Below are 72,089 nucleotides of genomic sequence, written 5' to 3' on the forward strand. Positions count from 1 at the left end.
GGCATACCGTAGTTTTGTACTTCCCCTCCTCCTTCCCCTGGCTTCCCACTTCCAGCTCCCTCCTCCCAGGTTTCCCCCTCTCCTCTCCCACGCTCTCTCTTCCCCTCTCCCACCTTCTTTTCCCAGTCTCCCCAGAGGTTAATCCTCCCCACCCCCAGTTTTGTTTAACAAAGAGAGTTTCTATTTTTGAACACACGTGTCCTTCATTTTTTACATCAGGAAGGGGGGCTAGGGAGGGGTAAGTGGAAGGAGTTGTGGGAGGAATGGGGCACGAGCCCCCAATGGGGAGGACTGGGGTGGCTCTGCGGGCTCCTCAGGGTGGAAGCTCTCCTGCAGGGCTTCCTGGATCCTGACAGCCCCCCTGATTGACACACCCCCCGGATGGAAGCCTGCGGCAAGTGCAGCCGAGTGCTGTGATGTGCCGAGTGCGGGCACTCAGGGCACTCTGAGAGGTAGACAAGCAAGCGTGGAACCCTGAGAACTGTCTGTCCTTGGTGGGGGTCGGGTCCCTTTAAGCACAACCCTCAGCTAGCCTGAGGCAGCAGCTCCACACCTAACCTGATTCCCTGCTGGCACTGGTTCCGGCCAGCTTTAACTTCGGTTCAGGGTCCACTCAATGTGGACATGCTATTTCGAATTAGCAAAACGCTAATTCGAATTAGTTTTTAGGTCTAGATGCACTAATTCAAATTAGCTTCGTTCGAATTAACTAATTTGAATTAAGTTAGTTCGAAGTAGTGCTATAGTGTAGACATACCCTGTGGCTACGTCTAGACTGGCATGATTTTCTGCAAATGCTTTTAACGGAAGAGTTTTCTGTTAAAAGCATTTGCAAAAAAGAGCATCTAGATTGTCACAGTTGCTTTTCCGCAAAAGCACTTTTTGCAGAAAAGCGTCTGTGCCAATCCAGACGAGCTTTTGCACAAAAAAGCCCCGATTGCCATTTTCACGACCGGGGCTTTTTTGCAGAAAACAAATCTGAGCTGTCTACACTGGCCCTTTTGCTCAAAAGCTTTTGCGCAAAAGGACTTTTGCCCTAACAGGAGCAGCATAGTATTTCCGCAAGAAGCACTGATTTCTTACATGAGATCATCAGTGTTCTTACGGAAATTCAAGTGGCCAGTGTAGACAGCTGGCAAGTTTTTCTGCAAAAGCAAGTGCTTTTGTAGAAAAATTTGCTAGTTTAGACACAGCCTGTGTGTGTGTGTCATTCTCACAAGCACACACTGTATTCCCTCTCATCTTTCAACCTAACACAAATGTAGGGGGTTGCTGTTACTTCTTTTACTGCTTGCAAAGTGGGTTATTTTTGGTTTTTGACTGGTCTGTGCATTTCATAATTTTTATTTCTCTCTTATGCTTAAATTTAATTCTTTGAGTAGTGAGTTCTAAAATGTCTAACCTGTCGTGGCTGGAGTAATTATCTCTATGGTAATTGCTGCTCCTGGACATGGCAGGCATGTCCCTGCAACCCCTGAGAAAGGCAGAGCAGGGGGTCTCCACATGCTGTTCTTGCCTGCAGCTCCGATTGATCAGTAATGGGGAACTGTGGTCAGTACAAGCTGTGGGCTCAGACCCTGTAGATGAGGGGCAGCATATGGCTCCATGGAGCCACTGCTGTACATGCCAGATGCTTTCAGGAGTGGTGCAGAGCCAAGGCAGGAATAAGCCTGCCTTAACCTCACTGTTCCACCACCGGGAAGCCATCTCAGGTAAGTGGTGTCCAGTAAGAGCCCACATCCTGTATCTCTGTCTCAGTCCTGAACCCCCTTCTGCCCCAGACATGAGTTCCCATGTACCCCAACTTCTTCCCAGAGCTTGCACCCTCAACCCCTTCTGGACCTCAATTCCCCACTCTGGGCTAAGCCTGGAACCCCTCCTACACTCTGAGCCCTTTAGCTCAAGATCAGAGCCTACACCCTAACTCCTACCCCTACCTGGTGAAAGTCAATGAGGCTTGGGGAGGTAGGGGGATGGAGTGAGCAGGGTGAAGCCTTGTAGAAAAAATGGAACAGGGGCAGGGCTTCAGAAAGGGTGGACAGGAAGCAGGGCAAAGGTATTTGAGTTTGAGGTAGATCTTACATTGAATTTACATTGATCAAGTGATCTTGTGGTTAAAAAGGTTGGAGACCATGATCCAACAGCAATATATTATTTAAATACACAATAATGGCCTGCCTTTTCAAAAGTGTCTTGTAACTCTGAGATACCTCCATTTCTGGGTATCCATCTACAGGCACTTTACACAAGTTTAATTTTCAGAAAATGCTAGGAAATGCATGATATAGGCAGCCCTTGGTGGAGAAAGAACAGATTAAGAATTATTAGAAAAGTTGGACATACCCAGATCCATGGGTCTGGATTTAATGCATTCGAGGGTAATGAAGGAGTTGGCAGATGTCATTGCAGACCCTTTAGCCATTATCTTTGAAAACTCATGGAGATGGGGAGAGATCCCGGATGACTGGAAAAAGGCAAATTAAGTGCCCATCTTTAAATAAGGGAAGAAGAACAATCCAGGGGACTACAGACCTGTCAGCCTTACCTCAGTCTCCAGAAAAATCATGGAGGGAATCCTTAAGGAATCCATTTTGAAGCACGTGGAAGAGGGGAAAATGACCAGGAATAGTCAACATGGATTCACCATGAGCAAGTCATGCCTAACCAACTTAATTAGCTTCTATGATGAGGTAACTGGATCTGTGGACATGGGGAAGTTAATGTATGTGATATACCTTGACTTTAGCAAAGCTTTTGATATGGTCTCTCACAATATCCGTGCCAGCAAGTTAAGGAAGTATGGATTAGATGGGCTGTCAGGTGGCTGGAAGGTTGGCTAGATTGTTGGGCCCAATGCATAGTGATCAATGGATTGATGCCTGACTGGTGGTTGGTTTCAAGTGGAGTGCCCCTCATGTAAGTTCTAGGGCTAATTTTGTTCAACATTTTTATTAATGACATGAGAGAGGAGATGGATTGAACCCTCAGTAAATTTGAGGATAACAGTAAGGTAGGGGGAAAGATAGATATGTTGGAAGGTAGGAATAAGGTCCAGAGAGACCTAGACAAATTGGAGGATTGGGCCAAAAAGAAATCTGATGAGGTTCAACAAGGGCATGTACAGAGTCCTCCATATGGGATGGAAGAATCCCAAGCATTGTTACAGTCTGGGGACCAACTGGCTAAATAGCAGTTCAGCAGCAAAGGACCTGGGGATTACAATGGATGAGAAGCTGTATATGACTCAACAGCATACTCTTGTAGCCAAGAAAGCTAATGGCATATTGGGATGCATTATTAGGAGCATTTCCAGCAGATATAGAGAAGTGATTATTCCCCTTTATTCGGCATTGGAGGTCACATCTGGAATATTGTGTACAATTTTGCCTCCCCACCCCCACCATAGAGATGGTCCAGTGGAGGGCAACCAAAATGATTAGGGGGCTGGAGCACATGACCCACGAGGAGAGGCTGAGGAATTTGGGTTTGTTTAGTCTTCAGAAGAGAAGAGTGAAGGATGATTTGATAACAGCCCTCAGCTTTCTGAAGGGAGGTTCTCAGTAGTGACAGATGGCAGAATTAGGAACAACGGTTTCAAGTTACAGTGCAGGAGGTTTAGTTTGGATTCTAGGAAAAACTATTTCACTAGAAGGGTGATGAAGTACTGGAATGGGTTACCTAGGGAGGTGGTGGAATCTCCATCCCTAGAGGTTTTTAAGTAATGGCTTAAAAGTGACTGGCTAGGATGATTTAGTTAGGGCTGTTCCTGCTTTGGGCAGAGGGCTGGACTTGATGACTTCCTGAGGTCTCTTCAAGCCCTAGGATTCTTTAATTCTATGTTTTCCTCCTCATGGTTTTCCGTTATCTCATTATCACTAATATAAAAAAAAATCACATTCTGTTATTTCCAGCACAAGTTGTTCAGTGTGACAGCTAGAGTTTTTCTTTACTTTTTTTAGATACGTGCAATGAACGGCAATAGTATTGAGAAGTATAACTATAAAAGAGATGAATGAGAATCTCAACAACAGCATTTTGTAGTCCCAACGATTAGATATAAAAACTGACTAGAAAGCATGAGTTTCAATAGGCTTGTGTTATTATAGAAGCACAGAATATTAAAATGGCATATCTGAATCATGTAAAATTATTTTTAGTACTAGCATAGAAAGGAGTCAGTCAGTTTTCGAAGTATGTGAGTATATTTTTTACACTCTTGAAGATTTATATATATATATATATTCGTAAATATCACTCTTATGCTCATTTTAATTCCCAAATCATTATATATAATGATTTGGGAATTAAAATGAGCATAAGAGTGATATTTACTAATTGAAGAAGGCATAGAGAACATATTATATCTTCTTATACAAAAAATATTTTGGAGGATTGCATTCTCATTTTGTTTTCTTTTATCAAGTGTTCCTAGCTATCTCATTTTCCTTCTGGCATCTCATAGAAAAATAGTTCCATGCATTTCAGCCTTTTGCAAGGTATGTAAATATATTTTATGCACAACTGCTCTGATTCAAAATCATCAGCTACTGTACTGTTCTGTATTATAACTGTAACAAAATGTTGCTGACCCAAATATGTTTCCTAGATGTGTATTAGTCTTAGTTAAAACTTAACTCTGTATTTTGATCCTTTAAAATTCTACATAGCCATCACCTATATAGTTGGATTTGCATGTTTTGCTGTATTTATTATTGTGGTACAGTTGGTATATAGTATCCTTTGAAATACAAATAAATCATTCAAAACTATTAAGTAAAAATCCTGATCTCTCAGTCCTGTATAAACTTAAAAAACAACAAATAGTCTGGTAGCATTTTAAAGACTAACAAAACATGTAAATGGTATCATGAGCTTTCATTGTCACAGCCCATTTCTTCAGATGATCGCAGCGTTGGATGTCCAGAACCAAGGTTCTGTGTGAGCCTTAATCAGAGAATCATTTTTCCTTAAGTAACATGGATGTTAGAACAACTAACTAGTTTCTAGAGTAGCCTCTATGTTTCAATTTTAATTCAAATGAACATAAGAACAACCATACTGGGTTAGACCAAAGGCCCATCTACCCAATATTTTGTCTGACAGTGTCCAACGCCAGCTGTTCTAGAGGGAATAAACAGAACATTTTTTCATCAGTTGATCATCAGTCATCCTCTGTCGCCCATTCCAAACATTTGACAGAGTCTAAGAATGCCATCCCTGACCATCATGGCTTATAGTTATTGATGGACCTGTCCTCTATAAATGTATCTAGTTCTTTTTAGAACCCTATTATAGTCTTGTCCTTTAGAACATCCTCTGGCAAGGAATTCCACAAGTTGACTGTGTGAACCTGCTACTTATTAATTTCATTTAGTGACTCCTAGTTGTCTTGTGATGGGAAAGAGTCATTTGGGATCCACCCCACCTCCCTACCTTCAGCTGATACCTTAGACTGGTGTTTCTCAACCAGTGGTACGATTTCCCCTAAGGGTACTTGAGAGAAGACTGGGGCGGGGGAGAGTACGTCAACAAAACTGAAGTTTGAAGAAAACTGAATTTTTGTTTTAAGTTTTGCAGAGCTTTATTATTTTTGTACTTTTATCACACAAAAGTTTCATCACCCGCCCATACACAATAAAGTTGTTTAAACAAATGTGTAGCAATGGTAAAAAAATGGTAACTTCATGGTAAATTCATCTTATTCTATAATCCATTCCATTATGCAATTTGATTCAATGCATTGTGTTGCTAGTGGACTATCAAGTGCACTGATGTCACAAAATTTCCTACAACTCTAATAGCAGCAATTTCCTACACCTCTAGTAAACATTAAGTCTATTGCATAGACAGACACATATTCTTCCTTCATCAGTGATATTTGCAAAGGACTAGTTTTGGTATTCTTGCTCTATCAGTCTGTGGTGAAGATATTTATTGAAAATATATTGTTTTCTTTTTATTTATACAGTTGGATGCTAAAACATATCTATGACAAATAACTTTCTTACACACATAGATTTATGAAAAAAATCTCCTTTAAGTTTGAAATTGAAACTTTTTTGAAAACTGAGTTTTAGGTTTTAGTTTGTGGATGTACTTTTTCTCTATCTTGAGGTATGGAAATTTGAGATTTTGGTTTTTTTTCCCTATTTGCATTATAAGCAGCAAGAGCCTAGTTTCTTGTTTTGTGCATCCATCCCAACTGCTCAAATAGCTGAGATTTGAAAGGGGAAATTTGACATGAAATATATATATATATATATATATATATATATATATATATATATATATATTGCCAAGGGACAGAGGGATAGACTTGATTTCATTCTTAATTGACTGACTGAATATTGCATTCTGTAAATAGTAAACTCTTTTAGTATGCTTTTATGGCTTTTTCCAACATCCTTTAAATCAGTGGATAAACTCCCTTTGGGTATGTCTACACTACAGAGTTAGTTCGAACTAACTTAGTTCGAATTAATTCGAACTAAGCTAATTCGAACTAACGCGTCTAGAACTAAAAACTAGTTCGAATTAGCGTTTTGCTAATTCGAACTAGCATGTCCACATTAAGTGGACCCTGAACAGGGCTTAAGGATGGCCGGAAGCAGTGCTGGCAGGGCATCAGAGGAGGACTTAAAGCGTGGAGATGCTGTCTCAGGCTAGCCGAGGGCTGTGCTTAAAGGGACCCGACCCCCACCCCGGACAGACAGTTCTCAGGGGTGCCCCGCTTGAAAACCAGTCCTGGCTTGGATTGCCCGGAGTGCCCACACTGGGCACATCACACCACTTTGCCATCAGACACGTGTGTTCAAAAATAGAAACTCTCTTTATTGAACAAAACGGGGAGACTGGGAAAAGGAGGTGGGAGAGGGGAAGAGAGAGGGTGCAAGAGGGGAGGAGTAAACCTGGGAGGAGGGAGCTGGAAGGGGGAAGACAGGGGAAAAAGGAGGAGGGGAAGTATCAAACTATGCTACGCCGTATCTTCAGTACTGTGTACAGATATGATCTCCTCACCCAAGAAAAGACATTTTGGCCTAGCAAAAGGTTCAGAAAAGGGCAACTAAAATGATTAGGGGTTTGGAACAGGTCCCATATGAAGAGAGGCTAAAGAGACTGGGACTTTTCAGCTTAGAAAAGACGAGACTGGGGGGGCATATGATAGAGGTCTATAAAAGCATTAGTGGTGTGGAGAGGGTGCATAAAGAAAAGTTCTTCATTAGTTCCCATAATAGAAGGACTAGAGGACACCAAATGAAGTGAATGGGTAGCAGGCTTCAAACTGATAACAGAAAGTCCTTCTTCACAAAGCAAATAGTCAACCTGTGGAACTCCTTGTTGCAGGAGGCTGTGACGGCTAGAACTAGAACAGAGTTTAAAGAGAAGTTAGATAAATTCATGGAGGTTGGGTCCATGGAGTGGTATTAGAAAGGGGGTAGAAATGGTGCCCCTGTCCTCTATTTGTGGAAGGCTGGAGATGGATGGCAGCTTGCACGGGCACTGTAGCCAGACCGTGCCCCTTTAAGTGCTCTGGGGCCAGGAAGGGGGCAGAAGAGTTTACCTGGTGGTGCCCAGAGTGGCCACCAGGGAAAGCTGGGGAGGGCTAGCCTCCCACTAGTTTGAATTAAGTGGCCACACAGCTTAATTCGAACTAAGCATTAGTCCTCGTAGAATGAGGTTTACCTCATTCAAATTAAGTGCTCCTCTAGTTCGAATTAAGTTCGAACTAGCGGTTTGTATGTGTAGCGCCTGTTAAGTTAATTCAAATTAACGTCTGTGAGTTCGAATTAACTTTTTAGTGTAGACATAACCTAAGGCTTTGTAGTGTAGACATACCATAAGGGATCTTTCGGAAAAGGCTTTATTTTCTGAAAGATCCCTGTCTAGACTGGTGCTTTTTTCCGGCAAAGCCCGAAGCCGGAAAAAAGCGGCAGCCATGTTCATGCAAATGGAGCGGGGAAAACGTAAATCCCCACTGCATTTGCAATTCTGACTTGTCTAATCTGCATCCCTTTTCTGGAAAGGGGGTGCAGTGTAGACACAGCTTCAGGGTATATCTACACAACAGGGCTAAAGTCAAATTTAGCTACACAACTTCACCTATGTCAACTGAGTAGCTTAAGTCAAAATAGCTTAATTCTGCTTTTGATGTTGTCCTTTGACTTTCCTTACTCTTTGTGAAATGAGGGTTACCATAAGTCAGAGTAAGAAGTCTTCCAGTTCGACATTTTTTCAAAATAAAGGCTTGCTGTGTATAGCATACTGTGTTATTTCGGAATAACGCCAGTTATTCTGAAATGACTCTGCTGTGTAGATGTAGCCTAAGGTGCCACAAGACATGTTTTTTGTTGTTGTTTTTTAAGATTAGTACTCTTGATGGAAGTATACCCATAAGTTTTGAAAATGATGGTGATGTGGGCTTGAATTACCCAAAAGTGCATTCCTTTATTTTGGGGCTTTCAGCTGTTTTTGAAAATACAGAACTACATCGTCAAATTAATATTTATTTCTCTGTGTCTATATGGTGAATTTACAGGTTTATTTCTATTTCAGTACGTGATTTTTTTTTCTTTTAAACAGACACTATATTTGGACAGAAATGCAATGAATCCTTTTGTTGTTGTTTTTTTTTTCAATAAGCAGTACATCTGATTGCATAGCCAGCAAATTTAGAGTAGCTAATATGTCTTCTTCAAAAATATGAAGCGCCTGTTCCAACAAGAGACATTTCTAATTTAATAAGAAATGATTTTGGTTTGGCAGTTGATATACAATATCTCTTGAAATATGAGCTCTATCTTATTTGCAGTTTTCAGTGGGTGATGCACATAATATCTGTTCTTGTAGTCAGCATATATGCTCCAGTAAGAAATATAACTGACTCAACTGCAACATATCTGATTCAATAGGAACAGCATCCACATAATGAGTAATTTATGAATATATTGCAATGGATGATGTACCTATAAACTACAACAAATTCACCATACAATGTCTTTTTTCCTGATCTCTGTAATTCATGGTTTTTATTCTGTATGTATTCAAATACAACCATATCACTTCTAGATTTTCAAGTAAGCACATCTTCATGAGATGAAAATACAAAGAACACATTATATCTGCCATAAATTCAGCCTAAACTGTCCAGGGACCCATTTTCAAATCAACTTTCATAGGGTATGTCTACACTACCCCCCTAGTTCGAACTAGGGGGGGTAATGTAGTCATACAGAGTTGCAAATGAAGCCCGGGATTTGAATTTCCCAGGCTTCATTTGCATAAAGCTGGCCAGCGCCATTTTTAAATGCCGGTTAGGTCGGACCCCGTGCCGCGCGGCTACATGCGGTACGGACTAGCTAGTTCGGATTAGGCTTCCTATCCGAACTAGCTGTATGCCTCCCAATTAAACCCACAATATTCCACTGTCTGGCTAGCAGCACTATTGTCTCATATATGTTGTATTTTGGATCACAGGAGGTCAATATAGGCACGTCTACACTGCACGCTTCTTTTGGAATAAGCTGTCTTGGAAGAAATACTCTGAAATAGCTTACTTCAAAATAGCATGTATACACAGCAAATGTGCATCGAAATAACACTGAGTTATTTCCAAATCGAGCATCCACACTCATTGGACACTGAATCACATTTAAGGCCACCCCAGAAGCACTTCAAGCAGGGCATCGGGACAGTAGTCACTTCCCGTAGCTGCTGCCTGAGGCTATCTGAGGTTCGTGCTTAAAGGGACCCCCCCTGAACAGTTGTGTCTCAGGCTCTTCTCCTTTCCCTACTTCCTTGAGGGACAGCAAAGCCTTTTTTCTGTTTGCTCTGCTTGCCCTTGCAGACACCACAGCACTCTTGCAATTGAGCCAGACCTGCCTCCAAGCAGTAGACGGCTCTTATATCGCATACTACACTTCCTGCAGGCTGCCCTCCTGGCCCTGCAGGAGGCGGAGCCCCAGTTCATTGTAGGGCACCTTCTCACCTTTCTCCTAGCACACCATTCTCCTGGCACGGCTCCCACCATGCATTGCTGCTTCTGAGACTGGACACCAGTTCCGACTGGTGGGACCAGATCATCCTGGAGTGGTGGGATCACCAGCAGTGGCTCCAGAATTTCCACATGCAGAAGGAAGTCTTCATGGAGCTGTGTAAGTGGCTCACCTTTGCCCTCAAGTGATGGGACACCCACATGAGACCCACTATCCCCCTACAGAAGCAGGTAGCCATCACTCTCTGGAAGCTTGCCATGCTGGACAGCTATCGATCCATCAGGAACTAGTTCAGCATGGGGAGACTGACTGTCGATACCGTGGTAATGCACTGGTGCTCATAATATTGTCCCAGGAAGGTTATGAACTGTGCAAATGGGGTTCCTTGGGAAAGGGGGTAGTGGTGGTGGTGGTGGTGATGGATGCCCCCTCCTGGGAGGTTTTTCAGTCTCACCTTCACAAAGCCCTACCAGCAGAGTAAGTAGGGCTTACTTCCGGTGTGTGTGTGAGGGGGGGCAGGGTTTGAGCTTGGGGAACTCCTGAGGGCCCTGGCAACCCTGTGATTCTCTGTGTGTCTCCTTCTGCTAGTGGTGCGGGCCATCAACAACATCCAGCTGCACAGCATCATCAACCTGGATGATGTGAACCCCATCACCACCAGCTTTGCTGCCATAAGCTTCCCCAACTGTGTGTGGGGGGGAGGGGGAGAGGCTATAGACAGCACCTGTATCCCCATCTGGGCTTCCGACCACCAGGCATCTGAATATATCAACAGCATGGGGTACTTTTGATGGTCTTTGCAGGTGTTCATTGACCACTGTGGCCAGTTCATGCACAGGTAGTCAGGGAAGTCAGGGAAGGCACACAACAACCATGTCTTCTGAAACTCCAGCCTCTTTTAGAAGATGCACACCAGCACTTTCCCTCAAACAGTACTATCAGGATTGGGGATGAAGACATTCTGATGTGCATTGTAGGAGATGCAGTCTACCCTCTGCTCCCTGGCTAATGAAGCCCTACGCTGGACACCTTGGCTGTGTCTAGACTACATGCCTCTGTCGTCAGAGGCATGTAGATTAGACACATAGGCAAAGGCAAATGAAGCCGCGATTTAAATGATCGCGGCTTCATTTAAATTTACATGGCTGCCGCGCTGAGCCGACAAACAGCTGATCAGCTGTTTGTCCGCTCAGCACGCTAGTCTGGACGCTCCCCTGCCGACATCAAAGCCCTTTGTCGGCAGCCCCGTTATTCCTCGTGGGATGAGGTTTACCGGGGCTGCCAACAAAGGGCTTTGATGTCGGCAGGGGAGCGTCCAGACTAGCACGCTGAGTGGACAAACAGCTGATCAGCTGTTTGTCGGCTCAGCGCGGCAGCCATGTAAATTTAAATGAAGCCGCGATCATTTAAATCGCGGCTTCATTTGCCTTTGCCAAAAAAACAAATCTACATGCCTTGCCCCCGACAGAGGCATGTAGTTTAGACGTACCTCTTGACCCCACAAAGGAACATTTTAACCAGGTTTAGCTGGGCCTACATTGTAGTGAAAACGTACCTTCAAGCATCTGAAGGGGCAGTTTTGTTCACCCGGCTGGACCTCGGGGACCAGAATATCCCCCCAAGTATTGGCTGTGTGTTGTGCCATCCACAACCTTTGTGAACATAAGGAGGAGATGTTTCTACCAGGGGAGGAGGGTAGAGGTCATGTGGCTCAGTGGGACCTTCTAGTAGCTGTGCCATCCAGCAGGCCCATCAAGAGGCTGTACGCATCTGGGACGCCCTGAGGAGGAGTTTTAGCCAGGACCAGCTGTGAGACTCTCCCCTGGGACAACTCACAAGGGGCCTCTGCAGTGGCCCACTGTGTCTTTCCTCCCCAACCCCTTCCTTCCTCTGCCTTCTCTTCCCACCTTCCCCTCCTCCCCTGCAGACACAATAAACCACACTTTTTGTTTTGAAATAATAAACTGGTTTTGTTTTATTGGGGTAAATGTAACTGGAGAGGGAGGGACTGGGGAAAGACCCTGTGGGGGGAGGGATGTAGAAGGAGGAAGAGGAGGGTGGAAGAGAGACTCAGGGATGGGGCTGGGACTGGCATCTGCCTTGGGTGCTCCCACTGCCTCTTGTCCGGGGTCCTCAGTGTGGGGGAATAGGGTGAGAAGGCGGGAGGCAGGAACAGAAGGAGCAGGCACCAGTCGTTTGAGGACAGTGTTGGGCTTCCCTCCATGCCATGCATACACTGCGTCCGGCAATGGTGGCCTCCCACAGAGAGAGGACTTGTATTCCTGCCTGATGGAGGGGGGGAGGGTTGTTATGGGGAGTTATGTGTGAGTGGCAAATGTTCCTCTGCCTTGCTGGGCTGTTCCTGGGAGTAGACACAGCCCCAAGAGTGCGGGCATACCCCTGTGCCATGGCACTTCTGTGTGTGTGTGTGTGTGTGTGTGTGTGTGTGCGCGTGTGTGTGTCTCCATTACCCCAGCCTCCATGCTGCCAGCCTCTTTCTAGTGGTGGCTTGTGCTAGGAGGATGTTCTACCCTGATGTCAGGAGTATAGTAGGCTTCCCTCTTCCATTGCAGCCTCCTGGGGCTGTGTGTCCCAGACCAGCATTCCATATACACCCACGTTCACAGGCTGCTGAGCAATCTCCATGTTGAGAAGGCCAAGCGAGAAGTGCACTGCTGGCCCTTGCCACCCACCACTTCCACCGATGTGTGTCTAGGGAAAGTAATGGCACTCACCTTATCGGCCTTCCCAGTTTCAGATGATTCCTGGAGACATCCTGAGTGGGGGGCAGTGTTCCCTCTTAAGCTGTGGAGTAGCACAGATTCACAAGTGATTAATCAGCCCTGCCCAGTCAAAGGCTCAGGGCTCAGTGCAAGGAGCTGACTGACTGGGCTGGGCTGATTAATCACCTGTGAAGCTGTGTTGCCCTGCAGCTTAGAGGGAACACTGGTAGGGGGTACCAGTTCCAGGGCAAGCATGATCTCCAGGCTGGTGGGCATCAAAATGCTGCTATCCTTGTCTGCCTCCTCCTCCGCACCGGCTCTGCCCCCTGCAAGAGCATGACAGTGTCTCCAGCCCTGAGTCCACAATGGGGAGGGGGGGTCAGTCCCTAGGATGTGGTGGAGCTGGACAGAATATGGGCAGGTTTTGGAATAACGTCCCTTATTCCAAAATAATGCTGCTGTGTAGATATGCTCTATTGTCTAGCAGCAATACCAACACTTCCATTGCTTACTGGTTTCTAAGAAGACATTTAGGGGTAAATTTGAGCTAAATAACAGAAGAGAACACTGAAAGCCAGGACTGGTAGCTATCAAAAAATGTTATGAGACTACGAGAAACTTGGCCACATCCATGATAAGTACACATCCGGCAAACTAAAATCATGCTAGACCACAGATGTTGCCAGACCACAGGACCAGATAGTGCCAACTTAAAAGATTCAGCCTACAAAGAGCAAATAAATTACGTTTGAGATTATTTCTACTGTGCCAGATCTACACATACATTAATTCTACTTTTTATTTTTCAAAGATTGTCTATTCTCAGTATGGGACCTGATTCACCTCTGCTTTATTTCAGCTTTACACTGATATAACCCTTCTTGAAATCAATAACCCTAGTTTTTACACCAGTTTTACAATGGCATAACTATTAAAGTCAATGGATTTACAAAGCTGTAAAACTGGAGTCATGCAACAGGGAATTTAGGCGTATGGAATTCCTTGGTATCCTGTAAAATCAGAGCATTAGAGTCATATAAATTGAGAGAACTATCTTAGACAATTCTCTCATCTTAATTTTCCCCTTATCTATAATAAATTGTAAAAACTGGACCTCTAACACCCACATTAGTTAAATTAACTGTATGTGTTATTTATCATTTAAAATATGAGGAATACTGCAAATATTGCAAAGAAGACAAATACAATGGTGGGGTAAATGGCTGTTCTTCAGTGATGTGCTATTATCCTCGGAGCATCAAAGAAACACAACTACCATTGTGTGCTCTCAAAATGCATGCCTAATGTCTTTAAATAATGCTTTGAAGGTCTGATGCTGTAGTCATAACTCAGGCAAAACACTATATTGAAGTCAATAGGGAGTTTTCCTGAATGAAGAAACTGGGCTTTTATCATTGGATTGGGAACTCTTGAAGTTAGCTGGACTGGGGCAAAGCTAATTTAGTAAACCATATCACAAAATCCAATCTCGGACGTGCTGGCTTTAAAGTGAGTTTCAGTCTTGCTGCATATGAATTTTCAAAAATGGAATATTTTAAACCATTTGCTGATATAGGCTTGTCTGTAACCAGACTACCTCTTGTAGTTTAGAATCCTAATTGGCTAAGCACATTATACTGACTCAGGAAGTGACAGATTAATTGTGGGAAATACATTATGGCTTGTGGTAAGAGAAAGTAGATACCTCAGAATAGAATGTTAAACTCTTTATGCAATCCCTCAGTGTAAATCATTGGCAGGCTGCAGTAGACAATCTCATATTTAGTAACAGATAGCACACAGAGAACAGTTGATCAAATCTGAAAAAATAAGACCGTAAAATATTTCCTTTTATAGAGTCTTATGCAGAGGACACAGTTTTCTATTAAGTATTTCTGAACGGATTATGGATATTACTTAAGGGAAAACAGATCTAATTCTGAATGTAGGGTTTTTAAAGTATTTGCATAAGGATTTCAAATGTGGTGCACTTATTGACACATTTTATGACTCAAATTTTTTTTTCTCTCTGTTACTATTAATCTGAAAGAATAAAGTGTAAAAATACAAGAAAGGAACTATGGGATAAATTAAAATTAGTTTAAAACCTGAACCTTTGTCTCTTGAAACAACAATAATTAATTTTCTGCTTAACTGTGAATTCAGAAGCTTGAAATAACATGCAGCTGATCATTGTCACTGTGACTTGAACCTTGGTGCTACATAAGATATATTCTCAGGTGAACATTGGGATTGTCATTTATGTCAAAGCTCCCTTTCTCATACGCACAAAATGTGCTCAGATCAAAAGACAAGGGGAAAACTCTGTAACTAGGATAATGGTAGGGACAGATCTATCAATACCCACAGAAATTGTGAGGCATATGGTCAGACATGACTGCAATTTATCACAAGGGTGATTTGAAAGCTATGTTGCACAGGCTTTATATCCCATGTTTAAAACGTGTTTTCAAATAAATAATTATAAAATTATCTTGGTCATTGTTTGTTCAATATTTATAGGGTATTTTCTACTTCCTCATTTAGATAAATTAAAACTTTAGGGTCAGTTACCAAACTCTTTTACATAGGTTTAAGCCATAGATTTTGATCTCATTGAAGTCACTGGGAGCAACTTAGAGTAAGAACCTCTAGGCTAGAGCCTTCACGTGACACTACCTTCTCCTTTTCCCCACCCCCACAACTCCCTGCCCAGGTCACCACCCTCGCCTGCCCCAGATTGGAAGAAATCCTTTGCACCCTCTTCTGTACCTCTGCCCCTCGTCACAACTTCCTCACAGATTCTGCACCTGCTCCTACACTCTTCCTCCACATCAGAATCCTCATTAGAGCTCTTACCCCTTTCCAGACCCTGTCCCGATCACAACCCCTTCCTTCTTCCGAACTCCCTCCCAGAACCCACAGCTTCTTCATTAAACATAGAAGAGTGCAGCCCTAGACTACTTATACATTCTTTGAGGCTCTCATAGAAAAGTACTGCCCCTCCTTCCCTCTTCCCCTCTCCCCCTCCCACATTATACCTACTGCTGACTGAGGCTCAAGGGACTTGAGCTGTGGGACTAAAAATTGCAGTGTAGATGTTCAGGCTTGTCTGGAGTCTAGGTTCTGATACATCTCCTACATGCCATGAGATTTGAGAGTCCAGGCTCCAACTCAAGCCTGAATGTCTACTGTGTTATTTTTATCACTTCAGTCTGAGCCCCACAAGGCAAAGTCAGTTGCTCCTGGGCTCAGATTCTGGGTGCAGCAGATGGCTTTTCTGCTGTGTAGATGTAATCCACATATCTTCTGGGTGTGGTATTTTGTCTCAGCTAGTGGTACTTAGACAACTTACAGAGGGAAAGAATGAATCTGCTTTACATCCTTAACTGAAGCTCATGCACTAAGCTCCAGAAGTCCCAGGATTGGTTCTGCCTATCGGTGCTACATAGATACACCCTTATGCCTGGTCTACACTACAGCAGAAGGTCAACTTAAAACACGCAACTCCACCAACGTTAATTATGTAGCTGGAGTCAACGCATCTTAAATTGCTTTTCTGGGACATCTGCACACTGAGAGGTCAACAGCTTCCCTTATTCCTCATGAGGAGCAGGAATACCGGTGTCAGTGGGGGTAAAATTTGATTTAGCAGGTCTATACTAAACCCTTTAAATTGAACTCCAGAAGATCAACGAGTAGTGTATATCTTCCTCATAGTGCAGACATGGCTATAGAGATAGATATTCATGTCCTAAGGATCCATAGTTAAGATGAGAATTTCAAAGGAATTTCTTCAAATAGTAGCATGCAAAGATTATGAAAAGAGTTTGGATAAAACCTGACCTAAGCTAAATTTATACTCTGTGGCTTTAAAAATAATATTTAAATAGTATTTTCCCCTATTATATTTCATTTTTATGTTTCTGTACATTAGTCAGAAGAAGGGGGAAAAACTCCAAAACGCTGTAAGCCCTGGTCTACACTAACACCTTAGTTCAAAATAACCCCCCAAGCTTGAATTAGTAAGTGGTGGGCACACACTTTCAAGCCCATTATTTCAGAATACTCCTGCTTTTCGTCAGCAATAACATCAGTTCCAAACTTGTAATTCTGAAATAACATTAGTGTGGATGCTCTGATGCTGCTATTTCAAACTCTTTGGCCTCCGGGACATCTCACAAAGCTCCCCAGAGTGCTTCCTGGGGCTCTGAATCCAAGTAGTGCATCCACGTTTACGAAGACTGCTTCAGACTAATTTTGACGTTTCCGCGTAATGAGGACATACAATTTCGAATTTGTTAAATCAGGAGTCCAGAAGTCAAATTTAGTAAAATCAAAATAATTTCCTAGTGTAGTCATGGCCTAAGAAACATACTAATTCGATTTTTGTCATGGTCCCTGTAGGTTGTGTTTTTTTTTTCCAGTCCCATAACTATATTACTTTCAAGCAGAACCCTGTGCCTCCACTTATCTTTGGGATGCAACATGATAATCCAACTATACTTCAAGTTCAGTAACTCAATCAGCACTTATGAATCTTTTATAGGAATGGAAAGATGAGGTCCCATGACTTACAATGTGAAGGAACTCAAATTATATAATCATGATGGTCTCTTCTGGCTTTCAAATCTATGGTCAGGCCTATACTCTGAAATTATTTCAAAATAAGTTATTCTGAAATAATAACTCCCCAAATAACTATTTTGAATTAGTGTGTCCACGCTACAAGGCACCATCAAAATAGCACTGAATTATTTTGAAATCGTGATTAGAGCCTGTATCATATTTAAAGCCCCCGGAAGAACTCCAGAGAGGGCATTAGGAGAGCAGTAACTTCCTGTAGTTACTTTTTGATGCTAGCTGAGCCTTGTGCTTACAGAGGCTCCTCTCTACAGACACATCTCACACACCACTTCTCCACTGTTTACCCCCCTGTAAAGACACCGAATTTACACAATGTGCTCCGGTTGTCCCTGTGGGCACCACAACACTGACTACATGAAGCCAGAGCTGCTGCAGAGCAGTACCAGGCTCCTGGGCTTCATGCTGCACCTCATAGCACAGTCGATTCACACTGCCCAAGTGGTGATTCAGGACCATAACAACCAGCCTGAACTGGAGGACCTCTTCATCCAAGGCCTGGCACTCCTAATGCATCAAATGATCCATAATCCCCCGCACACCATGGAACTCTGCTTCTTGCAGAGGGTGACTAGTTCTGACTAGTGGGATTGCATTGTCATGCAGCAGTGGCTCCAGAACTTCCTCATGCAGAAGGCTACCTTCCTGGAGCACTGCAAGTGGCTTGCTCCTTCTCCCCAGTGATACTACACCCCCCTCAGACCTGCCATCCCTGTGTAGAAGTGCCTCACCATCGCCCTCTGGAAGCTCACCATGCCAGACAGCTACCACTATGAGGGGAACCAATTTGGCATGGGGAAATCCTCAGTCAGGGCTGTGTTCATGCAGGTTTGATGATTTTACTATTTCACTAGGAGGGTGGTGAAGCACTGGAATAGGTTACCTAGGGAAGTGGTAGAATTTTCATCTGTAGAGGTTTTTAAATCCCAGATTCACAATGCCCTGGCTGGGATGATTTAGTTAGGATTGATACTGCTTTGGGCAAGGGGTTAGACTCAGTGACCTCCTGAGGACTCTTCCAACCCTATGTTTCTATGATTTCATAGGTGGTTAAGGCCATCAACAACATCCTGCTGTGGGAATCATCACCCTGGGGAACAACAACCCCATTGTTGTTGGCTTTGCCACCACGGGCTTCCCCAACTGCACGGGGGCCATAGGCAGCACTCTTATCCCCATCCTGGCCCCTAACCACTGAGCCTCAGATGCCATCAACAGAAAGGGGTACTTCTAAATGGTGCTGCAACTTTCAGGGACCACAAGGGCCAGTTCACAGACATTTATGTTGTGTGATTGGGGAAGGTGCACGAACCATGTATATTGCAGAACTCAAGCCTGTTCCAGAGGATGCAAGCCGGCACCTTTTTCCCCGACCGCACTATCATAGTCAGGGACATGGACATGCCCATGTGCATCCTGGGCAGCGCAGCCTACTCTTTGCTCCCCTGGCTGATGAAGTCCTACTAAAGGCTGCCTGGACCCCACTAAAGAACATGACCTTCCTCAGCTCCCAGACAGCATAGTGCTCCTCATGATTAGTGGGCCCACTCCTGGTGCTCTTCATCAGACCTCTGGGTGAGGGACTGGAAGCTGGCCATCTGTTCCTGCATCAGGTCCTTGCAGTTTCTTTTTTGCCTGTGGCTCTCATGGAGTCATGCTCGTGGTGATGGAGGTGGTGGATGCACCATAATGGCAGCTGGACCAGCTGTGAAGACAAATGACTGTCATCCCAGCAGACATTATGCATGAAGCATAGCCCCATTCTCTGGGCCAACATTGATGGTCTCTTTTCAGACAATGGTTATGTGCTTCAAGCAAGGCCACATGTTGTCTAGACAGTGGGCACTTTCCTGCAGAGGCATAGATGTCCCAGGGGAGCCTCAATATCACCAAGTCGCGGGCAAAAGAAGGCATAGGAAGGTGCAGGCCTGACCAAGAGCCTGCAGGTGGGGGTGGGGTTGATCAGCAGGAGTTATTATTTTGAAATAACAAGCCTATTATTTTGAAATAACGGGCTTGGTAATGTGGACGCTCACCTTGTTATTTCAAAATAATGGATGTTATCTTGAAATAACTCCCTAGTGTTGACCAGGGCTATGAGATATGGATATACCCTCTGGCTACAACTGTGATACCTAATAATCCCAACAGGTTTTGCATCTTCAAAAGTTTTTTTCCAGGAGCCTGTGGACAGTAGCAGTTTGCAGTGACAGAGAAGCTGTTCCTTTAGCATAAAGTATTATATTTTTATCAAAAGAAGATGCCAAGCATGCACATAAATGGATTTCAAATAACTGTATTTGCCATTGTTCCATGTCCTGGTTATTTCCTCCTGGATCATCCAATATTCAGGGAAAAAAAACCATATAAATATTTCCCAGATCTCTGCAATTTCAACCTCAATTTGTTGAACTCTTAAAATCTGGATAGTTTGGACATGCATCACAAATCATATTATTCCCAAAGCTACTCTGCCCCCTCTTGAATTAATGAGGACTGAAGAACTTTAGTGCATGCCAGCAGGGTACATTAGTGCATATCACACTAGTGAGTATTAGAATTTAAATCTCTCCAATATTGTATAATGCTCCATGTAGACAAGCTCTAAAAGTCTCTACTGATGAATTAGGCTCAGCAACCTGACAAATTTATAATTAAAGAGGAAAAAAAGAAAAAGAAATTCACGCTTGCTCAGCAGATATATTTATTTCTCATTTTCAGGGTTGTTTTTATGCCCTGGGCTGAATTGTGCTTTCTCCTTACACAGAGATGAGAGGGAATTAGGACTCCCCTCTGCTTCCATGGTTTGTGTAAGGGTAGACAGAATTGCAGCCCTGGTGCTTATGAAGAAGCAGAAACAGATACTTCTCCTACTTGCTTCTAGTAGTATCTTGGCAGAAAGGGAACCTTAAGGGACAGTGAGTTGGTGGAACTTTGGCTCCATTCTCCCTCATACTCTTCTCAATATAGCTAGGCAGCTGTTGTGAGTAGGAAGTATGCTGTACCCAGGACAAAACTTTCTATTGCTCTCAAGTGATTTAGAAGCCTGAGTCCCATTTCCCAAAGTGGCCTAAGACCAGATGTTTTAAAAAATTTAAATGTCAAGACTCAGGCAACTAATGTCTGGAATAAGGGTCCTGCAGCTAGCTTTCTTACCTGCTACTTACACCCCCAGGCAATCTAATATGAACAACTGTGCCACAGCTAAACTGCCTGAGAGACTAAACTGCCCAATTGCTGAAGTGATCAGCTGGCTTCCTCCTAAGACCACTAGAAGCAGGACACTGACTGCTCAAAGCTGCATTAATCACAAGCTGCATTAACTTCTGCTCCATCTTCATTCTAAAACTGTTTGCTCTTTGTTTCTATCTTGCCTGACTCCAAGTGAACAAAGGGGCAGGTGAACAAAGGTGAACAAAGCCCATGGATAAGTGAAGAACATGGAGACCTGGGAGATGGGTAGGAAATGGAAGGGAGTGTGGGCTATAATAGCAAAGAGAAAGGAGGGACAAGGCAGAACTGGGAGGCAAGATCAAATCAGAATTTTAGATGCCTATATTCAAATGCAAGAAGTATGGGTAATAAGCAGGAAGAACTGGAAGTGCTAATAAATAAATACAACTACAACAATGTTGGCATCACAGAGACTTGGTGGGATAATACACATAATTGGAATATTGGTATAGAAGGGTACAGCTGACTCAGGAAGGATAGGTGGGGGAAAAAGGAAGGAGGTGTTGCCTTATTTATTAAAAATATACACACTTGGACGAGGTGGAGATGGACATAAGAGACGGACGTGTTGAGAGTCCCTGGGTTAGGCTAAAAGGGGAAAAAACCAAGGGTGATGTCATGCTAGGGGTCTACTACAGGCTACCTACCCAGGCGGAAAAGGTGGATGAGGCTTTTTTTGAACAACTAACAAAATCATCCGAAGTGCAGGATTTGGTGGTGATGGGGGATTTCAACTATCCAGATATATATTGGGAAACTAATACAGCAGGACCCAGACTATCCAATAAGTTCTTGGACTGCATTGAAAACAACTTTTTATTTCAGAAGATTGAAAAAGCTACTAGGGAGGAAGCTGTTCTAGATTTGATTTTAACAATTAGGGAGGAACTGGTTCAGAATTTGAAAGTAGAAGGCAGTTTGGGTGAAAGTGATCATGAAATCATAGAGTTCATGATTATAAGGTATGGTAGAAGGGAGATCAGCAAATTAGAGACAATGGATTTCAGGAAGGAAGATTTTGGTAAGCTCAGAGAGTATGTCTAGACTACAGGCTTTTGTTTACAGAAGTTTTGTCGACAGATATTGTTGACAAAGCTTTTGTTGACAAAGAGGGACTAGACTACATCCAGTTCTGTCGAAGCAGCAAGCTGCTTTGTCGACATGACAGTGTAGACACAAAGGTCAGTGTAGATGCAATAATGCCTTCTGTCAACAAAACTCTGTTGACAAAAGGCGTTATTCCTCGTAGAATGAGGTTTACAGCCATCAACAAAATCATCTGTAGTGCAGATGCAGGTATAGTTTTGTTGCTAAAAGTCCACTTTTGTCGACAAAACCCTGTAGTCTAGACACACCCAGAGAGCTGGTAGGTAAGGTCCCAAGGGAAGCAAGACTGAGCGGAAAAACAACTGAAGAGAGTTGGCAGTTTTGCAAAGGGACATTATTAGGGGCCCAAAAGCAAGCTAGTCCGCTGCGTAGGAAAGATAGAAAATATGGCAAAAGACCACCTTGGCTTCACTAGGAGATCTTGCCCGATCTAAAAATAAAAAAGGAGACATAAAAATTGGAAACTAGGACAAATTACAAAAGATAAATAGGCAAACAATACAGGAATGCCGGGGCAAGATTAGAAAGGCAAAGGCACAAAACAAGTTCAAACTAGTTACAGGCATAAAGGGAAACAAGAAGACATTCTCTAAATATATTAGAAGCAAGAGGAAGACCAAGGACAGGGTATGTCCATTGCTCAGTGACGAGGGAGAAACAGTAACAGGAAACTTGGAAATGGCAGAGATGCTTAATGACTTCTTTGTTTCAGTCTTCACCGAGAAGTCTGATGAAGGAAAGCCTAACATAGTGAATCTCCAAACATGACAATTTCAAGCACCTTCAGAGTCAGGTGCAGACTGTGCTTCACAAAATGCAAGATGAGTGATGGGAGAGAAAAGGTGATGAAGTCCAACATTATGCTGATATCAGGAACTCCAAGATGTTCTTCAGTACTATCAAAGCTATATATGGACCTTCAAAAGCCAAGTACTGTACCACTCCTGTCTGCAGATGGCATGACCCTCTTGAGAGAGAAGAGCAGCATCAATGATAGGTCGAGAGAACACTTCAGCAACCTTCTCAATAGGCCCTCCATTGTCGACTCTGTGGCCCTAGATCAGATCCCTCAGAAACCCATGATAGACAGTCTTGACCTGCCCCCTACAATGGATGAGATCAAAAAGACAATCAGCCAGACTAGCTCTGGCAAAGCCCCTGGGATGCTGAAATTTTCAAGGCAGCAGGACCATAGTTACTCGAAGTCTTTCACAGCACTTTGACCAGCATCCAGGAAGAAGAAGACATGCCTAAAGACTTTAGGGATGCCACAATCGTCTCGCTCTTTAAGAACAAGGACAATAAAGCTGACTGTGGAAATTATCGGGGCATCTCCCTTCTCTCTACTGCTGGGAAGATCTTGGCTCGAGTCATCCTTAACCGTCTGATCACCAGCATCTCAGAGGAGAACCTACCAGAGTCACAGTGTGGTTTCTGTCCAGGCTGCAGCACCATTGATATGATCTTTGCTGTTCATCAGGTCCAGGAAAAGTGCATAGAGCAGAACTTGGATCTATATGCCGTTTTTATAGACCTGACCAAGGCATTTGACACTGTCAACAGAGAAGCCCTGTGGATTATCCTGTTAAAATTTGGCTGCCTAAGAAGATTTGTCAACTTCATATGCCTGTTTCATGATGACATGACTGGCTTCGTTTTTTCGAATGGTGAGTTTTCAGATCCATTTGAGATATCCAGTGGTGTGAAGCAAGGCTGCATGCTGGCCCCAGTGATATTCAACCTCTTTTTTACGTGCATCCTCAGCCATGCAGTCAGGGACCATGAAGTCTATAAGAAGTACAGGCTTGATGGGTCACTTTTTGACCTTCATCATTTGAATGCTAGAACCAAGACACTTGAGAGGCTCATTCTTGAAGGTCTTTTTGCTGATGACTGCACACTTATGGCAAACAAGGAATCTGATCTCCAGCTTATTGTCAACAAGTTTGTTGAAGCCACTCACCTCTTTGGTTTGACCATCAGCCTAGGAAAGACTGTGGTACTGTTTTAGCTTGCTCCAGGATCTGCTGCTCTCCCCCCTTCAATCTCTGTTGAAGGAACAGAGTTAAAAACAGTGGATGAGTTTAAGTACTTCGGCAGTGTGATAGCCAATGATGGCTCTCTTAACAAAGAAATCAATACCCAGATCTGCAAAGCCAATCAGGCTTTAGGACGTCTGACAGAAGGAGTATTGGATCAACACAATATTCGACAGTCCACTAAACTGAAAGTGTACAGGGCTGTAGTCTTGACCAGCCTCCTGTATGGATGTGAAGCCTGGACTTTGTACAGAAAACATGTGAAACTACTGGAATGCTTCCACAAACACAGCCTGAGGTCATTACTGCACATTTGACGGCAGGACAGAGTCACGAACTTGGAAGTCCATGACAGAGCAGAAACCAGAAGCATTGAAGCCATGATTCTGAAAGCCCAGCTTTGTTGGACAGGGCACTTGAATGGAGGAGTCAAGAATTCCTAAGCAACTCTTCTATGGTGAACTTGCCCAGGGCAAAAGGAAACAAGGTAGGCCTCACAAGAGGTATAAAGACTGTGTAAAGGCCAACATTTCTCATACTGAATTAAATACAAAGCAACTAGAGCAGCATGCAGAAGACTGAACAGGCTGGTGTGCTCTCAAACAACACATGTATGACAACTTCGAAGAGCAGCGACACATATGCCTGATTGATGCTTGTGAGAGGAGAAAAGCAACAGTAGCAGCTACACCGACAGAGCTAGGACAATTCCTTTGCCCCCACTGTGAACGCTCATGCTGTTCAATGCTTCGACTGCTCAGCCACATGCAAGTCCACAATCGATGAGCCTGTGCAAGCTCAAGACATCATCATCAGACATGACAGACTACCAACAACAACCTGAATACACAAATAACCAAAAGAGAGCAGTACAACCCTAGAGCTTCAGCAATTTCTAAATAAAGTTATCTAAATGAAGCAGTTATAAATACTTAGTAATACATTAAATAAAAAATGTGTAAAAAGGAACTACACCAACAAATCACATTGCCAGTTTATATTACATTTTTGGACTATCAGCATGAAAATTTAAATAAACTACAAATTCTGGTGGAAATCCATCCAAACACTAATCTGAGATACTACATGGCCAAAATATTTAATAACGTTAAGATACCTACACATACCCAAAGGAGGATAATAGAGTTAAACCTTATTATTTTGATATATTACATGACTCAAAAGGTTGCATGACTCTAGAATATAGGTATCTGCTACATATTAAAAACAAATATTTTGTACCTTTTTATGTTGCATCTGGAGTTGCTAAACATTAAATCTAATTGGTAAAGCTATTTGTATCTATTGTGTCCGAAAATTAAATAGTTAACCATAAAAAAAGGACTGTTTGGATCTATGCCAGTGCCAGTTCCTGGGGGGAAGGGGGAGGGAAAGGGAGGCTGAAATTAAAGATGATGTCAATTTTCAGTAGCTACTTATCTGTCTTTTTATGTTTTATTATGGGGAGTAGCCTCATTCATTTCAAAGAAGTATAAATGAAATTAATGTTGTTTCAGTAGACAAGTCTATTATTCCATATAGAATTCTCTTGAACACTTTTTTGGCTTACTAGGTATTATTTCATTGAATTGTTAAAATGAATATTCTATAAAGACAAATATATCACAGACATATCAAATACACAAGACTATACATTCTGAAAGTTCAAATACTACAACCACTACAAACATTCTGAAAGATATAAATACCTTAGCTGCCTCTTAGGATTCTTATTTTTTTATAAGTTCTGAAAAAATACAATGCATTCAAAATGTTCTCTAAATCTTCAAAAAAACACTATATTTTTCCACTGAAAGAAAAACAATATGTTTTTTTCAAACAGGTAGTCATGTATCTGTTTCAGCAAAATCAACAGGGAGTCCTGTGGCACTTTAAAGACAAACAAATTTATCAGAGTATATTAAATTTGTTAGTCTTTAAAGTGCCACTGGACTCCTTGTTAAATATGTTTGTTTCTTTTTCAACAGAGGGGGCTGTTCACTAGCCACTTACCTATGTTTCACATCCCTACAATTAATGTCAGGGAGTTAAAACTCTACCTTGTGCAGCAGACACAACTTCACTGTTGGAATTGCTGTGTGGAAGCATCCCCTGAGCTCTGAGCTGCTAACATCCTGACAGCTGGTCTCAGTGTAGAGCAGGAAGTCCTTGAGGTGCAAGGATAATTATCTGTATTATCAGAGTATATTAGTTTCTGCAGGAGGCAAAGGGGTGTAAACAGTCAACATAGACCAGTATATGGGTGTAAAATCACACAAACACTTTGTTTCCTGTTTTTAGCTAGAGCTGCTAGGGGCTACAATAATACCTCTCCTCCTCCCTTGGAGAATTTATAGTCTGAGGAATATTTTCTCCTTTGTTTTTGAAAAATCAAAATTTAACAAATAAATTAAAATAAAAAAAAAACTATGGTAGCACGAAGTGAGATGAAATGTTTCACCGAGTACAGAGAGTCTATTTTGAAAAGCCAAATTATAGCTTTTGGAGGGGGACACAATTTGCGAACATGCATTTTGAGGAAGCCAGGAGTAGATGGCATAGAGCTATGTAAGGCAATTCCACATCCCAACTATGTGAGAGGTGACTGTTGAAGCCCGCTTTCCATTTCCTGTGGGGTGCCTGCATAATGAAGAAGGAATGACTTATATCTGAGAATCTAATGCACACACTATCTAATGTATTTCTAGGAAAATTAGTAAAGATATTAGCAAACAATTTGTGGGTGACCCAGCTGTAAATCATCAGATACAAAAGGAAAGGCTATAATTCTCAAAAGAGAAATGAATACTTCAGAATATTCTGACTCCCAAATTATTCAAAAATACTCATGAACTTATATTAATATATACATAGACATATGTTTTAATGGGAGAAAAAATCATATACGAAAAGTTTCAAGTCATGAAGAAAGGTGTGAAGAACAGTTCATTAATATGAACTGAGGTGAATCACTTATCTCCATAAAAACAAACAAATTGCTAGTAGTAGAGCAATTACCAATTAGGAAGTCAATTAGAAGCCATGATATTTTAAAAGACCAAACAAAGCCCCAATCTTTGAATAAATACATATTAAACATCATTAAAATGCAATTCCTGATCAATTATCATCAAGAATAATCAAATGGCTTTCATGAAGAGGAAAGTACTAAATGAGGTGACATAAGCGCACAACAACTTAATCAAAGAATGAAGGTAGGCAAAATATCTATTCACATTTTTTTCTCCATGTAACATTCAGGTAATAGGTGAGACCAAACGTTAGCAAATGAAGAATGTTCCCAAAGTGTAGAAGACAGTTGAGAACCATTCACTTGAAAGATGAAGGCAATATTACTCCCAAAAACAGTCCAACCAGCAGAGATAATATTCATTGTTTTGACTATTTCTGATCACTAAATATAAGAGAGCCTGATTCTCCTCTCACTTCGACCAGTGTAAACTAGCAGTCCAACACTGAGATTGTGGGTTCTGGGAAGAAGAGCAGTCCCTCTGATTATTACCATCAGCCTTATTCCATATCACCACATATATTCATTTTTTTTCTCAGAAGGAATTAAAATTATTATCTTCATTTCATCCAAGATGTGACACCATTCGAGTTTCAAACAGAAAAAAAAAGCCAAAGCTTCCCTTTTATGGAATATTAATTCTGTCTCCTCAGTTTGATTTAAAAATATGAGCGGTCCCCATAAAGTGGAGTGCACTAACAGAATCATTTTGATCTGTAAAATGTCTCATTACAAGACAGACTATACAGATAACAGATAACATTGTCAGTGGAACTGCAGGCCTCTATTTTTCCATTTTGCTTCAATCCTAACTCAGAAGGAGAACCTCAAGGGCCTGTCTATACTGGAGTCATATTTCCCAAAATGGGTAGATGGCATATGTTAGCTCAACTCAAGATAGCACAATACAAATAACATTGTAGCCAGAGACAGAAGCAGCAGCAGCTTGGACTAGTTGCTGGAGTGCATATCCTATGGGTATACTTACATGGCATGGTAAATTTGGTCTCAGACTCAAGAAGAAGCGCAATCTCCTCCATGACTGCCATCCACGCACAAAGCCTTCCAACTCATTCCAGAGATCTTTCAAGACTCAGTCCTGCTGACTCATCCAGGAATTTGAGTGGGAGCCCAAGGCCTGCTGTTGCATAGGCCCAAAGCCACTCAATTTGGCAGTATGGATACCGTATGTTCACCAGCCTTGTATCCAGAATTTCTGCCAACAATTTCACAATCTCTGACCTTCTATCTTCAAAGTTCCCACTCAGTTCCCAGAAAAGGAAGCAGTCTCCTGATTCAAATACAGCTGCACAGCATTTAACCCTTCCTCTCCACAAAGATTAAGAACATAAGAACAGCCATACTGGGTCAGACTAAGGCTGTGTCCAGACTCCATGCCTCCGTCGACGGAGGCATGTAGATTAGCCAGATCGGAAGAGGGAAATGAAGCCGCGATTAAAATAATCGCGGCTTCATTTAAATTTAAATGGCTGCCCCGATCTGCCGATCAGCTGTTTGTCGGCAGATCGGGAGAGTCTGGACGCGATGCCCCGACAAAGAAGCCTTTCTTCATCGACACAGGTAAGCCTGGTTTCACGAGGCTTACCTGTGTCGATGAAGAAAGGCTTCTTTGTCGGGGCATCGCGTCCAGACTCTCCCGATCTGCCGACAAACAGCTGATCGGCAGATCGGGGCAGCCATTTAAATTTAAATGAAGCCGCGATTATTTTAATCGCGGCTTCATTTCCCTCTTCCGATCTGGCTAATCTACATGCCTCCGTCGACGGAGGCATGGAGTCTGGACACAGCCTAAGGGTCCATCCAGCCTAGTATCCTGTTTGCTGACAGTGGCCAATACCAGATGACCCAGAGGGAGGGGACACAACAGGTAATCCTCACATGATCCCTCCCCTGTCACCCACTTCCAGAGAAACAGAGGCTAGGGACACCATTCCTACCCATCCAATATGATTGCTCAAGGATACATAGTTCACCTTATTGTCCATTAGTTATGGTCAGCATTACCTCAGCACACTACTATGCTAGCAGGCCAGAGGAACACAGTCAAATTCTGGTAAATATCAGGTTTGAGACAAAAATGGCTTTTGACTTCAGAAAGGAAAATGTGCACATGGAAATATCAGTGGCTGGAGGCATTGGGGATTTATTGGACAAACCATCAACAGAGAGAGTGAGTCAGGTGCCTCAAAACCAACCAGTAGAGATAACTGCATGTCAGGGAACTCCCCTTTTACCTGCCTCTTCTACAAGGAATTCAATCAAGTGCCGGGAGCGGTGCATGTCACACAGTGGTGCATGACAATCTGCTGAACAGGGTGATACTCTGATTAACCCACAATCACACACAGCAGCAGAAGAGAGCACTTGATCCAGGATTAAGCACCTGAAGTAACCCTGATGATGGTCCTTGATTAGGCTGTACTAGTGGAGTAACTACTGTGCATACTGGTTTCACATTCAGATGACTTGTTTGGGGATAACTGAAGTAGTGGCAGAAGAAGAGCTGGAATCAGAAATTGTTTTAACCTGTTTTATTTTTGCCATCATATTTCTGGTAATCAGTATAAGAAAAGGAGGTGTTTCTGGATTACATTATTATTGTTACTGCAAGCAGCGCAATGAAATGTGTTTCCACTCAGAGTAGATCCTAGGCAATTTATTTAGCATCCCTCTCCCCTGGACACTACGTGTGATTCAAAATGGACACTAGGAGGTAGAATGGACCTTAAAGAAGCATTTTGGAAATGTTACTAGGTATAGACTTATCATTAGAAAATGGGTTAGATGTATGAGCTTTACATTCTCTTTTCTGCAACTATAGCACACCTGACTGGACCAGACCAGCCTGTCTGTATTATGAGTCTAAACACCATAGAAGGTGCATTTAGCCCATCATGCTTGTATTATGAGTCCACATTGTAGCAGAGGATGTATTCAGTCCCAGACTGTCAATCACATCTATGCAGGAATGCAGGGTTCTTGTAAGGACACTGTAAAGAATGCCCATTCTAAATCAACATTTTATTGCTTTAAATCAAAATTTTGTACCAATTCCTATCATGTGATTCATGCAAGCTTCTTACAAGATAGGAATTCTGGAGTGTTCCCTGGGCTAGTATAGTTATTAAGGCCACCTCTGTAACTCAGAAGTCCCCTTCAGTTGAAGATATGCTGGTCAGTCACCATGTGCCAAAAAAAATCTCCTTAGAATAGAAGGATAGATCTTCTTCACTGGTCTGGAGCAGAAATTCATACTTGCACTCAGATATATCCGGATCAACAGTGTCCTCCATAGCTTGCCTAGTCTGATAGGACTGTAAATCACAGGAACACTCTACCTCATAAGGGAGAATGTGGGGATTTAATAAATGATATTAATTGATTTTACTATTAGCATCTTACCATGATGTGTCAGCTTGTAGCTTAGTTTACAGAATCTTCTGAACTGGATAATGATTTTGTGCGAATAAAATAAAACTGAATAGTACAAACAAACAAACAAACAAACAAACTCTTTTTGTTTTGAAGTGATCCATTGCTGATGGTACCAAAGTATTTTTTATACATGTTAAGACAATGTGCGCTCTCATTTCCCTTGGCACTCCCTTCCAACTCTGCTAAGCAGAAATAAGGAACAGGGAGCCTTGGGGAAGGAACCTTCAAATACCTGACAAGGAGGGAAAAAATGAAAGATGAGCATTTTTGGATGAGGACTGAGTGATCAAGAAGAAGGACAGATGGCTGGAGAGAGAGAGGCTGCCCAGTACAAGAGGAGATGGTCATGCTCCAGGAACTGTGCTGACAACATGGTAAAGGAGAAAGACAGCAATGCAGGAGGAGCATTCTGAGAGGCTTTTTGCTCTTGTGGCCACCAGATACAGTCTCCAGCACCAGCTCCACATGTTGAGTCCTCTCCTTGCTATAATATCCTGAAAGCCTCTGCAGCCAGTTCTGGATTTGTCAGGTACACATTCGAAGCAATGAATGCTACATGGAATGGCCAAATATATCATGTACATTCCTCGATTCTTGATCAGTCATGGTGCATACATGTAAGATGAACCAGAAAGCAGTTTTGCTGTTAGATATTGATAAAATGGACTAAACTAAATGCCAACTACTCTATCAAAGTCATATTTTAAGTACATGTAGGCTGAGAAAATAGTACTTATGTATTTATAAACACAATTACAAGCACAAGTGCTTTCATTTCTTGTCTTTCCTGAAATTTTCTGGTCAATATATGGACAACTACTTAAATATATGCACATAAGCTTCAAGGTGTTACTGAAACATAAGTAATGTTGTTTTACAACTTAGACAATTAAAAGAACTGAATGTAAAATGAAATAAAAATGAATAGATAAAAGAACAATTATATCAATTACAATCTGTTGGCAGACTGTTGACATGGAATTACTGTAAATGTTGTGCCATAAAAATGGTGAGTTGGTTGGAATCATCAAGCTCCACTTAAACTAAGACAATATCTGGGTCTGAAAACTAAACAAGAAATGAACAGGAAGCACAAATAGTGATACAATGACCAGCAGCGGTGGTACAGGCAGAAGCAGACTCAGCAATTGCTTTGACTTCAGTTTCTAGCAATTCCTCCAGCTATGGAATATGTCCAGTGGCTAGTAGGCATTTCCTATCTCAGCACATGAGTGATGTATCTCCTAGACTTGTTCTACTAATGTAGGACACACAGGGTACGTCTAGACTACAGGGTTTTGTCGACAGAAGTTTTGTCAACAGATACTGTCGACAAAGCTTCTGTCAACAAAGAGCATCTAGACTACATCCAGTTCTGTTGACAAAGCAAGCTGCAGTGTGGACGCAAAGGACAGTGTAGATGCAATAATGCCTTCTATCGACAGAACTCTGTCAACAAAAGGTGTTATTCCTCGTAGAATGAGGTTTACATATGTCGACAAAACTGCTGAGTTTTGTCGATGTTATGTCGACATAACTCAAAGGCAGTGTGGACGCAGGTATAGCTTTGTCGACAAAAGTCCACTTTTGTCGACAAAACCCTGTAGTCTAGACACACCCAGAGATACATGTCTGTCTGCTGCATCCACCATCCCCCATTGGACTGGGTCAGGCAACTAGCCTTTCCATTGCCAATTGCAGTGAACAATCAGAAGTGAAGGGGCAAGGTCACTATCATCCCTGGCCAACACAATAGCAGGGCCAAAAGAAAAAAAAAAAAAGCTGTGGCAGTTGGAATTCAGGGCCTAAAGATCACAAGCCAGGACATTACTGTATTTTAATATTGGGATAGGGCTAAATGATTATTATTTTGTTTAACATTTCCCCAAGAATGAATCATGGTTTACCACAAAAATGGGTAAAATCAATGTACAAAATAACTTTACTGTTATTGGCATAAATAAAAGGTCTCTTATTGGGGGGACTGAAAAAAGCAGCTAGAGAAAAGGTTGAAGTTAAATGCTGCTTATTACATGAATTGCACATTTTCGGTATACGCACATTCATGCATGTGGAATTTCCACTACACTGATTTACCTTGGCAACCCCACATTTACGGTTAGAATGATTATTAACATAAACACATCTATCTAAAATATTGAAATTTATTTTCTTAAAATCAGTCTTCTCACACATAAGTTGAACCTCTATGGTCTGGGATTCTCTGGTATGGCAACATCTGTGGTCCACCAGAACTGTGGATGTTTCTGGACCAAAGAACCCCAGCTACAGAGGTTGCCAGTGGCTGAGAGCTAAGCCAGCATGCAGCCTGGAGGGCTAGTGGCCTGGTGACAGAATGTGCAGCCAGTGACCAGCAGCTGAAGCAGGGCTGGGTGGGGAGCCTTGCTAGATGGGTACAGGGAGTCCCTGTTGGCTGGGGGCATGGATCAGCTGAGCCTCCTTTGGCTGAGGCCAGAGAGCTCCACCTGCTGCAGCAGGGCGGCAGCTGGGAATGGCAGTAGGGCCTCGTCTGGCAAACGCCCTCCTTCAGGATCATACAGGTCCTGAGGGTTCCAGATGAGGGAGGTTTGACCTGTACTTGAGTGGTGCAAAATTTTAGCAAAAGATCAAAAAAGAACAAATAGTTTTTGTTAAATCTGGGAATTACTGGTGAAAGAAAACAAAATCTGAAATGAAGGGGTGAAACGTGATAAGAGGGGTTCCCTAGAATAATTATAATCCTTTTTCATATCTCCCTGCTTTTCACTTGTCTTCAAGGCTGTGTCTAGACTACATGGCTCCATTGATGGAGCCATGTAGATTAGGGTTGTAAGCAAAGGCAAATGAAGCCGCGATTTAAATGATCGCGGCTTCATTTAAATTTACATGGCTGCCGCGCTGAGCCAACAAACAGCTGATCAGCTGTTTGTCCGCTCAGCACGCTAGTCTGGACACTCTCCTGCCGACATCAAAGCCCTTTGTCGGCAGCCCCGTTATTCCTCGTGGGATGAGGTTTACCAGGGCTGCTGACAAAGGGCTTTGATGTCGGCAGGGGAACGTCCAGACTAGCGCGCTGAGTGGACAAACAGCTGATCAGCTGTTTGTCGGCTCAGCGCGGCAGCCATGTAAATTTAAATGAAGCCGCGATCATTTAAATCGCGGCTTCATTTGCCTTTGCCAAAAAAACAAATGTACATGGCTCCGTCGATAGAGCCATGTAGTCTAGATATACCCCAAGTGTTAAACAGATATAGGAACAATATTAAATAACAATGTATCTTTCAGTGACATTAATATTAGTTTCTTCAATGGCCTGCTCATTATATAATTATTATGTACATTGTATCAAAGAAGGGTAGATTATATAGGTCATATACATTTTATAACAGACATCAGAGTAAATTTAAGGAATATTTTTGGTACAATGGAAATATAAATGAGAAGAAATAAAGTATTCTGCATGAAACAGCAGATTCTTTAGGTAGTGGGGTATTCATGGACAACTCAAGATGTTACGGTATTAATTTGTGGAGTTTGAAGTATCAGGTCTGCTGTAAAAATGGAACAGAATTAATTCAAGTAACTAAATTCTTTGCTCTACTAGCTTATTCACCCCACAATATGCAGTCCATGCTTCAGCTAGATGTTTTATTATTTGAAACTTGATTGCTACTTCTGCGATTCTGGCCTTGCACTCATTAATGTTCATTGGGTCTCCCCTGATGTAAGGGGTGGAAAAAGTGACTTGATAGATTGGACAAAGTTGTGATTTATGTGCACACACAAAGGTTTTTTTTCTATGTTTTCTCTTCTAGATTATGCAACATCATCACATTGGGACAACATTTTTTCCCCATTTTAATACTAAAACTTTAATCTTTATCTTGAGCTGGTATTGGTCCAGGTTTCATGAAACTTAAATAAAGAACTCACACTGAATTTATAAATTAGGGACCTTATTACTTGTGTTAGTCAACAGCCCATCACTATCCAAATAACTGTTAATGTATGATTCTCTGAGATAGTTAAAATTATTAGTTGAAAGGCTGTGAAAATTACTGTATGGCATGTGAATCTTAGGGTGAAACTCTTGATTTTGACACCTAGAAGCTGAAGGCATTACACCAGAGAGGGATTTTCAAAATCTATATTTTGCTGACACAACTGCAAATAACCCTGAAAAATCTGACACTGAATTGTAAAATCCTGCAAATAAGGTCCATAAAAATGGCTAAAGCAACATCTAGGAAACTCTTCTCTAGAGATGGGATGGGAGACTTGTATTTGTATGGAAAGTGGTTGGTAAAATTTAGTTGCAATAGAAAGAGAAAGAAAAATGGAAGTTTAAAGACTTGAAGTCCTTTGTGTACTTTTAAATGAATTTCATGCTGTATAACCTACAGATAAAGCTGAATAAAAGAAACAAAAAGACAATTGAACAAGAGCAAACAATAACCTATGGCAAACAACTTGTCTGTAGATGGACACACATATCACTAATGACATTTCAGAATGTGTCTTGGGAACATGCTGCAGGGGAAGAATAAAAAACAGGAATTAATTTACCTTTGAAGTCTCAGAGGATGGACACTCCAAATTAAGGACAACCAATTCCAACATAACTGTCTCTTGTGCTTTCCCGTTAACACTCAAGGCTCAAAAATGACAGCAGATTCCTTTACAACAGCATGGTATATTTATTTCTAAAGAGTAATTCAAGTGTATCATATAACAGGCAGAAGTGCAATTTGGCAGGGAATCTGTATTAGTAGCACATTCTTCCTAAACCAAGATATTTTAAGTTCTGCTCTAAAGTGATGTTGTGGGTATTCATTAAAAACATCTGAATTCAAAGGTTTGTAACGTTTTTGCCTACATAACGTCAGGGCAAAGATCAATAATTTTAAGATAGATGGTCATTGATTATTGCTGATATCTATTTTTTATAGCCTGCATTTAATTACATAGACACGGGAAATATATATGTCAGAACCAGGAAGTTGGTTCCTATCCAGCAAATACTTCAGCAGCTGCATATCTTTAAGCACACAAATATTGAAATTAGTTGAACTATTCATGTACTTAAAGATATGCAGACGCTTAATTGTTTTGTTGAGTCAGGGCTAGGTGGCCTGGATAATCTCCCATTCAGCCTACTTCCATCATCCTTGTACATCGACATTTTTCTGCTTTTGGCCCCAATCCAAATACTTACAAACCTCAATTACATTAACAGCATAAGTAGTTCCGCTGAATGTGATGGGACTAGTAGTATATGTATAAACTGCCCACAACTCAAGTTTTGCAGGCTTTGTGGGTGCCTTTTGTCGTTTTCTTTTTATAACCATGTAAAATGTCTTGTCTGAAATAAAATTGTAAGCTTCTTAGGGATGAGGATGTGTCTCTGAATATATGTACAAAGCACAGTGAAACACTGGATGATTTAATTAACATTCCCCCACTACTTACTTAGGTTACAGCAGGGGTTCTCAAACTTTGTGATACCACAACCCCCCTCTAAATTGCTCGCAACCCCCCGGGGGGTCAGGACCCACAGTTTGAGAAATGGGGGGTTACAGAATTATTGCACGTGACAATTTAACTAGTTAAGTGTCCATATTTTACCCCTACTTTTGTATCCTAATGAAGCCATTTCCAATTATTGGATTCCCTGCAGTATATGGAAAAGAAAAGAAAAGAAAAGAAAAGAAAAGAAAAGAAAAGAAAAGAAAAGAAAAGAAACACACACAAAGAGTAACACAGCAATTCAAGCAAAGAAAAATCTTCCCCTTCCCCAATGTCCTAAAATGTGTATACATTTCCATGTGCATGTTCTAAGGTGTTTAATTTGTTTCGCATAGTAAACTCTCTTGGACTAAGTCACAAAGCTGTACTAAAGCCTCTAAAACTTCTTCTGTCAAAAGCCTTTTTACATGGCTGGACAATTGGCTGTCAAAAGGCTCCCTTGTTCCTGGTTCTGAGAATCATTATGATAGCACACCAGCATGTAACCTTTTCACTGATGACATCTTGAATTAATTTGTTTCAAGATACTGCTTACAGGTAAAAACTTTGGAACTTTTAGATTGTTTTTTTTCTCTTCTGTTTTCAGCAGAAAGAAGCAACTGGGAACTTTAATTCTAGTTTCTATTTAAACAATCCAAATGAGAAGTCTACTAACAAGGTCACCTACATTCAGAGGAAATTTCTGTTTTCATGTTGGCAGAATCATATCCAAAAGCAGAGCAGGAGAATGAATCATGAGCCTAATTCTGCTTTCACTGATAATGGTGTAAATCTGAGCCTATACCAGTATAAGAAAAAATAATGAACTAACCCTATGTTTTCAGTGTATGAATGCTATAAGTGCCAGTAGTAAAAAGGAAAAGAAATATTTTAGTGAAATACTTCCAATATTTGCAGCATTTCTTCACCTCTACAATTAGTTCTGCTAGACTAGAGATGCTGGAGGACAATTTGACTTTCTGTTCTGTTTACCTGAAGTACCATACAGGAGCATGAATTTGCAGAGAAGCTAAACAAACAGTGCCTGTATACAAAAGAAAGAGAATAACAAAATTCAAAGACACTTAATGCTTCAACATACATAAGCAAGAGAGAAGTCTTCAGGGGAATATAGTGGAATCTATTTTTTTTCTGAGCTTAGACAAAGTGGAACTGTATTCTTAATTTTGAACTTCCATCTGCTTATTTCAAAGTATTCTAATGTGCAAACTGCTCTTCATATTACATGTTCCTATGCTTGCAGCTAAGGTTTATTAGAAATAAATGGCTTTCTAAAAGACTTAATCCTGAGAGTGGTTTTCCTTTTCCATTTTTATGCAAGCAAAACTTTACTTATGTGAAGTCAACAGGAGTTTACCAAGGATGAATTAATAACTGAATTCCAGTTCCTTTCTCCTTTGCCCAATTTGCACAAAGAAGTTTAGACGTATGAGAACATCTCCCAAAACTTAAGGGATTAACTTCCTTCATTAAATAGTTCTTTCCCCTCACCGCTGCTGGACAGGAGAGGGAACAATGTAATAAAATTGCTGGGAAATAGGCAGACTGGGAAAGATTGAGGCATGCCTCATTGTTTGTGTAGCCCTATGGAATTTGCTCAAAATAACCTTGTTTTTTAAACAGATAATATAGTCAGAATTGTAACATATTTTCAAGGAACATTGTATCTTACAAAGGGATCATTTCATTACTGAGGTTTCCTCCTTCATAAGTTCCTCACATTTTTCTTCCACTTCAAGCAAGAATGATACAAGCATGAACAAAGTCTTTAGGGTTTGCATCAAAAGATGGTTCCACAGTATGATTAATTCAAGAGTTCCTCAATTCAAGATTCTCTGAGCACGGCTCAGGGTGGAGGAAATTTGGCTATTCATACCACTTGTATATCTCTTAGTGTATGTCTACACTACCCCGCTAGTCTACACTACTCTGGACGAGGTGTACCGGTAGTTCGGACTAGGCTTCCTATTCTGAACTACCGGTACACCTCGTAGCCGCGCTGCACGGGGTTCGAACCAGCGGGGTTTTAAAAATGGCGACTCCCCGCTTATGCAAATGAAGCCCGGGAAATTCAAATCCCGGGCTTCATTTGCAAGTGCGGTATGCCTACATTACTCCGCTAGTTCGAACTAGCAGGGTAGTGTAGACATACCCTCCTTTGTGTTCCAAGTGAGAGTGAAAAGAACCTGCTCTGTGCCTGCAGTCCAGTTCATATCTTTCACTTTTAGGCTCTGAAGAAACTCATTTGCACTGCATAGATTGCAGCATGGACCATACAGATACACTTCTCAGGGCTGTGACATGACTGACAGTCTTTCACCAGGACTTCTTCAGCCTTGAACCAGATCCATAACAACTGCTGAAGGAACCCCAGAGTCCCTGCTACACAGTACACACCTCCATGTGCAGATGGTGAGTGCCTCTTGGAATGTCAAAGGATGGTCCTGATTGGTGACACTATACTCTGATATCCTTTCTACTATGATTGAAAGGACTGGGTTGACTTATTGGAGCCTGACCTGCAAATGGGCCTTCCCATTCTATGTGCCCACTATCTTGTGCTCCAGGATATAAGGGCAGCTTTGACCCCAGCTTTTCTTAGGGTGCCTCTATACTGCACCATTATTTAGTAATAACTAGCATTATTCTGAAATAACAATGCAAGCATCTACACAGCAATTCTGTTATTTCAAAATATATCAAAATAATGGTCAGCTTATTCCAACTTCTGTAAACCTCATTCCATGAGGAATAACTGCTCTTCCAAAACAGCTATTTTGAAATAACTGCAGTGTGGATGCTTTGCTGCTGCTATTTCAAAATAGCCCCTCACCAGGGCCTTTCTAAGTAATTTCTTCTCTGTGCTTCCTGGTGCTCTATGTCAAAATAGCACTTCCACTTTAGGAGAACCTGCCTCAGATTAATTTTGAGGCTTCCCAGTAGTGTGCATTCTCTATTTTGAAATAAGCTATGTTGGAAGCTTCTGGAATAGATTATTCCAAAATAAGCATGCCATGTACACAAGCCCTTACTTACTAAGGCTATGTCTAGACTGCAAGCCTCTTTCGAAAGAGGCTCTTTCGAAAGATACTTTCGAAAGAGCCTCTTTCGAAAGAGAGCGTCTAGACTGCATGCGGATCTTTCGAAAAAGCAAGCCGCTTTTTCGAAAGAAAGCACCCAGTGAGTCTGGATGCTCTCTTTCTAAAAAGCCTGTTTGCTTTCAAGAACGCCTTTTTTCGAAAGAGCACTTTCGAAAAAAGGCGTTCTTCCTCGTGGAATTAGGTTTACCGCCGTCGAAAGAAAAGCCGCATTCTTTCGATTTAATTTCGAAAGAACGCGGCTGCAGTCTAGACGCAAGTGAAGTTTTTTCGAAAAAAGGCTACTTTTTTCAAAAAAAACTCTGAGTCTGGACACAGCCTAAGAGTTGGTACTGTGGAAAAACATTTCCTCCCCATCCTTAGCCACCATGAGCTCTTCATGGAGCTCTTATCCTATGAGCAACCCTGGCTGTTCCCCTCACACAACTTGAGCAGGCTCAATGCAATCCAGATGGTCTGTTTCCAATCCATACTCAGGAATTATCTGTACCTTGTGCTTCAGATAAGAGTTGTCAATGATTCAAAATAATGCTGGAAGGGCATAAAATAAGTGGGATCCCACAGGGATCCATTCTGTTCAGTATCTTTGTCAATGGCATAGAGAGTATGCGTATAAAGTTTGTGGATGATATTGACACACACATTTACATAGAGCATGTCATGCTGCGGACCTTCTTTCAGCTCCTTCAGGGCCTCTTATTGAAGTTCTGACAACATGTCTCCCTCACTTATCCTTGGACACCCAATCTGTGGCCATCTGAAGTCAAAAGACATCTTCCTCATCTTCCTCCTCCTGGTGCTGGTGAAGACAGCCATCTATCACACCAGGAGGATGAAACTTGTGCTTTGTGATTATGAGATCTATTTCTAGTCCCTCATTAGATCATGCCTCTAGGCAGCATTTCTCTGAGAAATGTCCATAGACTGAGTAGACATATTTGAGGGCAGTGGGCATTGTTGCATGTTCTTTGGTAGCGGTCCTTTTCAAATCCCCAATTTTTAACTTTTAATTTTCTTTGTCTTATTACCATCCCAATTTCCAAATTAACTTGTGGCCTGGGTTCAATGGTTCCTCTCACACAATTGAAAGTGCAAGACTTTAACGGAGGGAATGCTTATACCATCTATCTATAAGCCTAAATGGGAACAGATCTAAGTCTTTACCATTCCATCTCATAGTATAAAAACTATTTATCTGAATAATGTAGCCAACACATGATGAAAGCAATTGGTCTCCAGTTCAGAACAGACTTACTGCTTCATTGGTTGATCTTTCAGATGCCATTGGTTATCTAGAAAACTACTCACCCATCATTGAAGCAATAAGTGTCATGGGACAGGTGTTATAACAAATTAAAGGAATTTAGGAGAAGACTGTCTAGCATGATAAAAGATTGGAATGGAGAAAATCAACAATTCTTCTCAGAACTAAGAAAAGGGGAGTGAGACAGATTCTTTACTCTTGAGACCCTACTCAGAAAACAAAATAATTCTCCTGCATCTAAGCAGTCCATGGACATTTCTCACCAAAATGTTGCTTAGAGGTGTGACCTAATGAGGGACTATAAATAAGTCCCATAGTCACAGAGCACAACCATCCAGTTTCTTCCTCTTGGTACAGTAGATGGCCATCTTCACCAGCAGTATAAGGAGGTTGTCTTGTGGCTCTCTGGCCTGAAAGTAAAGGAATACTTTTATTAGTAAATTTAAAAGGCTTGAAAGCAACTTTTTTATTTACTAGTCAAGACAGCATAATGAATTTTTTCTTATTTCCAGATGAGATTATAATTAAGAAAGCACACAGACACTATGTTGCTGTGTCTGTAAACTCTTACAAGCTCCAAGCAACACACATTTTAATAAAGATAAGCAGCAAAAAAGATAAATGTAAAGCTGAATTTCAAAATTATTTTTCACTTGGACAGAAAGAAAATTAAATGCTAACAAACTATGAAAACAGGTTTCAAATATTATTAGAAGCCAATATCTCTTTGAAGGCTTTCTCATGTTTAGCTGTTAACTACATGCCGTCATGGGTTTTGCTTGTGTCATCACCAGCAGCAGGACTGAAACAGATCAATTGCAGGTGATATGCTTGTGTTAATAAATATTAAAGTATCTAGTTACATCAAATAACTTATTTCAGCATCTTAAAAATGCTCAGAGCATCTTAATAAACTATCATATGTTCTGAGAGTTATGGATTACTACACAGACCATCAGCACAGTGTGAGGTGTTGCAAGAAGTTTTCAATAACTTCATTAGGTGACTCCTGTGACACCTATATCTCTATATTTCAAACTTTATTGGACCAAATTCACCGTATTTCTAGCTTCATATTTTCATAAAGATTTATGACATTTTGCCTCCTTGACTATTAAGTATGAAAGTACATCAGGATGAATGCAAACATTTGGGCTAGTAGTCTTTACTATATGTATTGACAGTCTTTAGCACAATGAGACATCAACTTTGACTGATGCATTTGGGTGCTACCTCATACAAATAAACTACAAATAGAGTGATAACATTTGTTTAAAGAGATCAGGCACAAATGGCTTAGGCTTGTCTTCCATAGTTGCAATTCCAGTGATGTCAAAGGAACCTGAAAGTACTCAGAACCTGTAAAAATCAAGCCACTTATTTAGCTGCCTCATAGGGATTTAGGTGCCTAAATTGTGTCCCCCAGTTTTGAAGTTCTGGGTTTTACTTTATGGACCCTTGGTTTCCACATCCATAAAATGTGGACAATTGTATATATTCATTGTTAGTAGCATTATACTACTTCACAGGCAAAGGAAATGGGTAGTAACAGTTAATGGAAGGTGGGTGAGAGTTACAATAATGAAGTATTGTCCATTAGGTATCCTTGGTTCTTTTTTGTATTTAAATATAAAGTAAATAGCTGAAATTCTAACATGGAAATCAGGGAGGAAGGCAAATGTTTTTCAAATAGGTGTTTTATTACTAATATCTGATAGTGCTATCCAAGTACAAAGTATCATTGACCTACCAGTAAAGACTGAAATAGAATACAGTAGTTTGAAGTACTGAATACAGTCCTGTAAAATATGGGGCCTCATACACCATCACTTCCTCCACATTTCACATACCATTTTTACTGAGAGTGAAATATTTCTGCCAGATTGCTGCATTCAAACCCGGCAAATTTTGAAAAAACAATTCACAAAAATCCATCCTTCCAGCAAAACAGATATTATCATTAGAATGGACAGCAGTTATGCACTATTCATAATTCCCAGAGATAATGTCTCTTGGCCCTTGTCTACACTGGGGAGTTATTTTGAAATAACACCCCCCCTTGTTTCAAAATAATAAGTGGAGTATCCATACTACAAAGTATTTTATTTTAAAGTAAGGGGCTGGTTATTTCAAAATCTGAACTCCCGCATTCCTTGGGGAACAACACTTTTTTGAAAACGGTTATTTCAATATAGTTAGTGTGGATGCTCTCCTGTTGCTATTCTGAAATAGCTCCTCCCCCAGGCCATTCATAGGCCATTCTAGGCTACACCTCTCTGTCGACAGAGAGACGTAGATTAGGCACGTCGAAATTGCTAATGAAGCTGGGATTTAAATATCCCGCACTTCATTAGCATAAACATGGCTACCGCTTTTTTTTTTCGAAACGGAGCTTTTTTGAAAAAAAATGGCAGTCTAGATATGGATATTTTGAGAAATAAAGCCTTTTTCGAAAGATCCCTTATGCCTCATAAAATGATGTTTTGAAAAAGGCTTTATTTCTTGAAAGATCCGTGTCAGGCTGTCTAAGCTCCATTTTGAAAAAAAGCAATGGCCATGTTTATGCTAATGAAGCGTGGGATATTTAAATCCTGACCTCATTAGCAATTTCGACATGCCTAATCTACATCTCTCTGTCGACAGAGAGGTGTAGTCTAGACACACCCAGAGTGATTACTTCCAAGTATTTCCTGGGGCTCTAAGTAGAGGTAGCACATCCACATTAACAGAGCCTGCCTTGGACTAATTTTGAGGCTTGCCTGTAGTGGGAATATGCTATTTCAATTTTTTATTTCAGGAGTTATTATTTTGAATTTAGTTATTTTAAAATAATTTCCTAGCATAGACATGTCACTGAAGACAAGATATACCAGTCTTTCTTAAAGCCGGTAGAGTAGTTTTATAAGATTCCAACAAGAAAAATAAGAGAGCTTATGTACCATAATTCACCAGGACCACTATAGTCCCATAAACTTACCTAGTAAGCATTTAAAACAATAGCAATTGTTTTATAATTGATTAACCTAAATAAATCTAGAGTTTCAGATTAAAAGAGAATGTAACAAGTGCTTTAGCTTGTCAAAGCTATATATACATATTTCATTGTGCTATTCACTACTTATGAATTTGCATAAAGGTAAGAGTATTAACATAAAAAGTTAGTTCTGGCACAGAGTCCCATGAAGTTAGGAAAGGCAAATTCCTTTGAAAGACAATGTCAGTGGTTATAATGACTGATATTTTGAGGGTGGCCAGAGTATACTTAGTCAACAAGTCTATTGTTTCCGCATGAAGCACCAAGGCAATGTTTGCACAGCATTTTTTTTTTCTGGCACCAGAGAGCAAAGGCTGTAGTGTCAAACCATTTCCTTTCACCTTAAAAACAGAAAACACACACAGAAAATTCCCTCCCCTCAACATACCTTGGAGAATCATTTGAAAAAAAAGAGAGAGTTTATTTTTTGTTGAAGATACCAGTAGAAAAATAAAAATTGTATTACTAATTAAAGATCTGATTGTGCATAGCAAAGGACTCGAACAGCATGGAAGATATCTGGTTTTTTCCCCCTCTAAAATGCAAACTTATAGAGAACCACAAGATATAATAGAAATTTATGAGGTGTGTTATGATTTAATTTCTTTTCCTTTTTTTTTGGTAATTATTTTGTAGGGAAAAGAGAAAGTATGTAACTAATGGGCCATATTTATGAGAATATACAATGTCTTGCAGTTGTATTTGTGTCTCTTGCCATTATCCTCTGACTTCTATATAGAAATATGATCTAATCTTGTTTTGAACCTTCTATAAAATAAATTTGTTTTGTCCACATTGAAGTCATGATCATATTTACTACAAATCTTCATTAGCGGACAACATTATTTTCATCTTGTATACTATCTTCAAAACAGGTAGCTTTTGGCATTCTCAAACAGAACAACATTTTCTTATGTTGATGTAGAGGAGGCATCTGCATTGAAGTAAATTTTCATCCTATGCCTTCTTTAAAAAAATAAGTTTTTGTCTTTCAGTCACTAAAATTGGCACCTTATGAAAAAGAATACACAGTGCAGAGAAACATCTAAAATCTCTAGGAGCACAATTCTCTTTGACAAACACAAAATCTGATTTTAAGTCATCAGGATACCACCCAACACAACACATTTGAGGAAGTGAGTCTGCTCCATGAAAGCTCATCACCTAATATATTATCTTGTAAGTCTTTAAAGTGCTACATGATTGCTTTTTTTGTTTTAACAACACGTCTAGATAGTGAGAACATTTTACTGCTTAACAATGACTCTTCTCTTCTAGTTTCTTTCTTTTTCATATGTGTTCTTTTCCTTAGAACTAATTATTCAGGAATCAATTTACCATAGCATGGTCGCCCAAAAAATATATCAATATTCAATCTAGTCAACCTACACAAAACAATACAGTAAATAAGCTTCCAAGAGTAAATAGATACTAATGATGGCAAACATCACAAGGTTTGGCCGATATAAGCCCTCAGACATCTATATGCTTATCCAAATTCTTTGACTCGTTACAGATTTTTACTAGATTTTTTAACATTATGTGAGTCACCACATTGTGCTATTATGGATCATGCTAGTACCCAGGTGGATAAAAATCTATATCTTTTAAATAAAAAATCCTTTTTTATTAAAATCAGATTTTTTAAAAAATCAATAAAATACTCAAATTCTCATTTAAAATAACAGTTACAATTAAATATCAGAAACATGCTCCACCTTCACTTACAATCTCTTAAAAATGAATTAATAGCTCTAGTTGCTCCTAATTACTAACTCTAGCTTCCTGAAATTTCTGGGGTTTCAATTTCTGTTTCTCAGCAGACAAACCTGCAAAGATAGAGACACAGGCTGGATAGGATTGTTATTGTTCTCATCATATGTGGTAGTGGCTCTGGACCAAGCATGGTAGACTTAGTTAAGATATTGTCTAAAGACAGAGGCTACATCTAGGTTACGGGGTTTTTCCGGGATACCTGAGGTATCCTGGAAAAACTCCACTGCATCCAGGGAACGCATCTGCTCTTCTGCTTTTTTGGGGGGGCTGTCAAGATAAACTTACCTGGATGGGTAAGTCCTCTCTGTTTTATGTACTAACAACAGAACATTTAATCTAAATATAAAGAGAAATCCCATTTAGTCATCAAAGGGCAATATCTGAAAAATTGGCAAACCTTTTCCTACATTGAAACTGTGAATTTTACAGATAGGGCATGAGTCAAAACCCACTGACATAACTGAAAGGCATCCACTGACTTCAATGCACAATAGATGAGTGTCAAAGATAAAATTGCTTACATTCTATATGTTAGGTCCTCAAAGAAACAACCTAGGTTATAATTCTCCTTCCCTTATATTGCATACCTAAGAATCAAAGTAATCCAACATTTTAACAAATTTTATAAATTAAATTTCTTATGCCTCAACTCCTACAATAACCATCTTATGAGACATATTTTACCTGGATTGGAAAGGGATAATAATTATACAAGTGATGATTCTCCCTCCTTGCTTCTACTCCAAATTTGTTTCCTGTAAGAGGTAATCCTCACCTCTCTTCCTTATTTCCTTTTTGTCTTTTAGAATGAAATATTTCTCAGGTCCTGTGGGGGGTTGTGGGAGGGAACATAATTAAAAGTTCAGACATTGATAAAGTCTCCAAGGAAAATAAATAATTTCTAAGTATAAAACATTACTACCAGCTTAGTGCTCTTCCTCACTGGCACAAAATTGGATATATAATATCATATACAAAGTCATTTATTTTTATTACGGTATCACCTAGGGAGCCAATCTAGTACTGAGACCAAACTGAGCCAGGCATTATATAAACATGGAATGAGAGTCAGTCCCTGCCCTGAAGAGCTTGCAGTGGAAAGAAATTATTTTTTTCTTTAAAACTAGAAGAAATACCTGATCCTGATCTGATTTGAAGAACATGAATTTTCATTCATTGTACAGAACACAGATACCAGATATAGTGGAAAGTTGCTAAAATGATTATGTTAAAAAACATATCCATCGTCTCTAGTCCCAGTTCTGGATAACCTAAGCTTCTTTTTTTTTCTTCCTTCCCCTGCTTTCAGGACTACAATTTCAAAAGTCACCAAAATGTGACATTACTAGCATGTCACTAGTTTTAACTAATGATGATTTTAAGGCTAAACAACAAATACAATATAACTTGTATCCCACTTGTAGCATTTCCCCTCCTCCCCCAAATATATCATTATGTTCTTCAAAATTATTCAGGCTCCAACCCTGTAATGATCTTCTTGTGTGTGGCCCTAGCATGCAAATGGAATACTTTGTAGGGCCACAGCATTGAGCCCATAGGCCACGTCTCATTTTATCTGGATTTCACATTAGGAATGGATACCACATCGTCAAGTACAGAGAAATGACTAGGTTAGAATGAGAAATTGAGGAATGTCTAGGTACTGAACAAAAAAAAAATCTGTGTATCATTTCAGTATAAGTGATGGTCACAGGGAACATTTCAGAGCAAGTTCTGATTTACATTCATTGCTTTGCAATCCCACAGGTATCAGTGACTTTATATAATATAAGCGTCTGGACAAAATTTGGCTCTTTCTATTTATGCAAATTCCACATACTTCAAGACAGGAAATTTTAAAACAACGTGTGTGTAGCTTGAAAGGGTTTGCCTTTTTTTGCCAAAGCTATTTTGGTGTTACTTGAAATGACAGAATTTGAAGATTTATACACTTCCTTTTCTGATTATCAGTTGGCAACATGTTACCAAGCTTTTTTTTTTCCCCCCCTCACAGTGGAATCCTTTGTGTGTTTCTAGCTTCTGCTTCTGTGAGAGAAAAGAATTTCATTTTATATGCCTCACAGCAAACATTGAATCCTCTTCCAGGGGTATATACGGACTACCAAAGGATAGCATTGTTGTTCTACTGTGAAGCACAAAACATTATTTACTTAAGAAATGGGGAATGCTGGGTGCTGGCAGGGGCTTGGAGTGCTGCAGAGTCTTCTCTATCCTTAGCCACAAACCCAGGAAACACTTCTCATTACTCCCACTCCTAGCTAACAGAAGAGCAGGTTGTTAAATAAATTAGAGTAATAAATAGTCATTTCTTAGAGGTGAAATATATGCAAAGACCTCAACATGAGGCTGATGTGGGACTTAAGTGGTCAATATGGCCTCAAGTTATCCTTTTTGCCAGGATGAATTTTACTGCTTGTAATTCTACTGAAATACAGGATTAGACCTTATTAAAATGTACAAATTGCTTCTTTAAGAAGGAGGGGGAAAGAATACTAACATTGCTGTATTGTATCTATGGTTTTGGCCACAAATAGAGCATCTGCTAAAATGAAAATACAAGATTGTATGAAAATAGGAAAGAATCAAGTTCCAAAGCTTGGCACTATCAAGGAAGTCTCCAGGATTAACTTTCATTTTCCAGTGCATATAGGCATGATAGTGCTCTTTGTTCACTACTGTGGTTCAAAAGTAGTATTGTGATTTAATACATACTGAGAGTAGAATATCAAAACTTCATGTTTCAGGGCTTAAATGAATTGTTGGAGATTAGGATGAGCCCTCCATTCAGGGCAGTTATAGGGTATGTCTTCACGGCAGTGTTATTTCAGAATAACATCTGTTATTCCGAAATAACTATGTGGGGGTATGTCGACACTACAGCGCTAATTCGAACTAACTTAGTTCGAATTAGTTAATTTGAATTAAGCTAATTCGAATTAGCACAGCTAGACCTAAAAATTAGTTCGAATTAGCGTTTTGCTAATTCGAACTAGCATGTCCACATTGAGTGGACCCTGAACAGGGCTTAAGGATGGCCGGAAGCAGTGCCAGCAGGGCATCAGAGGAGGACTTAGAGCGTGGAGATGCTGTCTCAGGCTAGCCGAGGGCTGTGCTTAAAGGGACCCTCCCCCCTCCCCCCCGGACAGACAGTTCTCAGGTGTGCCCCGCTTGAAAACCAGTCCTGGCTTGGAGTGCCCGGAGTGCCCACACTGGGCACATCACAGCACTCGGCCATCAGACCGGCTGCACTTGCCGCAGGCTGCCATCTGGGAAGAGGGGGCAATTGGGGGGCTGCAGGAGAGGTTCCACCCCCAGAAGCCCGCAGAGCCAGCCCAGTCCTCCCCATCGGGGAATCGTACCCCATTCCTCCCTCACCTCCTTCCACTTACCCCTCCCTAGCACCCCTTCCTGATGTACAAAATAAAGGACGATTGTGTTCAAAAATAGAATCTCTCTTTATTGAACAAAACTGGGGGAGACTGGGAAAAGGAGGTGGGAGCAGGGAAGAGAGAGGGTGGGAGAGGGGAGAGCAACTACAATGATGAGGGGTTTGGAACAGGTCCCATATGAAGAGAGGCTCAAGAGACTGGGACTTTTCAGCTTAGAAAAGAGGAGATGGAGGGGGGATATGATAGAGGTCTATAAAAGCACGAGTGGGGTGGAGAGGGTACATACAGAAAAGTTCTTAATTAGTTCCCATAATAGAAGGACTAGAGGACACCAAAGGAAAGGAATGGGTAGCAGGCTTCAAACTAATAATAGAAAATTCTTCTTCACAAAGCAAAGAGTCAACCTGTGGAACTCCTTGCTGCAGGAGGCTGTGAAGGCTAGAACTAGAACAGAGTTTAAAGAGAAGTGAGATCAATTCATGGAGGTTGGGTCCATGGAGTGGTATTAGTCAGAGGGTAGGAGTGGTGTCCCTGCCCGAAGTTTGTGGAAGTCTGGAGAGGGATGGCATGAGACAAATGGCTTGGTCACTGTCTTTGTTCCATCCCCTCCAGAGTCCGTAGGGTTGGCCACTGTCGGCAGACAGGCTACTGGGCTAGATGGACCCAGTACGGCCATTCTAAGCTCAGGGCTCAGGGTCAGGGGTCTCACTGGACCACCTTGATTTTCATGCAAACCTGCTCCTGGGTGGCCAGGCTGGCAGCTCTCCTGCCCTAGATGGCCGCTTTCCTGTGCCTAGTGCGGAGGTCGTGGACGAGGTCCATGATGTCTGCACTGGACCAAGCGAGTGACCGCCTCTTGTGCTCCCGGGCAAGCTCCCGGGAGCCGCCAGCCTGGTCCCTGGAAAAGGGGGAGGGCTGGAGGGCATCGGGTGGCTGGCTCGAGCTGTGCCAGGTGCAGGGTCTGCTGGCTGGTTGCTGGCAGGCTTGCACCTGGCACGGGCACCGTAGCCAGCCCATGCCCCTTTAAGGGCTCCGGGGCCGGGAGGGGGGCAATAGAGTTTCCCTGGTGTTTGCCAGAGTGGCCACCTGGGAAAGCTGGGGAGGGCTAGCCTCCCACTAGTTCAAATTAAGGGTCTACACAGCCCTTAATTCGAACTAGTAAGTTCGAACTAGGCTTAGTCCTCGTGGAATGAGGTTTACCTAGTTTGAACTAAGCGCTCCGCTAGTTCGAATTCAGTTCGAACTAGCGAAGCGCTAGTGTAGCGCCTATTAAAGTTAATTCGAACTAACATCCGTTAGTTCGAATTAACTTTGTAGTGTAGACATACCCTAAGTGTCTACACAGCTAGCTCGTTATTTTGAAATAATTTTGAAATATTGTGTGGTTTATTTCAGAATTTGTCAACCTCATTCCATGAGGAATAACATCTCTTCTGAAATAGCTATTTTAGAATAGCAATAGTGTGGTTGATCCACTGCAGTTATTTGAAATAACTCTTACCCCAGGTCATTCAAAGTAACTACTCCCCAGTGCTTCCTGGGGCTCTTAATCGAGATAGCAGGTCCACATTAGGGGAGCCTACCTCAGACTAATTTCCAGCCTTCCCTGTAGTGTAGATGTGCTATTTCAATATTTTGGAGAATTTCTTTCAGAAGAGTTTATTCTGAAATACTTGTGCAGTGTAGATGTAGCCCTACATACTATAGAATTCTTTTACTTCCCTCTTAGGCCTTGTCTATACTGGCAGAAGCATATAGGCTAAGTATAGCTATATAGTACAGTGAACGGCAGACATGTAGCTATATACAGAACAGATTCTTGGGGTTGGCATTGCTTGATCATGCAGAATATATAATGTAGGGTTTTGAAATTCCTATATTCTACTCACTTAAGCAGCTCTTCAGCATATACATTTCTATTTATATTTATGGTATCCTCTAACTATAGTTAGCATATCAGCATATGTGTAACTATCAGCATATGTATAGACACTGGCCAGAAATAGCTTATTTTTAAAAGAAAATAAAGATATTTTAAAAATTAAATAGTTGTTGGCTATGATGGATCATATTTCCATTTTCAAATAGTGATTTATATGTAAACTAACCATTGAGATGAGCCTTTTGACAGATGGGGGAAAGGAGAGGGGAGAAGAGAATACGTAAGTTTATATTCAGGTCCCCATAACACTACGTGAGGTTCTTTCCCTTATGAATCAGCAATAACGTAAAGAAAGAGAAGAGAGAAAGAGCATAGAGTACACTCAATACTGAAATTTAAGTGCTGGTTTTCTTTTGAGTATCAGAGAAACAGAGCTTTAATTAAACTCTTTCTAGGCTCACGAGATAAGCATTTTTTTAAGTAAGCTTGCTTACCTATAAGGCCTGTTCAAGCTCTTCCAGATTAATCTCTAGTCAATTTCATTAGTATATCCTTTAATCCATTCCAACTGGTTCATTTATTGTAAGGGTAGATAACATCACATCTAGCTGATCTGTAATTTAGCGTAAAACTCCTGGATAATCTGAAACCTTGGAACATAATATGAATTATACCAGCCTGACCCAATTTTACAATTTCATATTGTTTACTACAGTACCAGAGTGTGTGTTTAAGAAAAGTGAAGTTTATGAGGAGGAACATTATCTGACTGTAATAAACAGAGAAGTCAGCTCTATATCTTCCTCAGCATAGAAAGGTAGACAATGATGCCTAATTTAACAGTTTCTAGTGACTTCTATTTTTATTTGTTTGCTTTTAGCAGTCTAGTTTATCAGCTATGAGTAATGACCAAGCTATTCAGGGAAAGTTTGCTAACTGCCACACCTACTCATTTATCCCTTACTGAAGTTCAAGAAGCTTCAAAATAGCCCAGTCAATACAGACATCCAGCAGCCTTTATGTGCACTAAAGTACAGTCAAGGTTTAATGTGACCAGGTATCCTGATAAAATCATGACTCTCTTGATATTTAACCATTTGTCCTACATCCTGACCTATACACAATTACACTATTTGTCCTGATATTCAGGTGAGGAGGTGAGCAGTAGACAGAGGACACAAGTGGAAAAGGATGGGAGGGTTCAGAGGCAAACAGTCAGGAGAGCAGTGGGTGAGAGGCATCATTAAATGAGTAGTGAAGAAAGTGGTGGGGAGGGCTGAGGAGGTGAGCAGGGAACCAGCAGCACAACAAGAATGAAGGCAGGGGGTGTCTCTGCGAGTCTGTCTACACTACACGTTTTTGTAGCAGAGAGTATGCTAAGGATGGACTCATTAGCATGAGTCGCAATGTCATTAGCATATTTTCTGCCAATGCTTTTTGCACAAGGGTTTTTTGCACGAAAAGAAGCAATGTAGTTGCTTCTGTATTGCAGTCAATGGCAGTGTTAGTTCTAGGTAGAGCTGAGGGAATAACTGATTGTTCAGTACCCTGGTGGTTGTAAATAAAGTTTAGTTCTTGTCAAATAATCCAGAAATTCTAAAGAAAGAACTGACAAAATAGGGGAAAATGACATTTATTAGTTTACAGGTACATATTCACGTAAAACCAAAGGAAATGAAGACCTAGACTCATAAGTCATCTGGAGGAGGTAGTGGCCCTGAAATGAGTTCACCCTTTTTTCATGGGTACCCACTTTTGACCAATGGTGCATGCTTGCACGCTCATGCTACTTGTTCCAGCTCCGGGACAGGATGATGAGGAACTGCCTGGCTCTGACTCAGCATCTTTTTTTATACTGGCTTGCTGGGCCCTGATTGCCTGCCTGTCAGATCACTACTCCAGGGAGCTTAGGGACTTCTTCACCTGTCTTTTCCTGCCAGAAACCAGCCAATGGGAATGTGCTGGTGGCGGGAAGGCTCCTAAAATGTCTCCCCCCCCCTCCAGTTTTAAAACAGAAAAGGAGCCCTACAGCTCCATCTGCATGGGTCATGGGGTTGCGGAGCAAGCTGGAGAACCTGCCTGGGGCCTCCCACTGCCTCCATGGACTGAATCCAGTGGCTTGGTGGGCCAAATCTGGCCCGCGGGCCACATTTTCCCCGGGCCTACGTGAGAATATCTAAAGTTCTTTCCCTTCTTTGCCTAAAATGGAGCAGAGATTTGCACTTGGATCCCCATATTGCAGAGGGTGACCTAGCAACTAGACTATAGAGTAGTCTCATATAGGTGGGAGGGCAGGGGAGAAGATGAGAGAAAGAGTATGTCTACACTACAAAGTTAATTTGAACTAACAGCCGTTAGTTCGAATTAACTTTCATAGCATCTATACATGGAAACCGCTAGTTCAAACTTAATTTGAACTAGCGGAGCGCTTAATTCGAACTACCTCATTCTACGAGGACTAACATCTAGTTCGAATTAAGTAGTTCAAATTAAGGGTTGTGTAGCCACTTAATTCAAACTAGTTGGAGGTTAGCCCTTCCCATCTTGCCCTGGTGGCCACTCTGGGCACAACCAGAGAAACTCTTCTGCCCCCCTCTCGGCCCCGGAGCCCTTAAAGGGGCACGGTCTGACTACAGTGCTTGGGCCAGTTGCAAGCCTGCCAGCACCCAGCCAGCCACCCGCTGCCACCCAGCCCTCCGCCTCTTCCCAGGACCAGGTTGGCGGCTCACAGGAGCCTGCCTGGAGCTGCAAAAGGCGGGAGCCCGGCTGGTCAAGTGCGGAGATCGTGGACCTCATCGAGGTTTGGGGGGAGTCCTCTAATGTCCACGATCTCCACACTAGCCACAGGAACATGGCCGTCTACAGCCGCATGGCTGACAGCCTGGCCATCAGAGGCCACATGCAGACTCAGGAGCAGGTCCGCTGCAAGATTAAGGACCTGTGGCAGGCCTACTCCAGGGCCTCCCAGCCAGGGGCTGACCCAGAGGCATGCCCTCACTTCGAGGGCCTGGACCGCATCCTGGAGGCTCACACAGTGCATGCCCCCCGGGTGGTGATCGATCCCGGGGCAGAGGGACCCATCCTGGACATGGAGGCGGAGGATGCCGAGAGCCAGGGGCCTGCAGGGAGCCTGCCCAGGACCCAGGACCCCCGAGGCACCCCACGGAGCACATTGGCTGTGTCGTCCAAGGCCGGGGAGGGCTCCACAGGTGAGTGCCTTCATGCTCCCCTTATGTGTTTGGTGGGCATGGGGGAAGAGGGAGCCCAGGGATTGTGTGCCTGGGCCTTGCCCACAATGGAGCAGCAGCTGGGTGTCATGCAGGGGCCCTGGCCCATTCCCCACACGCGGACCTAGCCTTGCAGAGGAGGACTGGGTTTCACCCACCGTGTCCCCAGGGAGAACTGACCACTGCTCATGTTTCACCACAGCCACAGAACCTAGGACTGCAGGGCACACTACCCTGCCTGAAACAGCCACCCACACCTGGGCCAGCAGGTGCACCAGGAACCTGAAGGACTACCACCGGCGGCACCTGCGGCTCCTGGAGCACCAGATACGCATCCAGGAGCACTGGGTCTGGGAGGACCTGCGGCTGAGGCAGTGGAGCTTGGAGGTGCTGGAGGAGCACAGCTGTGCCCTCAGAGGTCACCTCCAGACCCTGGTGGACAGGTTCCTGCCTCCTCTTGCTCCATCCCCTGTGGCCACCCCAGCTCTCGCTCCGCCTTCCACCCCTGCTCCCCCTCCCACTTCCTCCGCACCCCCCGTCTCTCCTGCCCCACCGTCCACACCCACTCCCCCCTGACGCCCCTGCACCCACAGTGCTGCGAGATGGGAGAGCCAGCAGGACCCCCAACCCTGAGCTTTCCCTTCCCTTCCTCCCCTTCCACCCCCTTCCAGCTCCCTCCTCCCAGGTTTCTCCCTCCCCTCTCCCACTCTCGCTCCTCCCTCCCCAACCCCATTTATGTACAATAAAGAGAGATTTTTGTTGGCAAAACAGGTGTGTTTATTTGACATTAGGAAAGGAAGTTAGGGAGGGGAAAGGGGAAGGGGGGAGGGGGGAAGAAGGCCCCAGTGGGCATGCAGGGAGAGTTCAATCCTCCTCCTCCACCTGGAAGCTCTCCCGCAGGGCTTCCCGGACCTGGACAGCCCTCCACTGGGCTTCCCGGATGGCAGTGGTGCAGGGCTGCACGTACTGGCCATCCATGCAGTCAGCCTCAGCCATCCAGGCTGGCAGGAAAGCCTTCCCCTTCTGTTCGCATAAATTGTGCAGCACACAACATGCTGCCACCACGGAAGGGACGGGAGGGATATTGTGCTCGGCGAGGTTGAGGCAGGTAAGGAGGCACCTAAATTGTGCTTTCAGTCAGCCAAAGGCCCCCTCGACCATGATGTGGGCCCGGGTGAACCTGGCATTGCAGGCCTGCTGGGAGAGGTTGAGGTGCCCCATGTAGGTCTTCATCAGCCAGGACTGTAGGGGGTAGGCCGCCTCCCCACCAAGCAGATGGGCATGTCCACATCCCCGACCCTGATGTGGTGGTCAGGGAAGAAGGTCCCAACCTGCAGCCTTTGGCACACGGAGGAGTTCTGGAACACCCTGGCATCGTGTGCCTTGCCGGACCAGCCCACATGCATCTGACAAAGTGGGTCTTTGCCCACGAAAGCTTATGCTCCTACACTTCAGTTAGTCTATAAGGTGCCACAGGACTCCTCGTCGCTCCCACATTAATGTCCATGAACTGGCCCCGGTGGTCATACACAGCTTGCAGGAGGACGGAGAAGTACCCCTTGCGGTTGATATACTGGGAGTCCTGGTGTTCCGAGGCATGGATGGGAATGTGCATCCCGTCGATGGCCCCCCCACAGTTGGGGAAGTCGAGGACACCGAACCCCCGGACGACTGCATCCTGGTCAGCGAGGTGGACCACCCTGCAGAGCAGCACCCGGTTGATGGCCTTGAGCCCCTGCAGAGAGACACAGCAAACCGCGAATCACTGGGGTGCCCGGGTGTTTGGGAGTGTTCATTCCCTGGCACTACCCCACTCCCGGAAGCAACCCACACATGCGGCGTGTAGTATGGCCGGCATGGACCGAACCCTCCAGTGTAGGGTACTTTTGCCTTCTCCCCCCCCCCATTTTCCCTGGGGCAGCCCGTGCCTTCCTTGCTGCCCTCCTCCCCTCCGGCCCAGTGGCCGGTGGGTGCCGTATCTGCATGAGCACTGCTCCAACGGTGGATCTCCCCACACCGAACTGGTTCCCGACAGATCAGTACACTTCAGTTTAGAGAACATGACCTATGAAGCCAGGCTTCATGAACTGGGCTTGTTTAGTTTGGAAAAAAGAAGATTAAGGGGGGACATGATAGCGGTTTTCAAATATCTAAAAGGGTGTCACAAGGAGGAAGGAGAAAATTTGTTCCTCTTGGTTTCTGAGGACAGGACAAGGAGTAATGGGCTTAAAGTGCAGCAGGGGAGGTTTAGATTGGACATTAGGAAAAAATTCCTAACTGTCAGGGTGGTCAAATATTGGAATAAATTGCCAAGGGAGGTGGTGGAATCTCCCTCTCTGGAGATATTTAAGAACAGGTTAGATAGACATCTGTCAGGGATGGTGTAGACGGAGCTTGGTCCTGCCTTGAGGGCGGGGGGCTGGACTCGATGACCTCTTGAGGTCCCTTCCAGTCCTATTATTCTATGATTCTATGAGTAGCTGTCCGGTGTGGAGAGCTTCCACAGGTCGATGGCCACACGCTTCTGGAGGGGGATGGCGGGCCTCATGCAAGTGTCCCATCACCACAGAGCAGGGGCGAGCTACTCATAGAGCTCCAGGAAGGTGTCCTTCTTCATCCTGAAGTTCTGGGTCCATTGTTGGTCTCCCCAGTGATCCAGGACGATGCGGTCCCACTAGTCATTACTGGTGTCCAGACGCCAGATGCGGCGGGGAACGCTGGTGTCTGGGCACTGCTACCGCTCCTTCATGGCCCCTGGGGAAGCCAGGGGGATAGACAGGGGACTGACATGTACCAGATGGTGCCAGGCAGCCTCCACCCATTACTGGCAGGCTTCCAGCAGCAAGTCCAAAAACTGAAGCAGCATGCCCAGGGCGAGCTCTGGCTCCATGGTGCCAACTGCAGCGGCGTCCCCAATGGGAATCACCGACACAGGCAGGCGGAGAGAAAAACGCTTTGCTGTCCCTTGGCGAGGTAGGCAAGCAAGCGGAAAAGCTGAGAACTAGCTGTCCAGGGGGGTCCCTTTAAGCACGAGCCTCAGATAGCCTCAGACAGCAGACACACAAAGCAACTACTGACCTGATGCCCTGCCAGAACCAGTTTCAGCTGCCCTTAAATGTGACCCAGCATCCTCTCAGTGTGGATGCACTAGTTTGAATTTGCAAAATGCTAATTCGAATTAGTTTTTAAGTCTAGATGCACTAATTCGAATTAGCTTAGTTCGAATTAGTGCTGTAGTGTAGACATACCCAAAGAGAGAGAGGCTGTCAGGGCACTCAGCATGGAGGTAGGAGTCCCAAGTTCATGTCCCTGCACTAATGACTAATTATTTTCTGAAAATGAAACAGCTGCAGTAGTAGAGCTTTTTAATCCTAAACATTGGGCTAAGAAAAGTTATAAAATGAGCACTTCTGCCCATTTTGCAAATGGAAGGTAAATCCATATATAGAGAGAATTGTTTAATATTATACCAATTTACAATTACTTTCCACATGACCTAACTGCATTATTTTGACAAATGAAATATCTGTCTGGAAAATGTTGGCCTGTCTAGTTATATGTTTTGTATTTAGTTCTTTGGCTAGTGTTTCTAGTACTCTGTTGGCAGGAGCATCATAAATATTAAAATAAAGTGAAACACTTAACTGTATTTTTAGATAATATAGTAAATTTGTGACTGAATTGGACTATAAACAATTATAAGTTGGATTTGGAGTGTGTATTTTCTGAGATTTTATGTATTTTAGCTGGCTGGGTTCACAAAATTCCTTCAGAATGGATACAGTTTCAAAAAGTAAATAAATGGGCTATAGAGAAATTTGAAATTAATAGTAATATGATGTTTACCTTACAGTATATCTACACTGTAATTAAACACTCACAGCTGACTCATGTCAGCTGTTTTGGTTTTGTGGGGCCCAGACTACCAAGTTACAGTGTAGATCTTTGAACTTGGGCTGTTGTCTAGACTAAGGGGGACTTTTTCCTCTCCGGCCTAAACCCAAACACCTATGCTGAAATTTTACAGCCTTGTAGCCCATACTCCAGTAAGATGCCACAAGTCAGCTGCATGTATTTAATTCCACTGTAGACATAGACTAAGTGTTTGTATACCCGCCACCCCCTGGAGCAATGTAAATGATGCATATGTGCATACTGATATGGACAGTGCTATGTTGGCAGGAGAACTTCACCTGCTGATATAGCTGCCATTGCTTTTGGAGATGGTTTGATTGCCCACTCAGTCCAGATGTATAGCCAAAGCAGATCTACTTACAGTGGTGCTGTGTAGTGCTTCTAGTGTAGAATAGTCCTTAGTGTCGAGATTAACAAAGATCATTCTATTTAAACTATTTGTTTTGCTATTCCCCTGCTGAACATTTTGACTGAGAAATGAGAATACCTTTGCTTTCCATAGGATGAGTCAGCACAATTTAGGACAATGAAGACAGTTTCAGCCTATAAGCATTTTACACAGCTCTAAATCTGCTTATCAGAAGGTAGCACAGAAAGGTAACAACTGCTAGTTATATCAAATTGCTTCCAGTAAATTGGACAAAAATTTGGGTTGCTTCTGATGCATCCTGGCCCATGTCCATGTCAGCAAGGGAAACTCTGCTTTGGCAAGGCTAAACTTATGGGTGAGAAAAACACACTCAAAGGATGCCACTGCATGCGTGATTAAGAAAATATTATTATGTGGGCTAATTGATGCCACTAAGACTAAGACTTGGCATTCAGACATGGATGGAAACATGGACTCAAATATTCAGTGATAATTGACAGATACAGTGTTTTCCAAGCTTTAGCTAAAAAGACACATCTTTATTCAGCTACTTCTGAATTTTTAACAGATACCTACACATTGTTAAACCTATACTTTGGAAGTCTGATTTTGGAAGATAAAATTTATGTTGTTCACAGACGAAGCAGGCAGCTATATATGGCCCTTATTTTTACTGTGGACCTACTGTAATTTATTAGTAAGCAATTTACTAGTAAGCAATACAGTCTTAATATTATGCAACAACAAAATCCACAAATTATATTAAATATGTATAACAGATCACATCATCTGACTTCTGAAATGCCGCCACCTGTCGTGTAAGACAAAAGCAGTTAAACAAAGTACAGAAGTATATTTTAAGACAGAAAATGCAAAAAAAAAAAAAAAAAAATACAGCATTTAAATGACCCTGCAGGGTGGATTTAGTGGGGAGAGTTTAATGATGCCAACAGCAGTTTGATTACAAATTGTGGAGTAGACATCTGTTTCTGAAAAAAGGGCTATAAGATTTTTAATGCTCATGTTTTATAATGCATATGAAATCTGTCATCTTGTAATAACTGTTATGAAATAAATATTTACAGAACTTCCTTTTCTGGTCTTCAAATATCCACTCCTTCCCCCAAACTTGTCAAGCTAATCATCAGAAGCAAGTTCCTCATAGACCAGACACAAGATCCTGCCATAAAAATAGAAGAAAAACCTGCAGCCATATTTCCATTACTATGATGATAAACACAGCTTTCAAGATGCATGGGACTTAAATATGCTTAGCACAATATAGTGTACCTCATCCAGTGCATCCAAAGCCCAAGCAGTTTTATAAGTGAAACTGGATAGTCAGTATGCTCATAAACCCATAAAAAGTAAAACACCACATCACCTATAGTGGAACGTTTCACAAAATAATCATTCCATAATCTGAGTCCTCAACCTAAATGCAAACCTATACATCATCAAAAGATGTCCCAGGGACCTTAAATCTATAACTCCACTAGATATTTTTTTTAAAATCAAGGATTCCTTAGAGACATTGGTTTTGTGTCTTCTTCCAAAAATCTGTATACATGAGGTGTTTATTGCCCCCTTCACTTTGAATGTCAATTTACAATGTGTTAACTTCTTATGCTCAACAGTCTGTTCCACTGTATTTAGCTGTGGCACTCTGATTACCTAGGCTATGTCTATACTGCAAAGAAAAGTTGGAAAAAGATACTCAAATTTTTTGAGGAGTAACGTTAGTTCGAACCAAGGGCTTTGGTTCGAACTAATGTGTCCCGGTGCACACTTCCTGGTTTGAATCAGCTGTGATTCGAACTAGCGCACCAGCGAGATCATGCTAATGGAGCCCGGGATATTTAAATCCCAACTTCATTAGCTACTTTGCTCGTCTGCATTTGCATCCCTAGTTTGAACTAGGGAGCAAATGTAGACATACCCTAAGTCTTTGTCCACACTAGCACTTTTATTGGCAAAATTTTGTTGGTCAGGAATGTGAAAAATCTCACCCCGAACGATGTAAATTTCTATAAGAAGTGCTTATATGGACAGGGTTATGTTGGTGGGTTATCTTCTCCCATTGACATAGCTACTACTGCTCATTATGAGTGATTTAATTACTCTGGCAGGAGAGCTCTCTCCTGCTGATAGAGCCCTTACATGAGAGACACTGTAAGACACTTAACGTAGATGCAGCCTAATATTAGAAAGAAAGGAAGAAATATTTGGTTACCCTTTTATTAGTTCACCAAGAAGTAAAACCAAACCCCAAATAAACAAAACTACTCCCCCCGCACACACTTACTTTTCTGTAGAGATATTTTCATTGTAATAATAATGGCTAATCACAAAAACTGCTGTAAATCAAATATATATTGAAGCGAGAAGACATGACAAATTAGACTCTAGTTAGTATTTTAAAGTTAACACACATCTTCACAAGGTCCTTAATATTTTCACTAAAAGAACTTTAAAAGGTTCTGAATTTTGTTTTCCTTTTGTCTGCTGATCTAACTCTGAAGGTTTTGATATTTGTCAGTGCCAAGCCATAAAAATCTTGTTGCTTCTCTGAGATTGGTGATCAAGAATTATCAGCTAGTTGGTTACAGAGCTAATATAAAACCATGGGTGACTGAGTCTCCCCAAGACTTGAAACTGAACTTTAATCATTCTTTATGACTGCAATTATAAGATGTCATGTAGCTTGGGGAGAATACACTCAGTCATTCTGACCCTTGCATCTGGAGAAATCTTGGCAGCGATGTGCAGAGAAGCAGGTGTTCCAAAACAATGAAAAATAAAATGAGTATGGGAAAAAGTGAACTAGGAATGCTATGAAATGGAGATTATGATCTGGCAGATAGAATAGCAGCTTGATGAAATTATTCTCATAACTGGAATGTTAACATAGATTAATCATATATATGTATCATATACTGAAAGTTTTAAACTGGTGCTATACATCAAAGGTGTATACTTTTCAATAATGAAGAATGTGATGGAAAAAAATGGATCTGCAATAGCCCACCAAGAAAGTAGGAGGATAAGGACAAAAACAAAATTCTGGATGAGCTTAAAAGGTACTTCAAGCTGAATGAAGATGTACCCATGGGAAATTTCTCTATATTTGTTAGGTAACAAGACCACCCAAATATTCATAGCCAAGAATAATTTTCAGTTATTTAGAAGATAACATTGCATTTGATTGTGCAATGAACAGAGTGCCCTTGAGTATTTTGTTAATTCAGGATTTTAAGACAAAGCAAAGAAGCCAACAAAGAAGAGGAATAATACCAAACTGATTTCCCACAGATAGGGAAGAACTGCTTGTGAATGTGAGAATAATAGGGAAGCTTAGAAACAAGGTCCAGGAGCTATTAGATTTCATCATAAGAATGGATGTGTTCAAAGACAACAAAATCGAACCCTATGCAGAGGGCCATCATATGCTCAAGAAATGTACAGGTAATCTCAATTTGAGTGATGTGGTAAGTAACAAACCAGAAAAATAATCCGGTGGCATTAAGGACGTGTCTACACCAGAAGCCTTACAGGGACACATCTTCACTGATGCAGATGCACTACTTGCAGTGCCTCTGGTAAAGATACTCAATGCCAACAGTAGAGAGCTCTCTTGTCACATAATAAAACCACTCACAAGAGGTGGTAGCTATGTCAGTGGGAAAAGTTCTTGGGGGAGGGTGGGATTATTCAGACCCCTGAATGACAGAAGATATGCCAACATACATTGTAACGTAGACATAGCCTTAGAGAAGTAAGAAACAAGGTCAAGAAAGAAGAAAATAAGATTTATCTCCTCTGTTAGAGCTAATACAAAAATATAATCCAGAGTGCAAAATTTCATAAGGGGAAAAATCGTCCAGTAATTATAGCTGACAGCAAACTAGACTGCTTGTAAAGTGATATGAAAAGACAAAAAAACTGTATGTGGGTTGCATATACAGAAGAATCATGGTATGGAATTGGGATGCAACTATCTCTGTCTTTGTGATGATCCAGAATTCTCTATTGTGTTCTGGGTACAAGTAAATATAGAGAATAAGTCAGGAGTTTAGAGAAGAGCAACAGCATTTTTCATTGGCCTGAAGGGATTGACTTAAAGGAGAGATCAACTTAGAAGGACAGACTGTACATAGGTACCCGTCATTTAGTCAAACAATGTCTAGAACTCTCTGATGTAGTTGATAAATATTTCAAGTGTGCAAATACCAAGTATATATAGAGATGTTTTTTATGGCAATAATGAAAAGAGTAATTAGAAACAAGGGAATGAAATCTAGAGAATGAAAACTTAGGCTGACTACCTGGGAAAATGTCCCTTCAGTGACATGTACTACCCTGCTGAATGGTCATTGAAAAAAAGTGTAAAAGCCAGTTGCTTGGGATATTTGAAAACCAGACTTCACAAAATAATGCAGGGCCATAGAAAGGAATGACTTTATACCCCCTTTCCTGTTCTTATCAGTACTTCTGCCAGATGATGAACCTAAAGGGAGAAAAACAGCTCTTGGCCCTGTTGTTTCTTCCTACAAACCCTTTCAATTCTATTTATCCTGAAAACTCTACATTCAAAGGTCCATTATCTTGTTGGTGTGTCCACTATCCATCCTGCTAACCAAGTCCATTGAGAAACTCTCAATAGGGAAAGGTGGAACTACCCCAAAAACTGCAGTGGGAAAAAGAAAGTCACTTTAGCCTCCACTCCCTTTGACTCCACATAATATTCAAGTCTAAAGAACCAAATTCACTGTACCTGTCTCTGCTAGCTAGAAGTTCCTTAAAACATTTAAGAATCTGTAAAAGTCTGGGAATAATAGATGGTCCGTGTCCTTTGGGGGAAGAGTGTGAGTACTGGTTGGACCTCCTGGTCCAGCACCCTCAGATGACCAGGAGAGGTCATTTCTGACACCACCCTGTCACCAGCCCTCCCAACTCTGGCCCTGCCAATGGGTTCACAGCCCTGCCACTGGGCTGACAGCCTCACTTCTGGTAGCCTGCTGCCCGACTGTCCTGTAGGTCTCCCAGCCACCAGTCCTCCACCAGGACATGATATTGCTGGAACAGACAGTCCCGGTTTAGAGAGAATCAACCAGTATTCCTTTTGGGTCTCAACAGAGATCAAAGAAGGGTTTGTTTGCTATCCACTCCCTGAAACCAAAACCTCAGGTTCAGTTTTCATAATCCACATACACCAGACCAAGCACTGGTGCCAAAGCTTCAAAAAATGAAAAATAATGGAAAAAGCTATTAGAAAACCTTATCTGGGTCTCATAAAATATGATTTAAGTCAGAAAAAATATTCAGGATGATTACTTTCAAATCCTAAGGCATTTATCCAGCTCTGCTAGTAATACTCGACAAACACCATATGGCATGTTCTGTATATGGATGATGTTAGCTTCAGAAACTTGAAATCTTTCCTAAGCAAGGATGCAGTATTGTTTTTATTTGTTTCCCTTCCCTCCTCCACTGTGTGTTTGTAGAGGAATATCAGGTGTTTACAGTGACTGTTTAAGGCTTTCTATCCCCCTCTACCTACAGCTACTGGAATACTAGAGTACCATTGACAAATTCTGCGAATATGACCATATTTTATTCATTGTAGGATAGAGTCCTCTAGCAGTGACAAAGCCAGTACCCATACCATTGTCTGGTAGATACACAAACCTTGGTACAGAAGTTTGAGGCTCAGAACAGCATAAAGATTTTGCTTTTCTTTATGATGATAAGGATAAGGAAATCTTCATTAATAAACTTTTCTAAACTTGTTCATCTCAATAAAGGAAAGGAAAGGAATCAGGAGAATGAGCCAATAAAAATAACCAGTTCCACTGCAAATCACTATTCATAATACAAGTTGAACCTTTAGTCCAGAACTCTCTGGTCCAGAAACATCCATGGTCCAGAATGATTTCATTTATATGGATGTCCACTTTTCATGGGTGTAGCCAAGTATCCCATGGCCTGATAACGTTTGTTCACAGCCACCCATCCTAGCTCTCAGTGTTCTGTGCTGTTATTTAGCTCTAGTTTATCCCAACTGTCCTCTAACAGCCCGGTAAGCAGTGGAAGTGTTGGTACTGCTGCTAGACAATATTGCTAGACCTCCTGTGGTCTGTAAAATTCTCTGATTTGGAACCAGTCAGGTCCCAGGAGTGCCAGACTAGAGAGGTTCAACCTGTACTCAGATCCTTTTTTTTTGGTAACTTCTCTGTTACCTGGACAACTGCTTATGCCCTGACACGCCTTTACAAAGACATCTTAAAAGATATTTAAAATCCAAAGAGACTCAGACTATCCAATAAAAAAGTGAAACATCAGTTTTCTACAGGAAATTTCTGAAAAACACTAGTAGCTGGTGTTTGGAGCCATCCCTACAGATTTGGAGGTGTAGCTTTAAAGGGCATCAAAACCAAGGCGCAAGATTTTTCCCCGAATAAAACTATCTCCCTGCCTATAATTGAGACATAAATGTAAATATAATACTTTTGATTCTCCCTACTTAAAATACTATACACATTCCAAAGAATTATAATATTTGGATGAAATAGTCAACATTAACAGTACATTATAGTTGCATGGTATTTAAAAGTCAAGAAATTACAGGTTAGATTTCCTATAAACCTTAATTGTACCTCCTTTTGTGTATGCATACCATAATTAATATAAAATCAACTACATTAATTTAATTATTTGCAATCCATTTCCCCCCTCAAATAACAAAATATCATTTGGTGTCAAAGCCTTAAAAAGGGTTGCTGCTTCTTTTCCTGCTATAAGTTCATGGCATCTCCTAGGAGCCACTTCTTCACTTTTGTGAAGAAGACTGATTATTTAAGCAGGGGTGACACATGGAGGGCAGGAAGAATCTCATGTCCTCCAGTGTTGTGGGAGGTAGGACAAGGAACCAGTAGCTAGTGCGGTCAGATCCTCTCCTCTTCCAGCCACACTGGCCAGCTGCTGCACTGTCCCAAGAAGCTTCTGGCTACACAGTCTGGGAGAGGAGATAGTGCCTGTCTCTGTGCAGCAACAGAGGAACAGAGCCCCATTCCTCTGCCAGGTAATGGGGTGGGAAGTGGTTCAGTGGTGGCACAGCAGCCTCCTGCAACACTGCCTGACATGCTGTTTTTCTGTTGTGCAGTGAGTCAGACCAAAACATCCCTGTCCCAGATAATGTGGGATGGGGAACGGATAGGGTGGGGAGAACATGTGGACCACAGGCTAGGTATGACATGTGGAGGAGTTGTGTGGGGGTGACATCACATGCTGGAGCCCCCTTTGTGTCCCACCTCACTAGTTGCCGCTGTATATAAAATGTTTCAATATGAATTTAGGGTCCTAACTGTTGCCCCTCCTCTCTACCCTGTTCTAAAATCTTCCATAATGTAGAATACATGGATAATGTACGTTAAAGATCACATGGAGCAACCAGTATATAATAAAATAATAATACTTTCTATATTTTTGCAACATTGTGGTGTTAATTTGACAATTAAATAAATAAAACTTCTATCTGTGTCTCCTTTGCTTTTGTTATTTTTCATTTCTCTTTCCATTCCTTTTTCTTTTTTCTCTGCTATATAATATGGTCTTTATTGCTCTGTCCTCTGTAGTACTTTTTTCCAGTCTACTTTCTATGATTTTCCCCATTTTCTATTTGTCTCCATTCAGCTCTTTCTAATGCCTCTCTTAATTTATCTTATACTGTTTACTCTTATCCTCATGTTTTCTTTCAGTGCCTCCCTCCTTCACTTCAATCTTTCCTGCCGTCTCTCTCATAGTTCCCCATTAGTCTCAGAAGCACTGATGTAGGAAAGGGAAAGAAGATTCAGTGCTGCAGTGCTGTCATTTCACACTTACACACAGGAGCTACAACAAAAAGAATGTTTCAAACTCTGTGATTTTTGTGCTTGAAAAATGTATTAGATAAAAAAATCTTTTAAAGTACCAATAGACTTACAAAAACCATTTGTAAAATGAATAAAAAAAGAGTTCTATTATGTAGCTGCACATCAGATATGGAAAAGGAAGGGAGGGTCTCAGATAAAAAGTTTTATTTTTACATTTTTTGTATTAGGGATAGAGCTATTAGTAGGTTCCTTTAATAACATGTCTCCAAGATCCAGGAAAGTAGTTAGGGGATGTTATTTAGTAACTATATGTGTGTTGCTATAATCTGATATTTATAGTAGATTTAGCAACTCAGTGTCACCAACTATAACATTTTCAGATTTTTCTCAACCCCAATTTTTAAATCTTAAAATGACAACATTATTAATATCCATACTTGGTTTATATAGTCCTATATTTTCAATATGTATGTTTTCAAGTCCATAAGAAGCACGAATTAAGTGCACCATACATCAGCATTGAAACATTTGCACACTTGAAAAATAATATAGACTGGTTAATCCAGAGATTTGCAAACTATAACAAAATTGGGATTGTAAAAATATTTGCAGTAAACAAGTTAGTAAAATATTGCAAATTAGTCCTTGGAAGTTTTGTTTTCAATAGTTCTGTTCTACTTGGGGGCTTCTAAAATCAGTTCTAATTTTAAAGGACTCACAATAAACATGGTTTTATGGAAAGTAAAAGGTATCAAAATAAATTGATATCTTTCTTTGATGAGATTACCAATTTCGTACACAAAGGTGATTAATTAAGGCCCTCCTGACAGGATGTAAATATGTAAAAAGCTACATTACAGATTTCTGTAAGGTGCTTGACCTGGGGCAGAAGGACATTTTGATCTAAAAAATAAAAAGGTGTTAAATTAATAAGGCATTTTTAGAACTGCCTCTGAGGTTTTTAAGAATTGGATTGCACAAACTATGTAACTGCATTTCAACAAAAAATGCAATTGTTCTGGATATTTCCATAAATTAAGCTGCCACTTTTAAATCTTCTTTTTCAAAATAAGGTCATCTGACAGTACTGAATATCAGTTTTTTTTTCTGTCAATTTTTTTTACTATGAACGGTGCATACAATTAATAAATGAATATCAATCCATCCTGATGCACCCTTTTTTTTTTTAGATGTCTGGAACTGAAATTATCAAAAATTTAACGCCTTCTTTCTGTATAATTTCTTTCAAGGTACAAGGTGATCCTGACACTAACAATCTATTTTTCAAGAGAGGATATTAAAGAGGCAATTTGCATATTTTCCGATATACGTCCGTGTTAGAGGTGTTCTCTCCCTAGGCTTTTACAGGGATTTTGTATCCATTCAAAAAGTAGCAGTTTTCCCTTTATACTACTTTTTTCAAGTATACATATTTTCAATCATTTTATTACAGTGCACATTTTAGCAGATGAAGTAGATTTACAGTGAAAGGAATAAATGTGAATGAATATCAAATGAAGACCTTAATAGGCAGCAGTGACTTTGAGCTCCATATATTCTAGTAGAACTGAATGTGCCCAATAGCAATCCTTAAAAGCCTCGTAGGGCCCTTTTAAATGACCTACGCACTCCAGGCAGACTGCCTAAACGTAACAATCCATAAGTCCTGGAAACAAATGAAGAACACAAAAGCCGTCTCCCATGACAATGGGCCTGGACCCAGACATGCAAACAAATGGTCTCATCTTCACACAGACACACAATCAATAAGGGTATATCTACAAAGAATATGGCTGGCATAAGTTAACTTGGGCTCACAGGGCTTGGGTTGCAGTAGTCTTTGGTTGCTGTGTAGCCTTCCACCCTGAAACAAGTAGCATGGGCCAGCTGTAGGCTTTTCTTTGCTGTGTAGACATACTGTATGAGAATGTGCACATCAAGTGCATTCTAAGTGCTAGTAACAGTTGCACATTGGCCAGAGGCCAATTTTGTCTGGAAATGAGTGACAAGGGAGGTATCATGTAAGGATTACCTGTATTGTTCCCTCCCTCTGGGGCATCTGGTATTGACCACTGTTGGATACTAGGCTAGATGGACTATTGGTCTGACCCAGCGTGGCCATTTTTATGTTCTTATTTTCTTACGGTTATAACTATAGTTTGTTGACAATTTTTCAAGATTTTTTTCTGTTAGAATATGTGGTTTCATTGAAACTGAAGTGTTTTGTGAAAACATGACCGTTTTGAAAAAAATTCCATCAGAACCAGGAATTGAGAGAAACAGTATTACAATCCTGGAATAACCAATGGATTGGTGGTTTAGGCAACTAGTATGGTAGGAAGAAGTTTATGTTCAAAATCCTTCTCTAAATCTCCCTCACAAAACTGCAAAAAGACTTTTTCTTTTGTTCCAATATGAAATTTAAAAAAATCTAAATGCAAGACATTTTTCATGAAATGGATTTGCTGTTTTCCTATTTATAACACAACAGAACAGCAACAGCTAAAGGAAACATAGGCTTTAACATTGAGGGGAAGAATAAAAATGCTCATCTGTAAGCCTTTTGATACTAACAGAGTGATCCAGGGCACGTCTAGACTGCGAGGATCTTTTGAGAAATGATTGGCAAAATGTCTCCACATTTTACATATCTTTTTCTGATACTTTTGTTGGAAGAGGCTTTTCTGAAATTTGGTCCATCTAGACTTGGCCAAATTTTGGAAAAAAAAAAACCTCTTTCAAAAGCCCCCTTCTTCCTCATGGAATGAAGAATACAAGGGCTTCTGAAAGAGCACATTTGCAAAATAAAGAGGAAGAGCAAATGCGTTCCCTGGATGCAGCAGGGTTTTTTCGATATACTGGAGATATCCCAAAAAAGCCCAGCAGTCTAGCTGTACCTTAAAGGATCCTCTCCACAAAAATGGTGAAATTGGTTACTATGCTGCCCTATAATTTAGATGGTTTTACTGTAAGAATCATGATTTAATATTAAGGTTTTTCTTACATCTAAACTCACCATAATAATTGTGTGGTGCTATCAGAGTGCAAAGGAAAGAGAAAAAATACCTTCATTTATCATTCTCAGAATATTAGTTCATTTCAACTAAAATAAGTGGTAATTTATTGAGTAACAATATTTAGAGTCTGGAATATTCATATCATTTAAGACTATGGTGGTGGATGCCTTCTAAATGCTAGTAGATTATAATAATTAGAGAGAAATATTATTTCTCTTACTCCTAAATACTAAATCATGTAAAATCATTGATTGCTTTTCATCTTCCAAACTGATTCTAGAAGAAATAATTTGCCACTGACAGCATACTACAAATGATGTGTGAAAGATGTTTAAAATACCATTAAATATAAAAGCAGAATGACAGATTTTTTTTCAAATGCAGATTCTTTTATGTTTTTATGTATTTAATGTTATATTTAGGTCAACATACAAGCATCAATATCATTTTCCATCTCTACATAGAGTGATACAGTCACCACTTATCTTTGAATAAACATATAAACCAAACACGCACATAAAATCTCCCACAAACTATCTGTCAAGAAAATCCCAGGGACAGTAAATACCATCCAGCACAGAAGTTAAATGATCCAAACCTTTGGGGATGTTTCCAGAAGATAGCCACTTTATCTTCCAAAAACCTTAATTCAGGGACTGTCGAAAATGTGCTGCCAAAACATATATAAAACTCTGTAATACATTGTAAACTTGCTCTTTTTTTCCTTCCCTACCTAAGCTGTATATTCCCATTATCCTATTCTTTATCTCAATCAATATTAATTAATTCCAATACTTTTAAAGTTAATATTAAAAACGAATAATGAATATATTTATACAGCTATCAAGACATCCACTGAATTGAGATTTTCTCACTAGGCATTCCTTTATTTTTATTTTCAGTCAATGAACTGTTTTAATTCTTCACAGAAGGGACCATTTATTTAATCTTGTAAAGTACAGTAAGAACATTACATGAGTCAATACTACTAAACTTTTCCCATACCAAACCCATATTTCTGTTACTGGGACCCATTCCCATTTAGCAGAAATGTGGACAAGACCTTCTTCTCAAATATCAACAATGGTCACAACTATTTGACACACATTTTCAACTATGTTGGAATCACAAATGTCATACGAAAGCTCCATGATATAAATAACTATGAGGAAAGAAAGAGTTAGAAATGGAAAAGATATGGCGTTATCTAGCTCACCACATCTTGTTAGACCATTTTGAAATCACAGTTGATCTTCCTTCCCTTTGTAATTTGTTTCATTTGTAATTGGGCCTATTTTCTGTCTGCAAAGATTTGCCTTACAGATAAAGATTTTGGTGCTTACACAGTTTAATCCTATATTCTTTTGCTTCTAATAAACATTTCTTAGTCCCCCAAGGCTTTCTGGCTTTATTAACATATTATGCTAATACATTTCATATCACTAGCAGAGTCCCTTTATAAAAACTCTATCCCTAACTTTCATTTGCAGGTACTAATATGCAAACCCCTCCAAAATAAATCTTATTGCTCATTTCAACTCAAAATTGAAGGGAAAAAAAAAGATAACTAGCACAATTGCTAGTCAACAAATTCTGTTATTTGGTTGTGCCAATTTTCTTCCACATATTGATCTGAGGAAGTGGGTCTGGCCCATGAAAGTTCATCACCTAATAAACCATCTTGTTAGTCTTTAAAGTGCTACATAGTTCTGTCTTTTGTTTCAGCTAGACCAGACTAACACAGCTGCATCTCTATCACTGTTAAACTAAGTTCTTGTGCCTAGTGGTTTTTGGAAGGAAACATGTTTGGGTGACAATTTCTCTGGTTATATAATCTTAGGCAGCAGAACTACTTTTTTACTCTGACAAGGTCATTTCAAGTTAGGTGATTAATTTTAAGAAAAATATCACCTGGTAACCACAGTGATAAAATCCAACAGTAGACCATCACTAAAAAATACTAGATTGCTTCTTATCAGGGTACCACCACCTTAGTAACAGAGCTTAGGCTGCAAAAGGATATCTCAGAATGAGTTAAATAAAATGGGTAAACAGAAAAAAATATGGCACAATATTGTTTCCTCAATTTCAGGTCATACCTGTATTCATTACTTCTACAGCTGGAGGATTTTACTAGAGACTTACATTTACCATTCCCAGAACTCTTCCTTAAATTTCTGCAGAAATTCTGGGCTTTTCTACAGAAGAACTGCACACAATATATCATCTGCTATTGGTTGGTTATTTCTTCCCCTCAAATTATTGCAGTGCAACTTTGGGTGTGGCCTAGTTAAAATTAATAATTAATAATTCATTATGAATACCAGACACTTAGATGAATCTAGAGAAAGCAAAACAATTATTTGTTTTCCCTTCAAGTAAAGGGCCAATAATTCTGCAAACTGGGGAAAAGAAGGAGAGGGAAGATATATGAGACTGCCCTCTTCCCCTCATTGGCTCATATCATGTTTCAGTTATTTTATTTACTTGTTATATAGAGATGTAATAAAAGAAAGTAAGAAAGAAAGAACAAAAAAAGGCCTCTGTGTTCTGGGAAGGATTGGACTAATTATACTGAATGTTGCAGTGATTTCGTGGGATAAATAATGAAGTACCCCAGAGATTTATAATATTTCTGGTTGAAATTTTTAACTATGTCTTAGAAGTTTTCTTATATTTTGGGTAGTAATATACAAGAGATCTAAACAAAGATTTTTTTTTTGAAAATGTCTTTTCCAAATCCAAACACTAGATGTCTACACTCCCCCCAGTTTGCACAAAAATATGCAAATGAGGCAAAGCATGGAATATTGCTGCACCTCATTTGCATCATTAATGAGGCTCCATTTTTGTGCAAGAGGCTTTTGCACAAAAAGGAGCCATCTATATGGCTCCTTTTTGTGCAAAAGCCCCCTCTTGTGCAAAAGCCATTCTTCCAGAAAAAAATGCAAAAGAAGGGCAAAAATGGGGCTTCATTAATTATGCAAATGAGGCACCGCGATATTCCATGCTTTGACTCATTTGCGGTTTTTTGCACAAAATGGGGACAGTGTAGACATAGCTTTGGTTTCTAATCTACAAGATGGATCACTTTCTTACTCCTACTCTTTTTTTCTTTCCCAACTCTTTCTCTTTCCCTAGACATTCTTTGTACCTAAGCTTGATATGAGTTTGCTTGTTCAAGTTGGGAAGAACTTGAAATAAAAAAGAATCCCCTTGGATAGGGATTTAAATAACTTATCCTGCAGGAATTCAAGTTAAGGTTGGGGGCACTGTGGAGAGCTTCTTAGCATGCATGTAGGTTCTCTCATTATTTTAAAAAAGTTTTCTTTATAATGCTTTCCCCCTCAAAAATCATAGACTCATAGAATACTAGGACTGGAAAGGACCTGGAGAGGTCATCGAGTTCAGACCCCTGCCCCCATGGCAGGACCAAATACTGTCTAGACCATCCCGATAGACATGTATCTAAC

Source organism: Pelodiscus sinensis, chromosome 5 (genome assembly GCF_049634645.1).
Source record: "Pelodiscus sinensis isolate JC-2024 chromosome 5, ASM4963464v1, whole genome shotgun sequence".
NCBI lineage: Eukaryota > Metazoa > Chordata > Testudines > Trionychidae > Pelodiscus > Pelodiscus sinensis.